At 32.0% G+C, this 72,089-nt stretch overlaps 6 protein-coding genes across 16 annotated transcripts; 5 read left to right on the forward strand and 1 right to left on the reverse strand.

The window, feature by feature from the left end:
• The first annotated feature begins 27,327 nt into the window (after window positions 1-27,327).
• LOC110651825 (RNA polymerase II C-terminal domain phosphatase-like 3) lies at window positions 27,328-34,159 on the forward strand. The gene is made up of 12 exons (XM_058146965.1): window positions 27,328-28,409; window positions 28,525-28,657; window positions 28,789-28,844; window positions 28,936-28,996; window positions 29,110-30,540; window positions 30,951-31,526; window positions 31,649-31,795; window positions 31,891-32,159; window positions 32,261-32,372; window positions 32,461-32,718; window positions 33,116-33,162; window positions 33,247-34,159. The coding sequence occupies exons 1-12, from the start codon at window positions 27,679-27,681 to the stop codon at window positions 33,308-33,310; spliced, it is 3,885 nt and encodes a 1,294-aa protein (XP_058002948.1). The 5' UTR covers window positions 27,328-27,678; the 3' UTR covers window positions 33,311-34,159.
• A 3,964-nt stretch (window positions 34,160-38,123) lies between these two features.
• On the forward strand, window positions 38,124-39,164 carry LOC110651823 (protein NETWORKED 3C). The gene is given in 3 exon segments (XM_021807262.2): window positions 38,124-38,406; window positions 38,491-38,777; window positions 38,780-39,164. Coding segments are annotated over 3 exon segments (615 nt in total). The 5' UTR covers window positions 38,124-38,306; the 3' UTR covers window positions 39,008-39,164.
• Window positions 39,165-40,082: 918 nt separating this feature from the next.
• Window positions 40,083-45,377, forward strand: LOC110651822 (coiled-coil domain-containing protein SCD2). Of its 4 annotated transcripts, none has more exons than XM_058146967.1 (18): window positions 40,083-40,653; window positions 40,774-40,946; window positions 41,091-41,166; window positions 41,295-41,336; window positions 41,423-41,485; window positions 41,756-41,805; window positions 41,893-41,920; window positions 41,994-42,065; window positions 42,190-42,300; window positions 42,384-42,444; window positions 43,120-43,236; window positions 43,388-43,512; window positions 43,721-43,790; window positions 43,983-44,024; window positions 44,191-44,231; window positions 44,562-44,688; window positions 44,759-44,942; window positions 45,025-45,377. In XM_058146967.1, the coding sequence occupies exons 1-17, from the start codon at window positions 40,276-40,278 to the stop codon at window positions 44,893-44,895; spliced, it is 1,713 nt and encodes a 570-aa protein (XP_058002950.1). In that variant the 5' UTR covers window positions 40,083-40,275; the 3' UTR covers window positions 44,896-44,942; window positions 45,025-45,377. The 4 variants fall into 4 exon arrangements, with proteins under 4 accessions (XP_058002950.1, XP_058002949.1, XP_058002952.1 ...); XM_058146969.1 differs by having other exon boundaries at window positions 40,084-40,653; window positions 43,391-43,512; XM_058146966.1 differs by having other exon boundaries at window positions 44,759-45,377.
• A 9,473-nt stretch (window positions 45,378-54,850) lies between these two features.
• On the forward strand, window positions 54,851-58,095 carry LOC110645298 (serine carboxypeptidase-like 45). The gene is made up of 10 exons (XM_021798399.2): window positions 54,851-55,385; window positions 55,508-55,609; window positions 55,715-55,810; window positions 56,275-56,367; window positions 56,464-56,543; window positions 56,664-56,945; window positions 57,083-57,207; window positions 57,391-57,483; window positions 57,569-57,686; window positions 57,767-58,095. The coding sequence occupies exons 1-10, from the start codon at window positions 55,157-55,159 to the stop codon at window positions 57,914-57,916; spliced, it is 1,368 nt and encodes a 455-aa protein (XP_021654091.1). The 5' UTR covers window positions 54,851-55,156; the 3' UTR covers window positions 57,917-58,095.
• A 90-nt stretch (window positions 58,096-58,185) lies between these two features.
• Window positions 58,186-64,141, reverse strand: LOC110645299 (protein NEOXANTHIN-DEFICIENT 1). Of its 8 annotated transcripts, none has more exons than XM_058146972.1 (10): window positions 63,945-63,962; window positions 62,254-62,464; window positions 61,904-62,165; window positions 61,672-61,718; window positions 60,992-61,046; window positions 60,696-60,734; window positions 60,222-60,381; window positions 59,261-59,324; window positions 59,121-59,177; window positions 58,186-58,560 (listed from the first exon to the last, which is right to left on the reverse strand). In XM_058146972.1, the coding sequence occupies exons 2-10, from the start codon at window positions 62,316-62,318 to the stop codon at window positions 58,290-58,292; spliced, it is 1,020 nt and encodes a 339-aa protein (XP_058002955.1). In that variant the 5' UTR covers window positions 62,319-62,464; window positions 63,945-63,962; the 3' UTR covers window positions 58,186-58,289. The 8 variants fall into 8 exon arrangements, with proteins under 8 accessions (XP_058002955.1, XP_058002953.1, XP_058002954.1 ...); XM_058146970.1 differs by lacking the exon at window positions 63,945-63,962 and adding an exon at window positions 63,062-63,832; XM_058146971.1 differs by lacking the exon at window positions 63,945-63,962 and adding an exon at window positions 63,062-63,832 and having other exon boundaries at window positions 62,254-62,714.
• Window positions 64,142-65,398: 1,257 nt separating this feature from the next.
• On the forward strand, window positions 65,399-66,433 carry LOC131180073 (uncharacterized). The gene is made up of 3 exons (XM_058147676.1): window positions 65,399-65,418; window positions 65,658-66,375; window positions 66,419-66,433. The coding sequence occupies exons 1-3, from the start codon at window positions 65,399-65,401 to the stop codon at window positions 66,431-66,433; spliced, it is 753 nt and encodes a 250-aa protein (XP_058003659.1).
• The last annotated feature ends 5,656 nt before the right edge of the window (window positions 66,434-72,089 follow it).

Below are 72,089 nucleotides of genomic sequence, written 5' to 3' on the forward strand. Positions count from 1 at the left end.
ATTGCTAAGGACCACGGAACAAAATTTTAGAATTTTTAGAGCTAGTTAGAATGACTTTTGCAAAATATCTGTTTTAAACCTTATAATTTAATTATTAGATTATGTGATATTTGCCTAAGTTGGATGGGCCATATGTTATTGATGAGCTATGATTGCGGGAAATTTAGAAATTAGAAGTGTTGTCTGACTCTTTTTGCAGGAGGGTTAGGTTCTAGATATATGGGGAATTCTACCTGATTTTCGGCAAAACATTAGGGCTATCTTTTGATTATCTACAGCTTTGTTACAAGTTGTTTATTAATAAATTTTGATTTATTGTTTAGGTGAGACAGGACAGCCTTCTTCCTTCGTCCAGCCACCGCAATAGCTTGTAAAAGTGTTGTGAGTAGATATTTATTTTATTTACAATTTTAATATTATTATATTTCTGACATGCTCATGCATTACTTATACTTATATTTATGTAGTTAAATATTAGACATGCCCTGTTTTACATTTATACATGATGATATTACTTTGGTTGTCATGTTTTGATAGTCTGGAGTTGTATGTGTGAGTTGGTGTGTATGTGGAGTATGTAGATATGGATAAGACGGGTAGATACAGCTGGAGCTTGACTCGCTGGAATCCGATCCTTATTATAGATAAGTTGGGGTAGGCACGACTTTGAGTTGATCTCGCTGGCCCCCACATATGGATTATCAAGCGAAAGTCTGGCTCGAGTTGATCTCGCTGGCAGGTCTTGGATTAAGAGAGCTAGGTAGGGGGATCAGCTTCCCATATATGCATGCGTGAGTATGAATATGACTTGGGTGCTTGAGTGCACCAGATCATCTTTAATGTGACCTGACTTGTTTGCATGACTTGTACAAAGATGATGCATTTCATTTTTAAGGATACATTAGAATTAGATAGTTATAAAAATTATAAGTAAAATAAATATTTACTCTCTAAGTCGAACGCTCACTTTTGTTCACCTATTTTTCCAGGATACAGGAGGTCTTTTATTGAGTTTAACCTGCTCACTTTTTCGCAGGTCTACTATCGGCATTTAATTGTATTTTGTTCGTTTATTCTGTTCTGGAACTCTGTATGTATTATTATTATTAGTGATGTATTCATTTGGACCTGTCATGTATGTATTAACTGGAAACTGTAAACATGATACATGAATATGCATGGGTGATCATTGGGTTGAGTGAGAGAGCTGAGCTCCCATTTAAATTAGTATTATTATGAGTATGTAGATGGTGAACTGAGCTCCCCAAATTGTTATATATATTGTGCTTACAGGTCGGGTGAGTCAAAACTCACTATTGGATGGTCCATGTTATGGCCAGACTCTGTCCAGTTGATTTATTGAAATTATGCTCAATCTGGGTCTTAGGATTAGATTAAAAAATAGTTAGGCTTAATACAGGTTTCGGGGGCTTTAGACTGGTCCAGATCTGGTCCGGCCCATAGGTTGGGTCATGACACTTTCAAATAAAATTTATGAAAAAAAACAATTTCTAAATCCTAATAATATTTACTTTTTCAACAGTCCAACAATATGATAATATATATATATATCAATTCAATTTATTTTTTCTCATTTCAATTTATATTTTAATTTTAATTGCTTTCAAATTATTTAGTTATTATTATTATTATTATTATTATTATTATTATTGAAATTTATTGTTTAATAACAATGTTGTGATAATTTTCCCTATTATATTTCTTTATTTGTAGAGTCTTTTTTTTATTATTATTAAAAATTAATATATTTTTTTTAATTTTTGCATGAGATATCTTGAATCTCTAAATCGCTACAATATTTTTTTTAATTAATTGAATTTTTTGAATTAAAATGAATGGTTGAATCCTTTTTAAATTGTTATATAGATATTATATTTTATTAATTAAATTTTTAAATTTTTATTTATTTGTTTGTTTATTTATTTTAATATTTAAACCATTTATATATTCATAAATAAATTGATTTTTGTATAATTTTTAACTTTTTTTAATTTAATTGTTTTTAATTATTTAATTGTTTAATTTGCATTCATTATAATTATTTTTCTTAAATCAGTTTTAAGATTATATTATTTTATGATAAAATAAATTTTACTTTATTAATCTATTTCAGCTTTATTTTTTTTTTCCTATAAACACTACTTTAAAATGGTAAAATTTTGATTAAAATTATTATTTTTTGTTATAATAATAATTATTATTATTGTAATAATAATAATTATTATAATTATTATAATAATAATAATAATTATTATTATTATTATTATTATCTTTTAAAATATTTAAAAATAATATTTATAAACTTTTTATAATATCTATTTAGAGCTGTTAGTACATTAAATGTATAATTATAAATAATTAAATTTATTTTACTTATATTTAATTTATTTTTTAATAATTAAAAATATTTTAACACAATACCCATATATATTATTTTTATATACTAAACCTATTACCTTAAGAATAATATTAGACATATTTTTTTATTACCTTTTTAAACAATCATTACTATTATTTTCTTTTATAAGTTTACTCTACAATTTTTTTTTTGAAATTATATGTTTATTCTATGTATTATAATAAATAAATAATAAATATAATATTATTAATATTAATTTATTTTAAACTAAACTATATACACATAACTAATATATAATATAATGAATGATTAAAATTTGATTTCACTTGAATTATGATCTACACATAAATAATATGTAATATAATTTTTTATATATTTTTAAAATAAAATTACATGTATTTTCAAGAAAAATATCTTTTTATTAATTATATTAATATAATAAATATGTATACATAAAAGAAAAATCACATCTGCAGCATAGCGTGGGTTTTAAAAAGCTTGTAATTACTATACTTCTATTTTCTCTCACATGTTTATATTGTAAAATGATATTCAAATATTTTAAAAATTAATTTTCTTCATTCTCACATGTTTATATTGTAAAATGATATTCAAATATTTTAAAAATTAATTTTCTTCATTTTCTATTAATTTATAAATAAATATTTTAATTTAAAATTTATTCTTTTTTTTGTTTTTAATTCTTTTTTGTATTTGATGTTAATTTAAAGAAATTAAATTTATTTACTAAAAATAAATTATAAGGTAAGAATATAAGTTTTAAATATAATCTTATTAATATATATATATATTTTTTAAAAAAATTATAATATTTAAATTCATAAAAATAAATTATTTTTAATAAAAAAAATAATATATTATTATTATGGTGAGTTACAAGGATTTGGATACGGAGATACCTTATCTCGATCCACTCCTGAGCATAATATTTAAGTCTGAAAAAATTGACTAAATGCGGGTGGATCGAATCGAGTTCATAAATAATTATCATCCTTACAATCAATTGAGACCATATTAAATAATCGAAGGTGAATAATCTATCTAATTTCATTTAATTGTTAATATAATTAATAAATAATAATTTATAGCCATTAACTAATTAATAGTTAATTGGAGTTAATATATTCCAAGCGTTATGTCTAATTATTATTATTAATAATATATAAAAATAAATAATAATCATATTACTTATTTTATTACTATATAATATATATAAAAATTTAAAAAATAATATATATATATATATATAATAATAATAAATAAATAAATAATTTCCTCCCCAAATCATCCAAAGGCTTCCCGAAATAGACCTTTCCCCTTGAAGTGAAATTTAAATATCTCAACCAAAATTGAAATTATGAAAAAAAAAAGCACGTCTTTTGTTGTCTCTTCCAAATTCAACAACTCAGAAACATGCCCTCAACTACCATAGATTTCAAGGATTTTCCATTTCTCATCAGCTTTTTTATGAAACCTATAAACAAACTCTTGAATGAGGAACTCTAGTTCCTTTGATGCCTTACTATCCTCTACCGTATTGCAATTGAGTTACTAATGGAAATGTTTGATTTCCTGCATGATATGGCAAACCACGATTTGATCTCTGATTTGGACTTTGCTTTAGTGGTTTTCCCATTATCCTGGCAAACGAATTAATTACAAAGAGTGACTAACAAAAAGCAATTATCGAATAAACCAGCACTTCATGGTACAGACACTTCAGTATTCATCCTTTACATACCATATTTTCAGCACCCTAAAGACAAAACAATTCTGGTCCAAAGATGAGGCGTATGAGTAGAGAACCATCCTTTTTGCTCTAACTAGAAATGCGAGAAGTATTGAGGAATAGTTTATATGAACTCAACGAGGTAGATTTAAGAGTATCTCCTGTTTGGAGCGCCTCTATAGCCCCCTACACCTAGGAAATTTACATTATGCCCAAGAGATCCAAGAACATCAAGCCCAGGAAGGATCATAAGAGAACACAGCCCCCACGTCCAAGCTCATTAACAGCTCCAACCTTAAATAAAAAATAAAATAAAATCAGACACTAACTAATGAAAAAAGCTCCCATTTAAAATTACTAATTGATAGATAATTTATTAATTATTAATTAAAATATTTATAATTTTATTATATAATTTAATTTAAGTATTTGAATGTGTATCAACTATCAATTGCATATCAAACATTCTCTAAATGTGACTCTTACAAATGAAAAAGTAGTCATTATTAAAAGAGTACAAATAATTATGGTGTTTGAAATGACGAGCTAATTATATTATTATATTAAAACTGCAAACACTTTTACTTATATCATTAAATAAATAAAATATTATGAATTTAAAAATATCAATAATTAAAATATTATAAATTTCAGTATTAAAAGTTATTTTCATAAATTAAAAGAATTAAAAAAAAGTTGTACTAAAATAAATATTTATAAGAAAAGTGGAAAAATATGTATATATATGTTCAATTCATAGGGGATATCTTTATCAAATTAAAAATTTATTAAACTAATTTTAAGAAATAAAAATAGTCAAATAATGATATTTAAAGAAAAATAATGTAATACAATTAATAATTAAATTTAATTTGCTCTTAAATTTTAATATTTAATTTATTTTTTAATAGTTAAAAAATATTTAAAATTATGTGCATAACCATTGTTTTTATATGCTATACCCATTTCCATAAGAATAGTGTCAGGTTCTTCTAGATGAATTCTTTTTTTTTTTAAATCAGTGCCACTATTATCTTTTTTATAACTATATTATATAATTAAATATTTTTAAAAATTTATATTTTATTTATTATATTATAATAAGTAAATAATAAATTTTCTACCATTAATATTAATTGGTCTTAAGCTGAATTATATATACATAAAACATATACAATATAATGAATTGAATTGATTAAATGATTTCAAAAATTATTGATATAGTAGTTTTTTTTATAAGGTGTAAAAATAATATTTTATATTGTCATAAAATAAAATTGGATATTTTTTCAGTATAAATATTTTTTTATTTATTAATTATATTAATATGATAAATAAAAAAATAAAAACCCGCAGCCGCACGTGAGTGTTTAAAGCTTATAATTAATAGTGTAATAATTAAGATATTTGGTATAAAAAAAAAATGTCTTATTCGCATTTGTTAAGTTTTGTTGGCAACTGTTAGGATTTTTGCAAGTGTTCGATCTTATTCACTCATGACGGATTCGGATCGAATTCAAGTGTTACATGTTGGGTATTCGTTATTCAAATTTATTTATATAAATACATAATTAAATATAAATATATATTTTTTATAATAATATTTATAAATTTTTATATATTTATTTTATATAAAATAAAATTTAAATATTTTATGAAATTATTAAAATTTTAAAATATAAATTATTAATCAAAATAGTTTTTAATGTAAAATATTAATTAAAATATATAAAATTAAATGAATTTAAGTTTTTTTTGAATAATAATAATCATGTTTGGTATAGATTTGGCTAGTTGAAAATAAATTTTAATCAGATTTAAAACGGATTTTGATTTTGATAATATTAATCAAGCTCGAGTTCGAGTTCGAATTCAGGTATGGTGATTTTGGCGGGTACCTTACCTATTGTCATTTCAATTAAACTAGCCACGAGATTAACATTCAAGAGAGAGGATAAATATTAATTAAATTAAAAATTAACCTAATCTCTTATTAGCATCCACGTAAAGTTAAAAATTATAAGCATAAATAAATTTGTTAGCTTTAAATTGGCGACGGGCCTGTTACTCTAAACTAGATCATAGGGCTGATTCCCAAAACTTTTGGCTCAGTGACTTCAATCTCATTTTATTCAGGGAAACTTCTTAAACTATATCACTAAAGTAATAATAAACCCTACTAAAAAAGAAAATATAATTTCTTAAATTTTAATTAATCAGATATGTAAAATAATTAAGAATTTTCCTTCACTCAATTTGATTCGGTCTGACCACAATTTAATATTTAGTTCAATATAGTAACAGATTGAAATTAATTTTTAATTAAAAAATAAATTATGTATTTTTATATAAATTTATTATGTATATTTTATTAAAAATATAGAAAAAGTATATATATTTATAAATAAAAGAGAAAAAATAATATTAATTAGATAAATTTTGTATGTGGTACATAAACTTAGGATGTTATAATAATGCGATAACTAAACTCAAGGTTTTCCGATCATTGAATCGATGAGTCAAGAGATAAAAATTTAAGGTTCATGGGTCGAACCGGAGTTTAACTAGCCTATTATTAAATAAATATCTCAAAATTATTAATAATAATATTTTATTATAATTAATATTTTTATATGTTTTACAAATAATTATAAAAAATTTTAGTTAAATTTAACAATTAAATATTAAAATATAATATAATAATTCATTTTAATATCAACAAAATAAATTATTAACATTATTAATTATTTAAATTGAAAATGGAAGAAATTAAGAAATTATAGTTTTTAATAATAATTATAGGTTAACAATTTTTAATATTAATATTAATAAAATATACCTTAATAAAATAAATAATTTTATATGGCAATTAGTTGATGGAACACATATACATTGCTAGCTGCTTACTCAATTAGTTGAACACACTTCAACTTTGAAGTTCAGTTGTTAAATTGAACCGGACCAAATTCTAATTTCCTTTAAATTGGTTTGACCATGCGATTCGATCCAAATTCAAAATGCAATTAGGTTGAAAATAAAAAATAATAATAATAATAATGAAAATTGGAGAGATCTAATTTTCTGACCCTTCGTTTTTTGTTTTATATATTTACAAATTGCAATAAGTTTTTTTTTTTATAAATATTAATATATTTTAATGTGCTCTGCTTATTGTCTCTGCTAACTGTATTTAGGGGGTGTTTGGTTTACCTGTTGGGTGCAGCTGATAGCTGATAGACACCCAAATAGATAAATTGTAGTATTTGGCAAGTTTAAAAAAATAGAGCTGATAGCTGATGGGCAACTGATATGATACCCATCAGCTGCAGTTTGTATCTGCTCTATTTTTAGAGTTGTTTCTCATCAGCTGATACCTAATCTGATTTTATTTTTTATTTTGATCATATTATCCTTTTTTATTTAACTTGAAAATTAATATTACTAATATTTTTATTTTTTTATTTATAATTTTAATATTTTAATTAACGTATTTCAACTTTGTTAAAATATTTTTTATTAATAATATAAAATATAAAATATTTATTTATATTCAAAAACTTAAAATTAATTATAAATTTTTCTATTAACAATAATAATTATTTTATTATTTTATCTATATTTTTAAAATTATTTAATTATCTTAAAAAATAATTATTTTCTTATTTCAATAATAAAATAAATGATATAATATAAAAGATTAATAATTAGATATTTATTTAAATAATATAATATATTAATTTAATAATTATATATTTAATTTAATAATAAAATAAATAATATAATGTAATAAATTTATAATTTTATATTTATTTAAATAATAAAATAAATTATATGATATATACCCTTATTAGTCATTTCACATATTAACAGCAATAGCTAAATATAATTTTACCAAACACTTAATATAAAACAGCTATCATCAGCTATCAGTTATCAGCTATCAGCTATCAGCTAACAGCTATCAGTTGTATTCAACAGTTAATCCAAACAGGCCCTTAATCTTGGTTTAATTTTTCTCTATATGTAATTTTAAAAAGTTTTCATACTAATTAATTAATAAATCTTAAAATTAATAAAAAAAAATTCTTTTAGAACAAGTGTAATAATTCAATAAAACTAAGAAAACTAAAGTAAGAATCCAAATTAAACTATGCAAATATTAAAAAAAAATTATTATATTCTAATTATATGTATTTAAGTTAATAATATTTATTCTTATTTATCAATAATATTTTTTATTTACCTAAATGGAATTTGAAATATCTAACTTATCGGATACAATACTTTCTTTCACAATTTTTTCTTATTATTCATGATTTCTTAAAAAATTTAAATTAATCATGTAATAAAATTTTAATTTTTCAACGTTTTCCCATTATAGTCACTTCTTTAATTTTTAAAACTTTTATCTTGATTTTAAAATTTTTTATTATTTTTAGTGAGTGATGAAAATTGTAAATTGATTGTAAAAAATATGAGATAGAGTGACCAACAATTAAAATTACAAAATTTTAGCTGATTTAAATTAATTTTCACCATGAGTTAAAAAATCTTATAAAGCCAAGCTAAAAGTAACAAAAAAAAAATAGCTATAATTATAAACTTTTTTTTTTTTTACCATTAAGTCTTTCAATTACATAGTATTCTTTATTATTAATAAAGTTGTTTATGAGTTAGGTATTTATAGTTATTTTTTAAAATAGGATTTATAATAAAATTAGGATTTTAATATATTAATTATTATTTATTGTAAATTAAAAAATTATAAAAATAATTTGATTTGTTTATAATTTTTCTCATTCATATTTTGATATTTGTTAATTAATTATTAGAAAAAAATATAAGATTATAAGTGCAAAGTTTGCATAATGATTGTATGGATTCTGTAAATTATTATTATTATATATATAATTCTATAAAATATAAGTTAAAGATACAATAAATTGAAATATTTATAACAAAAGACATATAAATAGGTAAAAATTTGAAATCAATAATCACTTAAATTTGATATTATGATATTTTTATTATATTTGATACAAAATGAAATTTTATGTTCTTATTTTAAATGATTAATTATCTAAATAAAGTATAAGCACTCTTAATTTTAATTTGGTTAATTTCATCAAAATTACAAATTAGTGTTAGTTTATTCTATTTATCTAAATTAATCAAAATTTAAGTGCAATTCTAATAATTTTATTATTTTTTATAATTTTTTAATCTTTTATACCCAAAAATAATTGGAAAATAAAAATATTTTTAGGCTTATTTTTAATGAAAATAAAATAAAAAAAAATTTATCTACATATATAAATAAATTATAGGTTCAGTTAAAGCTATATTTTCTTCAATATCAATAATTGCTTTTATGAAAAAAGTATAAATTTGTAACATAGCTATTATATTTAAATTGAATGAAAAATTCAAATTCTTGATTTTTTATATTTAAATGAAGTTTACCCATTACTAATATTTAAAAAAGAATAAGCTACAAGTTTATAATAAATAAAATAGTTGTAATTAAATATAATTAAAATTTTATATCTCTTTATATAATTGATTTAAATTTTTCTATAATTAAGAATTTAATTTGTATTAATAATTTTTATAATTATGTTAAGGACATTTTTATTTATCCTATTAATCCCTCTCCGTCTCATATATATATATATATATATATATATATATATATATATATATATATATATATATATATATATATATATATGTTTGTAAATGTTTATAATAAATAAAAAATAAATTACTAGAAGGAAAATTCGATGTTTAGGATTTTTTTTATTAATTTTATTATAATAAATTAAATAATTTTTAGTGATAAATTTAAGATTATAGAATTATTATATTAGGAATTAAAATAATAGAATTTTTTATATAAGTATAACTATTATTAAACTAATATTAAAAATTTAATTTATATTAATTATAGTAATTTTATAAATTGTAATAATTTAGGAATTTAGTGACAAATATTTTGTCAATAAAAATTAGTAGCAACAAAACAATACGATAAGTCACGCATTGCTAAAAACATTGTCAATATATGTATTGTCGTTAAAGTTATTAGTAACGAAGTGATATATTAGCGATAGATTCTTCGTAGCAAATAATATATTAGTGAATTTATGTATATATTGCTATAATACAATTTTTAAAGGTAATTTTGTAAATAAAATAAATAATGAATGGTGTTTTCTTGTGATAGTTTATAATAATTAGGAAACTATGTAGTTAATTAAAACGTGATAGTTTATAATAATTAGGAAACTATGTAGTTAATTAAAACATGATAGTTTTATAATTATTAATATCTTTTCCATCGTTGTCTTTGACTATTGGGTGCACATCCGTGATATTTTCTCATAATACTAATTTTTATAGTGATTCCATTTAATCTTCTTTGAGTTAAATATGTATTTTATTATTTATTATTTAGTATTTATGATTTTTTTATAGATATTTTTATATTTTATTATTTAACTGACTATTGTCGCAATGTGTTTTGCGGTTGTCAAGTGATTCACATCGAAGTAAAACAGTGTTAAGTCGTCAATCTAATTTTTGTGAAAAAAATAGAGAAAACCTTTTATTTTGAATTTTTTACTTAAAAAAAATAATCTACTTATATTTCAGATATTCAAGATTCGGGGTCCTTATGCGTATTAGGAAGGTGTTAGGCATCCCGTATCATCCTAAAATGATAGATGGATTTAATGATATGCTCAAATAAATTAATATTAATAATTTAAAATGGATCTTAATTTATAATATATATTCGTTGTTTTAGTTGGAAAGAAAAAAAACATAGGAACACTTGAATGTCTCACTTTTAGAGTTAGTTAAATATATGAGTAAGTAAAACACCATAAAAGTGAATTTTGACTCTATTTGATTTTTATTTTTATTTTTTTTTGAATCTTTTATATTAAAAGATGCTTCCAAATTTGACAATTAATTTGATTTTAATGAGAAATTTTATTTGAAAATTAAATTTATTGAAATATAATCTTGTCTGAAATGAAATTGATATTGAAAATTGACTTGTAAAAATTTTGGAAATTAAATTAACTTGAAAAATTTTTAAAAAAATGTTTGAATTTGGAAATGAGTTTTAAAATAAATTTTAAGGATCGAGCATATACACACATATGTTGCAACATCATCACTGTAGCAATTCAATACATTTTATTATTTCGGTGACCGGTGTCTGTCCAGACAGTCAGAACGTCTGGAAAAATATTTAAACTAAAGTAACGTCTGGAAAAATATTTAAACTAAAGTGAAGAACCATAATGAACTCAAATATTAATAAGAAAAATTTAGAAAAAATTTTAAAAATAAAATACAATCAAGTTAAATGAGCCGGTGCCCTAGCGATGGATAATCCATTGGAAAGTTGCGGTCCTCGCAACTAGGAGCCCTAGACCCAGGAAAAAATTCATAAAATAATTCTTGAGACTCCAAAGAAGAGTCATTGAGGGTTCTATGGCATTAGAATGCCAAGAAAATACTTAGAAAAATTTGTCAATTGGTACAGATAATTTTAGTTTGTTAAGTCAAACGGAGGGTATTTTGGTCATTTCGTCTTCAGAGATGATTTTTGACCGACTTGTCCAATTAAGTAAATAATTATTATGACATAAAATGTAAATAAATATAACTAAAAATTAAATTAAAAATGAGTAGAGAAGAAAATAAAAGAAAATGAGAAAAATATCAATTATGACATCACTATGAGGTCATTAAAAGTGCTCCCATCAATTACATTTGAACAAGCTATTAAAAACCAATTAAAAAGAGTTAAGATGAGGTAAAAATTAACTAAACACAATTTGCTTTCTTCCTCAACAAAGCCAGCCGTCTCCCTCTTCCTTAACCCATTCCTCCATTAAAGGCTTCCTAAGCTTCACACCCCACTTAATCTCACCATAAAACCACTCAAGCTCTTCACTAAATTTGATCCTCACACCTTAAATCACCACTAGGCATCAAAAAGAGAAAGGAAAAATGAAGTTTTGGAGACTTGGAATAGTTAGCAAAAGAGGTTAGTGTCCAATCTTTCACATTTTTTTACTTAAGCCATGTTTAATACCTTGAAATAAGTGGAAAGTGTAAGAAAACAAAATAAAATTTGTATGTGTGCATCCCTATAATTTTCAGTAGCTTAGGGTTGGTTAGGGTTTGATGAATTTGCTTGAAGCAGAGTGGTTATGAGCTGCCCTTAGTATTAGATGAGTGATTGAACATGTTTGTGTAAGTAAAATGCAAGTATAGTGCATGAATGAACTTGAAAACTTGGACATTTGAACAACATTAAGGTTTACTCATGTAATGGTATGTTAACCTTGTAAGGGTCAATTAGTGACCATTTAAATGTGTGTGGGGAGGAATTGAAGTGAGTAAGGATGTAGGAATTGAACTTAGGCACGCTGCCCTTGGTGACCTGCAGGACTAGTTGTGAGTCCAGCAGGTTTGGGCAGCCATAAATGGAGTTGTATAGGTTCAATTGGTGCAAGGCCAATTGCACATGAAACTAGATACATAATGGCACAACTTTGGTGAAGAAACCCTGCCTAGAAAATCAAATCAAGTTGACCTAAAAATTGTCCTAATCCGAGTGACTAACATTCTGCCTGGGCAAAATGACCAAATGAACAGTGTTCATTCATTTAGTCATAACTCAGTGTAGAAAGGTCCAATTGACCTGAAATTTTACCAGCAGCAATCTGAGACATAGCTCTACAACTTTTATGAAGAAAACAAAAATAAATTTTGACCATAACATGTCCAAAAACTGACCTGCACTCAGTGTACAAAACCTGCAGAATTGGTTCTGCCCAGAAAAATATGGAAAATTACAATCCGGCCAGTTATGGTATTTAGGTCATAACTTGAGCTACAAAACTCCAAATGGAGTGATTCAAAAAAGGAAATGTAACTAGACACAATAAGGAACAACTTTCATGAAGATAATTTTATCAAATTTCTACTGTACAAATGACCAATGGAATAGTAAACTTAATGCTTGAAATCTGAAAATTGTGAATAACTAACACTAAGCTTTGAAATGGTATTGGCAACCAATACTAATAATTTTAGAATGTAAAATGCGGTATGTTGGGGATATTAGAACCAATGTACCTATTTTCTTTGAAAAAAGTCAATATTTTAGTTAACTAATGAAATGAATAGCAACAATTAAACTTCAATTTTAAGAATTGTGCAATTTAAAAGTGTAACATGCCCTAATACACCTAGTAAGATTGGTTTTGATAAGTTGGCATGCCAATAGGGTTCAATTAGCAGTACTGCACATAGCATTATGCCATTTTGTAATTTTATGGCTTTTAGTCATTCTGAAATTATGGTGGTACTTGGCCTTGTGCCTAATATTTATTACAACTTATCAGCTATTCTGTTGCACACCGGGAGATACATATGTGACCGATGGTGTGACGGCCCGAGGTACTTGATATGCAGTGCCAGTTTACCTATTTATCCAGTCCAGTCATCCAGTATAGGTTACTTGGGCAACCAAAAATGAAAATTGATAAATTTAATAAAATAATGAATATAACAAGTACCAAATAAATAAGACTATAAATAATTATCGAAAATTTGTCTGCATGAGACATCAATACATTCACTGCATATTTATTTCCTTTTAGTTCTTTTTATTTTATTATTGGCACCACTAAGCATTATTGCTTAGCGCGTTACTTTTTGCCATGCGTAGGTTCAAGAGAGACTGACAGAGAGCCCAATAGACCACAGACTGGGTGAGGCCATCCACAGTTCTGCATAGTGTCCGTGTCACCTCACAGACTTCAGTGCATTGATAGGACACTAGGTCCCATTTTGGTATTTTATAATTAAACTTTTATTTTCTCATGTATAATTGACACTCATGTACTATATTTTGGTATTAATATAAATAGTTGGAATTTGTGTTTATAAATGAAAAATTGAGTATTTATTTATGATTTGTATATGATTATCATGTGAAATAAATGAATGAGAAATAGAAGTATTGTTGAGAAATATTGAGACTTTGTTGATATAATGGAGTTTGGGAATGATTGAAAATGTATTGGAAGTGTTTTTCACAGGTTCCGAATAACTGTTTTCTCCATTTTTAACTGGTACTCTGCTGGATTTTCTATAAAATTTTCGGAAACTCAAATAAATTTATAATTTCAATAAATGACTCAAATGAGATAAATTTAACAAATTGCACTTCATAACTATGAAAAAAATAAATTAAGGAAGAATATAAAAATGATTGAAATAAAATACCCTAGCGAAGAGTTGTAACACCCTCACTGTAGCAATTCAGTACATTCTACTGTGTTCGGTGATCGGTGTCAGTCCGGACAGCTAGAACATCTGGAAAAATATTTAAACTAAAGTGAGGAACCATAATAAACTCAAATATTAATAAAAAAAATTTAGGAAAAATTTTAGAAATAAAATACAACTAAGTTAAATGAGTTGGTGCCCTAGCGATGGGTAACTCATTGGAAAGTTGCGGTCCTTGTAACTAGGAGCCCTAGATCCAGGAGAAAATTCATAAAATAATTTTTGAGACTCCAGAGAAGAGTCATTGAGGGTTCTATGGCATTAGAATGCTAAGAAAATATTTAAAAAAAATTTGTCAATCGATATAGATAATTTTAGTCTGTTAAGCCAAATAGAGAGTATTTTGGTCATTTCGTCTTCAGAGATAATTTTTGGCTGACTTGTCTAGTTAAGTAAATAATTATTATGACATAAAATGTGAATAAATATTGCTAAAAATTAAATTGAAAATGAGAAAAATGTCAATTATGACATCACCATGAGGTCATTAAAAGTGCTCCCACCAATTATATTTGAACAAGCTATTAAAAACCAATTAAAAAGAGTTAAGATGAGGTAAAAATTAACTAAACACAATCTGCTTTCTTCCTCAACAAAGCCAGCCGTCTCCCTCTCCCTTAACCCATTCCTCCATTCAAGGCTTTCCAAGCTTCACACCCCACTTAATCTCACCATAAAACCACTTAAGCTCTTCACTAAATTTGATCCTCACACCTTAAATCACCACTAGGCAGCAAAATGAGGAAGGAAAAAGGAAGTTTTGAAGACTTAGAATAGTTAGCAAAAGAAGTTAGTGTCCAATCTTTTACATTTTTTTACTTAAGCCATGTTTAATACCTTGAAATAAGTGGAAAGTGTAAGAAAACAAAATAAAATTTGTATGTGTGCGTCCCTATAATTTTTGGTAGCTTAGGGTTGATTAGGGTTTGATGAATTTGCTTGAAGCAAAGTGGTTATGAGCTGCCCTTAGTATTAGATAAGTGATTGAACATGTTTGTATGAGTAAAATGCAAGTATAGTGCATGAATGAACTTGAAAACTTGGACATTTGAACAACATTAGGGTTTGCTCATGTAATGGTATGTTAACCTTATAAGGGTCAATTAGTGACCATTTGAATGTGTATGAGGAGGAATTGAAGTGAGTAAGGATGTTGGAATTGAACTTAGGCATGCTGCCCTTGGTAACCTGCAGGACTGGTTGTGAGTCCAGCAGGTTTGGGCAGCCATAAATGGAGTTGTATAGGTTCAATTGATGCAAGACCAATTGGACATGAAACTAGACACATAATGGCATAACTTTGGTGAAGAAACCCTGCCTAGAAAACCAAACCAAGTTGACCTAAAAATTGCCCTAATCCGGGTAACTTACATTTTGCCTGGGCAAAATGACCAAATGAATAGTGTTCATTCATTTGGTTATATAGAAAGGTCCAATTGACCTGAAATTTTACCAGCAGTAAGCTGAGACATCGCTCTACAACTTTCATAAAGAAAACAAACCCAAATTTTGACCATAATATGTCCAAAAATTGACTTGCAATCAGTGTACAAAACCTATAGAATTGGTTCTGCCTAGAAAAATCTAGAAAATTGTAATCTAGCCAGTTATGGTATTTAGACCATAACTTGAATTACAAAACTCCAAATGGAGTGATTCAAAAAAAGAAATGTAACTAGACACAATAAGGAACAATTTTCACGAAGATAATTTTGTCAAATTTTTACTGTACAAATGACCAATGGAATAGTAAACTCAGTGCTTGAAATCTAAAAATTGTAAATAACTAACACTAAGCTTTGAAATGGTATTGGCAACCAATACTAATAATTTTAGAATGCAAAATGTGGTATGTTGGGGATATTAAATCTAATGTACCTATTGTCTATGAAAAAGTCAACATTTTAGTTGACTAATGAAATGAATAGTAATAATTAAACTTCAATTTCAAGAATTGTGCAATTTAAAAGTGTAACATACCCTAGTACACCTAGTAAGATTGGTTTGGATAGGTTGGTATGCCAATAAGGTTCAGTTAGCAGTACTGCACATGGCATTATGCCATTCTGTAATTTTATAGCTTTTAGCCATTCTGAAATTATGGTGATACTTGGCCTTGTGCATAATATTTATTACAGCTTATCAGCTGTTCTGTTACACACCGGGAGATACATATGTGATCGATGGTGTGACGGCCCGAGGTACTTGATACCCAAAGGCGCTTTACTGCTTATCCAAATTCAATCATCCAAAGATAGGTTACTTGGGCAACCAAAAATGAAAATTGATAAATTTAATAAAATAATGAATATAACAAGTACCAAATAAATAAGACTACAAATAATTATCGAAAATTTATCTGCATGAGACATCAATATATTCACTGCATATTTATTTCCTTTTAGTTCTTTTTATTTTATTATTGACACCACTAAGTATTATTGCTTAGTGCGTTACTTTTTGCCATGCGTAGGTTCAGGAGAGACTGACACAGAGCCCAGTAGACCACAGACTGGGTGATGCCGTCCACAGTTCTGCATAGTGTTTGTGTCACCTCACAGACTTCAGTGCATTGGTAGGACACTAGGTCCCATTTTGGTATTTTATAATTAAACTTTTATTTTCTCATGTATAATTGAGACTTATGTACTATATTTTGGTATTAATGTAAATAGTTGGAATTTGTATTTATAAATGAAAAATTGAGTATTTATTTATGATTTGTATATGATTATCATGTGAAATGAATGAATAAGAAATGGAAATATTGTTGAGAAATATTGAGACTTTGTTGATATAATGGAGTTTGGGAATGATTGAAAACGTATTGGAAGTGTTTTTCACAGGTTCCGAAGAACTATTTTCTCCATTTTTAGCCGGTACTCTGCTGAATTTTCTATAAAATTTTTGAAACCTCAAATAAATTTATAATTTCAATAAATGACTCAAATGAGATAAATTTAACAAATTGCACTTCATAACTATGAAAAAGATATATTAAGGAAGAATATAAAAATCATTGAAATAAAATACTGTAATACCCCTATGTTCGGTAGTGCGTTCTGCTGTCCCGGTGACCAGTGCTGTCCGGACAGCTAGGATGCCTAGAACCACACTTCAATATGAGTGAGGAGACATAAAATAATGAAATACAAGAAAAGAAAATACAAGAAAAACAAATGAAAAATCATAGCAAAGAAATGTAACCAAGTTAAGCGAGCCGAAAATCCTAGCGATGAGTGACCGCACCGGGAAGCCACGGCGTGGACCGTTGACTAGCCCTGGACTGCGGGGAACCCTGGAAAATATTTTTAGGACTTAAATAGACCCTTATTGAAGAATAAATATCATTAGAAATATCAAAGAAAAATTAAATAATTAGTACAAAGAAAAGTGAGAAATCGAAAAACAGACAAAACCCGGTGTTACCGAAAAATCGGGAATGCAACCCGAACAGGGGCATTATGGTCATTTGACATCCCGAATTGTCTTTTGACCTAAATCTCCATTAAAAATAAATAATATTACACTTAGAAAATAAAATGAAAAATTAATTTGGTGGTACCTAAAGTAAATAGTGAAAATTAAAGGTTAAATGTGGAATAAGTAAAAGTATCATTAAACAAATACTATCCTAACACTTAGTGGACCACTAAGAATTTTAATATGGATTAAAAATGATCATAAGTGGGCAGATTTCTCCCACTCAAGCATCATCTTCCTCACTTGAAAACCATCCATGCCGAAATGGAAGATTTGGGAAACCACCATTGACGTTTTCATGCAAGCTTGATCCACCCCTCCATTTCAACTCCAATCACTTAGGTTCCTTCATGAAAGTTTGTCTACACATCATAAGAAAGAGCTTGATACCAAATTTAAGAAGTTTAATCAAGGTTTGGCAAGTTCCAACCATAAGGTAAGTTTACACTTTTGAAGATGGCTTTGTTAAACTTTGTGTACATATTATGGGTGTTGGTTTTGTGAAGAAAATTTTTAGGTTTGAAGAGTTATTGAGATGTCCATTTTAGACAGCCATGGAGTCATGTATTTGATGAAATAATTGTGCATATAATTGATGGGAAATGATGTTGGTTATGGTGATTTAATAACCTAGTGAATTACTTCATATGTATATGGTGATTCTTGCACTTGGATGGGAATTGATGAATTGTAGGACACTTTAGTGTTGAGGAACAATTTCGGCAGCCTTAGAACTCTTGGATAAGTGTATGTATTCATAAAAGTATTGGCAGAATATTGACCTTGAGAGTTGATGGATATGTGTATAGATTGATTGTGTAAGTATATGTAAAGATTTGTAATGGTTAGGTGTTTATGTGATTGTACTTAGAACTTTGTAAATTTGAGTGTTAATTGGTGTATTGAGGATAATTGTAATCTGCCCAAAGTGATGTTAATGTAAAGTGGAATATGGTTTTGGTAATGTACCAAAACAGATTTGGTAGGGAAGTAAACATATTGCAAGGTAAATGTGTCATTGATGTATGTTTAAGCAAGGTAACTAAAGGCAGTATACATTTTAGCCTATAACCTTAAATGTGTAACCTCAATTGGTATGAGACCAATTGGAGGTGGAACTAGGCACAAAATGTGCCAACTTTCATTGAGAAAGCATACCAAAATTCTGCTTGCAAGGTGACATAAGAAAATGACCAATTCGGATTAGGTGCAATTAGGACCTGAAGAATGACCAATTGGGCAGCAGTGAGTGTTTAGGCCATAACTCACTCAAAACAGGTCCAATTGACCTGAAATTTTAACCATGAATAGTTAAGACCCATACCTACAAGTCTTATGAAGACACCAAAGCCCAGAAATGACCAGAAGCAAGTCAAAAAGCTTGCACAAGTTCGGGTCCAAAAACTGGCCGAACCAGAGTTGACCAAATTGACCTAAAATTGACCTAATTTGATACCGTTTGACCAGCAATAGTATAATGACCATAACTTGATCTACTTAACTCGAAATGACCTGAAATTTTGCACCGCGGTCCATAAGACATAGATCTACAAGTTTGTAGTTTCGACCGAAACCCGAAAACCGAGGAAACTAGGCCGTCCGGCTAGGTCAAACTAGTGTCCCAGAATCCATCAAGTTGCATTAAAATGCACTAAACAAGGAAACAAGTTTGGTAAAACGTACCAACCCTAAAACCCTATCAAATGTGACATATTAATGACACTAAAACCTAATTTACCTAGAATACATCGAGGGTCGATATATTGGGTGATTAAGCAAATAATAGCTTTCAGTGAATTAATTACCAAACATTATCGATAGAGACAATATAAATTAGTACTGAAACACTTCAAATTGTGTTTCTCAATTACTAAAGACTCAGGGAAAGGGAAGGAAACACTGAGTCCAGACCAGGAAGACAGTCATCAGAGGTTTGTGCACAATAGTTATTTCTTTTGAATTTTTCAATTGAAATAAATTATGATTTTTGGTATGTTATCGTTTTAAATTGTGTTTGTGCACAACAGCTATTTCTTCTGAATTTTTCAATTGAAATAAATTATGACTATTTTGTGTGTTATTGTTTTAAATTGTGTCCGTGCACAATACTTTTATATTCACTGCTTTTACTAGCAAATTTATTTGGAGAAATGAGTTATGAATAATTTTTGATTGCTTTGTTTTTGAGAATATTATTTGGAACTTATTGTGTTGCCAACTTTGCAAATGGAAATTTTGAGATAAAATGTGATTTATGGTTTGTATGAAATATTGTGATTTGAAATTGTTTTGATTCACATTTGGCATGACACTGTTACTATGTTCCTCCTCCATTTATGGGGTGAGTGTGATATTCCTCCCTCTTTGACTTATCAGTCTGGGGTGAGTGTGATTATGTTCCGCCCTCTTTGACTTGCCAGTCTGAGGTGAGTGTGGATGAGTACTCATTATTCAGCTAGCTTCCTCCCTCATTGATTTCGATTATTGGGGTGAGTGTGTCTTGTCGTGGTGTACAACACGGCATGTACGGAAAAAAAAATTTGTGTCATGGATTAAATTGTGATATTGATTGGCAACACTGTATTCTTCAGTTATTTGATCAAATTGTGTTATTGATTTGCAAAACGATATTATTCAGTTATTTGATCGAATTGTGTTATTGATTTGCAAAACGATATTATTCAGTTATTTGATCGAATTGTGTTATTGATTTGTAAAACGATATTATTCAGTTATTTGATCAAATTGTGATATTGATCGGTAACACTGCGTTATTCAGTAATTTGATCAAATTGTGTGTGAATTGGCAATACGGTATTCTTAAACTATTTGACTAAATTGTGTTATTATGAATTTTGATAATTTGTGAATTGGAGTTTAAATTCCTTATGACATTCATTGTCTTGAATTTAACTATAGTTTTACGTATCCACTATTTATATGGTTTATGAATTGTGATTTAAAGTTGTATTTGGTTAATGTTGTGCACCACTGAGACATTGTCTCAGCGATAGCTTTTTATTGCTGTCGCAGGTAGACAGACAGACAGGGCAGCAGACTAGGCTGCTAGTACCTCCAGCGAGAGATTTTTTGGGTATAACGAGTATACCACTTTTTACATTTTGTACTGTAATGTATGACCACTGTATGTACATATTGTTTTGGTTTGAGTAGTTGTAAATTCAAATTGTAACTTGAGGTTGTAAAATAATTATGAGTTATTTTGACTTGTAAAAATTGTATTATTTCCTATATCTCAGCTTTTGAAAAATCACTATAGATTTGAGTTGAGAAATATGTTGTATTGAGAAAAATGTTGGAGTTGAGATTTGAAAAATTATTAAAGTGCTTTTTACAGGTTTTCTGAAGAACTGTTTTATCCAAAATACAGATGGCATTTTGCCAAAATTTTTACAGAAATTCCGAATAATTCAAATATGTTAGTTTTATCACTTCAGCTCAAAAAGGTTTTTAACACCTGTAAATAGTGCTCACCACTGTAAAAGCTGTAAAAGAAGTAAGAAAAGTTTTTAAAATCCCTTGTAGTGTATTTAATGGGTTATCAGTAGATGGAGTTGGTAATTCATTAGGTATACTACGGGATCATGTTACGCCTTACAGAGGGGTAGGGTGTGACAAATACAGTGTTCCGGTATATTGTGTGACATATCTTATTCGGCTATACTGTATACGGGTAAGGGGTGTCACATATATAGACATTGAGGGCCTGTTTGATTTAACTGTTGAATACAGCTGATAACTGATGATAATTGATTTATGTTAAGTGTTTGGTAAAACTATATTTAGCTGCTACTGTTGATATGTGAAATGACTAATAAGGATATATATTATATAATTTATTTTATTATTTAAATAAATATAAAATTATATTATATTATATTATATTATTTATTTTATTATTAAATTAAATATATAATTATTAAATTAATATATTGTATCATTTATTATATTATTAAGATAAATATATAATTATTAATATATCTTATAATATCATTTATTTTATTATTGAAATTAGAAAATAATTATTTAAAAAATTAAATAATTTTAAAAATATAGATAAAATAATAAAGTAATTATTATTACTAATAAAAAAATTTATAATTAATGTTAAGTATTTAGATATAAATAAATATTTTATATTTTATATTATTAATAAAAAATTTTTTACAAAGTTGAAATATGTTAATTAAAATGTTAAAATTATAAATAAAAAAGATAAAAGTATTAATAATATTAATTTTCAAGTTAAATAAAAAATGATAATATGATCAAATAAAAAATAAAATCAAATCAGCTATCAACTGTAGCTGATGAGTACCATATCAGTTGCTCATTAGCTATCAGCTTTATTTTTTTAAGCTTGTCAAACACTCTAATTTACCTGTTTGGATATTTATCAACTATTAACTGTACCCAACAGATGAACCAAATACCTCTGAAATAAAAAACGGAAAATCATTTCCTTTATTTATGCTTCCAAAATTCATGATGGGAATTAATATATTGAGATTATCATATTTTAAAGTACCCAAGTAGGAATCTCCATCTCCTATGCACATCATCCCCAATATCATATATCCAAACACACTAAATGGTATCATCCATTAATTATTAATGAATTTCGGTATAAGGGTCCCATTCATACAATTATCCTTCCATAACATCAAATCTAAAACATCACCCTTCATAAAAACAGAATGAAATGCAATATCAAAATTTAACCTCACAACTGGCATGTATTGATCCATGTGATTATCAAACAATATAACGGAGAGAGGTCAAGAACACAGATGTATAGTTTAAATTACTACACAATGGCAGGTTAACTTTGTCAAAAACCAAATAGATATAAATAAAGTTGCAAATCAAATGGAGATTAATAAATTAATTAGCGTTCAATTATTAACAAAAAGCAAAACGAAATCATTTCCCACAATACAATTTTATATGGAATAGATTGAATTTTCTCCTTAAACTCTAACAAATGTAAATGCTGAAAAGAGTATGATGAAATGAGAAGAGGAGACAAGGTGAATCTTCACAGATGGCTTCAACGTGATGGGTTGATAACGGATGAACTGCTGACGATGTGGAGGGCACTGTTGGTGTGAAAGAAACTGCCTAAAGGAGGAACAAACAATGCGAAAATGAATCTGATGAGGAAAAGAAATGATGGTGTAGAGAGATTTAAATGGGATTAATCCTGGAGTTCTTGGTTGTTGAGTTTGCTATCCCGTCTTTTTTTTAACAAACCAAAGCCTCTCAAATAGAGAACGATGGGTGTTGATTTTTTTTTTCTCTTTATTTTAGGAGAGAGGCTGATTTATTTTCCAAGAGAGTTAAAGGGAGAGAGAGAGTTTTTTCATATAGAGAGCTTAGGGAATTAACAAAAAAAATTAATTTATCATTAATTAATTTTTATTTAAATTAATTTTTATCCTTTTCAGCTTCTTTTAAAATTTAAAATGGGAGGATATCCCACACTTAAAGGCTAAAATTAAGATTTAATAGAATATTTTCCTCTTTCTAAAAAAAATAAGGAAAATAAAATTAAAGATAAATTAAAGATGTGAGGTAAAAAATAAAAATTAAATCCAAACAATTAATCTCATTTACTTTTAAATTTCTCTTTTTTAATTACATGACAAAAATATAATTACTGTTTGAAATTTAAAATTAAAATTAAAATTTGAAGAAATGAGGTTAAAAACATAGTAAAGATTAAGATCAAATTGTCAACTAAAATTTAAACCAAAATTCAAAACAAATTGATTTTTCTCTTTTTCACTTTTATTTTATTTTATATTCTATTTCATTTTATTTTTTTAAATTTCAATTAAATAAATAAAATAAAATTACTATTTGAGAACTAAAATAAAAAAGGAAAATGAAAAGAAAGATTAAAATTGAAAATGTCAAATAAAATTGAGACTGAAAATTGAATATGAAAATTGAATATAAATTGATTATTTTTTTACTTTTTTATTTTATTTTTTAAAAACATTATTTTAGATCTGAACAAAATATAATATTTATAACTGTAAAATATATATATATATATATATATATATATATATATATATATATATATATATATATATATTTTTTTTTTTTCTCGATAAAATTTTGTTATGGTAACTCTCTTATTAGACTATTAAAAAAAATAATAGCATTGGATATTGGCTAAATTTAATTACCAAATGAAGCTAAGTGTGCTTCTCAATATTTAACCAATCTAAATATATCTTCAAATAAAAATAATTATTTATATATTTAGCTTATAAAGTTTATAATTAAATTATTTAATAGAAAATTTAATATTATAAGAATATCTTACACTCTTAATTTACACTATTTTTTTTCAATAAAAACTTTCTTTAGATGACTACCATAATTAAAATGTAAGAATAACAAGTCTCCTCCAAATATTTTTAAAAATTAGGAGTAATAATTTTTTTTTTATCCAAAATATTAAACTAAAAATAGATAGTTGGATGTATACCATTGAATTTGAAATGAAACATCAAATAGATAGTTAGAAGTATGCTCATAAAATTTCAAATTTAAGATATTATTTAAGATAATAAGTAGATAATTATTTAGTTTTATTGTTTTAATGTTCATAGTGAGGAGTATTCTTGATATAGTTTTTGTACACCAAAGCTAATTTGATTTTAAGGGCATAATCCCCTTGTAATCTTAAAATAAATTTAGGTCATATTTGAATGATGTAATCAAATTATAATGAAATAATAATTGTATTTCATATTTAATTACATTATTTTTGTAAAACAAATTGATGTAATAAGAATGTCAATTATATAATATAATTAATTATACTTAAAATAATATAATAATTATTACATACAAAAATAAATATAATTATAATTTTTTATTTGGATTTTTTCATTTATTATATCACGACTATCATTTACCCTGTTACCATTGCTACTTATTACCATAATCACTATCACCACAATTATCTTATTACCATAATCACTATCACCATCATCACTACTAATTGACTACTGTTTTCACTATTTAGTCACTGACATTTCTACAATCACTCAGCTACTATTATCATTACCATTACTTCACCTTCCTACCATCTTTACCTAACCACTATTGTCGCTGTTGCCGCTACTATTGTTACTCGACTGCTAATTACTGTAATCATTATTATTTATTATTAATATTATGAATAAATTAAATATTAAAATTAAAATTACCATTATATTACACAATTTATTATAACTTTACTTAAAGCTATCAAAGTCCATAGTAAATCTTAATGTTCTAAAAGTCAAAACTAAGCCTAACACAAACCTCATAAGAACATAACACAATATAAATAAGATATTCAACCATTATGGCCTGTTTAACATTATTGTTGAAACTTTTGTTGAGAATATTATTTTTTAAGTATGCTAGTCAGAGAGTATTAAAAAATAATTTAAAATTAAATTTGATAAGTTTTAATTATAAAAATACTAAAATAACAATACAACTTTTTTCAAACTATTTTTTTAATAGTATATGAAATTGTACTTTTATTTAGATAAAGCACTTTGAGTCTTTCAAACTCAATACCAAACAGATCCTTATATCTAGAAAAAAGTTTAACTTAACACTACACACACACATGTCTCATAACTAGTCTCATCTCAACCCTTAAACCTATATAACCATCCAGATTAAAATAAATATAACATAGTTAATCTCATTCCATAGCACACATGTAATATAAAAAAAAAATGTTGATGAAAAATGTGATTTTTGAATATTCATTTCTTTACTGGATGCAAAACCCCCCTCCTTTTAACGGATCGAGTCAAGTGAGCATATATTGAAGCTAGGGGACAGGTCCATTACGAAATTGTTACTATAATATGTCTTATAAAAAATTATTATTTAAATAGGTTAATTAATAGAAAAACCAAACATTTTAATTAATTAATTAATTATTATATTCAAATATTTTAATTTTTAAATCATATATTCTAAATTTAGGGGTAATTACATTCAAATCTCAAAAATTTTAGGTCATATTTGATATGATGTAATTAAAGTTGTAATATAATAGCAATTATGTTATATATTTAATTATGTTATTTTATAATACAAAAAAATTTGACATAATAAAATGATAATTATATAATATAATTAATTATATTTAAAGTTATATAATAATTATTATATACATAAATAAATATAATTATAATTACTTTTTATTTACTTGTACTATCATTACCATTATTTTCTGGCCACCTCTGTTGGTACTATCATTACGCCTACTTTATCACCACAGTTACCATAGTTATTACCATTATAATTACTATTATATTACCATCAATGTTATTATCATCACTTGACCACTGTTATTATCATTTAGTTATTGTCACCTCTACTATCATCACTATCTAACAATTGCTATCGCCACAGCTGCCACCACCACCACTTAGCTACCACTACTACTCGATTATCAATTACTACAATCACTACTACTTATTATTAATATTATAAATAAATTAAATATTAAAATAAAAATTATCATTATATTAAATTATATTACTTAATTTTTATTTTACAATTAAATAAAAAAATATAATGACAATTATATTACATTATAATTTTAATTATATTACATAATTAATTATATATATTAAATTATATTCTATTAAACATAACCTTAGAGTTTTTTTTTATCCATAAATACATTCACAATAAAGTATTTTTACTACTTTTTCTTATTAATATCTGTTTTTTAAGAGAATAAAATTTAAAATTTTTCAAATTAATTTTGAAGTTTTAACTATAACTAGTTATTAAAACTTAAAAATTAAGATATATAATATAAAATTAGAACATTAGGATATAATTATTTATTACTAAAAATATTTTATTTTTTTATCTAATGATAAGCCTTTTAAAAAAAGTAAGACGTATTACGATATTGTTAGTTATTTATAAGACATATTATAATAACAATCTCGTAATGGATAAACTCAATTAATGTTTTTGTTGTGTGTTGAAATCTTATCAAATATCATTTTTAATTAATTATTTATAAATAATATTTTTTATCGATAAATATTAATTTAAGAATTGTCTCCAAATTTTAATATATTTTTTTCTTGGATCTCCATTAGAGCAAGAATGCTAAGCCAACTCTGGTCTCCTCAGTACTGCCGTCATACTCACGAAATAACACGAATCTGTTTTCCGGATCGCTGACGTGTACGGCCCAGATTCAAACTCGAGCGTATACTAGATTCGCATAACATCGCCTCCTTATAAACTCCTCCAATCAGGCCTTCGTTCTTCAATTAACGAGTTCTTCTTATTTTTTTTTATTATCAGAGAAAAAAAAAACCCCTAGACCTTTAAGAAATTAAGTGTTAGGTCCGATCTGAATGTCTTAAAAGCAGATCTGAGATCAAAATCTGAAATTTCAAAACTTTCGAACGCAATTCGGTGAAATTGTTATAATCTATCTGGCTTAATATCAGATCTTGGAGAAAAGAAGGGAAAACCCCTAATTTAATCTGGTCAAGTGTGTGTGTGTGTGTGTTTTTTTTTTTTTTTGCTTTATTTGTAATATATGGAGGATTTTTGGAAGTAGATTTGTTTCTACTTTTTGTTTTTTTATTGTAATTATATATTTATGTTTATTGTTGGTGTTGGTGTTGGTGTTGGTGGCGGTGGATCTGATTGTTTCGCGAGGAATAATAACTTTAAAGAAGAAACCCTAGATACGATGGGCAAAGATGATGAGAATTTAAAGGCGGAGGATGTGGAGGAGGGTGAAATATCCGATACGGCATCAGTGGAAGAGATCAGTGAGGAAGATTTTAATAAGCACGAGGTTAAGGTTGTAAAAGAATCGAAACCCAAAGACGGTAGGATTTGGACGATGAGAGATCTCTACAAGTATCAGATGGGAGGAGGATACGTCTCCGGCTTGTATAATCTTGCTTGGGCACAGGCAGTACAGAATAAACCTCTAAATGAGCTGTTTGTCGAGGTTGAACCCGATGAGAATTCCAAGCGATCGTCGCCGTCGTCGTCTGTGGCGTCTGTTAATAGCAATAATAACAGCGGTAAAGAAGACGAGAAGAATAAAGTGGATAAATTTGTGATTGATGATAGCGGTGATGAAATGGATGATAAGATTGTGGATGTTGAGAAGGAGGAAGGTGAATTGGAGGAGGGAGAGATTGATTTGGATTCAGACCCAGCTGAGAAAACTATTGGGGAAATTAAAGAAGGGCTTTCGAATAGTGATGAAATGAATGTTGATTACTTGCACGTTGAGTCCAAGGAGAAAAATTTGGAGAAGGCGGTGAACTCCATTCGTGAAGCTCTGGAGAGTGTGACTGTCATTAAAGCAGACAAGTAAGCGATTTGTTGCTGATGTTTTAATAATTGGGTGATGTTTTGAGAGTGGAATAAAGATTACACATGTTGCACTTATTAAGTATTGGTTTTTATTTGGTTTATTTGTTGTTAGATCATTTGAGGCAACTTGTTCAAAACTGCGCAACACATTGGAGAGCTTGCGGCATGTGGTTGGGGAATGTGATATTCCCACAAAATATCATCTTATGCAATTGTCATTCACTGCTATTCGAACTGTTAATTCGGTGAGGCACCCATTATTATTCAAGTTTTCTACATCCTTCTATGAATATTTGTCATGATTTTATAGTTTAAGCAAAAGTAATGCTATAGTATTCTTTGAGTTAATTGCAATGCTTGTTGCTGCCCTCTCCAGGTATTTTACTCCATGAACCATAAATTAAGGGAACAAAATAAGGGCGACTTTTCAAGGTGTTAACAATAGTAATGCTCATTGTTTTCTTTTTATGAAACTTTTAACATCACCAATAGTTTGGTAATTTCTTTTGTTGCTCTGTAACAGGTTTCTGTCCCTTGTAAATAGTTATGTCCCTCCTCTTTTCTCCCCTGAGCAGGTGAAACAGGTATAGTTAATGTAACAGCAACCTTTAGTTTTGTTTCTCTCTGTGGTTTACTATCATCTGGGAAGATTCTTCTGTCAGCTGAGTAAGCTTAAAAATTGTATCTGTTTCCGCAGATTGAGGTCATGCTTTCCTCTTTGGATTGTCCTGGTATTTTGTCAAGTTCTACGTCTGGTGAAAAAGAGGGAGAGACATTGATGTCCAATGAGGTGAATAAGAAGGATGATGATGTCTCAGCTAATAGTTCAGTTCATAATTTGACAACTACAAATAAATTTCGTTCATTTGCGGATTCTTTAGTTAATAATAAGCCAAACATATCATTAGAAGCTCCAAAAACAGGAGTATCTACTTTTAAGAGTAGAGCAGTTTTGCTCCCATTGTTAGACCTCCACAGAGATCATGATGCAGATAGCCTTCCATCACCTACACGGGAAGTAGCACCACCATTACCTGTACAAAGAGTTTTAACACCTAAGGTGGTGCTTGACACTGAAGATTCTAGAATGCATCCATATGAAACTGATGCTCTCAAAGCTGTTTCTAGCTATCAGCAAAAATTTAGTCATAGCTCATTTGCAGTGAATGATAGGCTTCCAAGCCCAACTCCTTCAGAGGAATCTGGTGATGGAGATGGTGATGTAGGTGGGGAAGTTTCTAGTTCATCGACTGTTGGCCACGTTAGACTTGGAAATCCACAGATTTTAGGGCAAGCAATTGCTTCTGCTGCTCCTCCTCGCCCTGATAGTTCTAGCAAGCAGGGAGTTGTTCCTGCTAAAAGTACTGCATTGGTGAGTTCTGTGCCTGGTTTAGCTGCGAAAGCCTCTGCAAAGAGCAGGGACCCTAGGCTTCGATTTGTTAATTCTGATGCCAATGTTTCAGACCAAAACAACCGTGCTGTGCCAGTGGTGAATAACACACTTAAAGTGGGAGGAACAATGAACTTAAAAAAGCAAAAGTCTGTTGATGAACCTATTCCGGATGGTCCTTCATTAAAAAGGCAAAAAATTGCATCGGAAATTTCTGGAGTTGGTAGGGATGTGAAAACCATGATTGGAAGTGGCGGTTGGTTGGAGGATACTGATGTGGTTGGACCTCAAACTTTGAATAGAAATCAGTTGGTAGAGAATGCAGAATCTGATCCCAGGAGAATAGATAATGGAGTAGCTTGTCCTAGTACTGTTAGTGGAATATCTAGTGTGAATATTAGTGGAAATGAGCAATTACAAGTTACAGGAGCCAGTGCTGTAGCTGGAGCTGAACAGGTCCCAGTGATGAGTGCTAGTGCAACATCTCTGCCTGATTTATTGAAAAACATTGCAGTGAATCCAACAATGTTGATCAGTATACTCAAAATGGGACAACAGCAGAGATTAGCAATAGAGGCACAGCAGAAGCCTGTTGATCTTGCTAAAAGTACAACACATCCACCGAACACAAATTCTATACTGGGAGCTCTACCTGTGGTTAATGTTGCTCCCCCACAGTCCACAGGGATTTTGCCAAGACCAGCAGGGGCACTTCAGGTTCCTCAATTGGCTGCTTCGGTAAGTCCATAGTTGTATTCTATTGTTGAGCATCCAGAATTGTGATTATGTGAAGCATGCACCTCCAATGAAAATTGTTTGTGTTATATGCCTATTGGTTAAAAATCGCAAGCTCCTTTGATGAGAAATATTTGTGTTTTATGGCTATGCTTTTAGAGTGTCTGCTTGATCTTGAAACAAAGGGATTTTTATAGTTACACTTTTTACTTGTTTCCCAAAAAATATCATCTCAATTCGAATGTTGTTTTAATTATTATCCTTGGGTAGTTTTTTTTCTATACACTGCTATTGAATAAAGTGCATAAGATATAGCATGTTGTATGTGATATTAAACAGTTAAAAAAATTTTGACAATGGCTGCTTGTAACCATCTGAAAGGCTTGTTTTTCGTGTTTGACAATCCATTGCAGGATGAGATGGGAAAAATTCGTATGAAACCACGGGATCCTCGTCGTGTTCTTCATAATAATACACTCCAAAGGAATGGGAGCTTGGGGTCTGAACAGTTCAAAACAAATTTAATCTCTACATCAACCAGCCAAGGTACCAAGGAAAATCAGAATGTGCAAAATCAAGAGGGTCAAGTGGAAATGAAACCAGTGCCTACCCAATCTCTTGTGGCGCCAGATATTTCTTTGCCATTTACGAAGAGTTTGAAAAATATTGCTGATATTGTGTCTGTTTCCAATGCATCAACTCCACCTCTTGTTTCTCAGAATCTTGTATCTCAACATGTGCGAACTGTGGTGTTAAATTCTGAGCAGCCAACTGGAATTGGTTTACCACCTGGTGTAGCATCAGTAGCTCCTCGTTCACAGAACACATGGGGAGATTTTGATCATATCTTTGAAGGATATAATGACCAGCAAAAAGCTGCTATACAGAGAGAGAGGGCAAGAAGGATAGAAGAACAAAAGAAAATGTTTGCTGCAAACAAGCTCTGCCTTGTGTTGGATCTTGATCATACACTTCTTAATTCTGCCAAGGCAATTTCTTACTGTTGTATAGACAGTTTTTTCCCCCTTATTTTTACCTTATTTTTAGGGTAATATTTGAGGGAAGAGTTAAAGTTTATTAATTTATTATGACTCTTTTTTACTTTTTTCAGTTTGTTGAAATTGATCCTGTGCATGATGAGATCTTGCGAAAGAAGGAAGAACAAGATCATGAAAAACCACAGAGACATCTATTCCGCTTCCCTCATATGGGAATGTGGACAAAATTGCGTCCTGGGATATGGAATTTCTTGGAAAAGGTAGTTTTAGACTGGAAACTTCTTTTGGATCAAGTGTTTTTTAGCCCTCAAGTCATATGCAAAGCATTCTAATGCATTCTCTTTCTGCTTTTTAGGCTAGTAAACTGTATGAGCTGCATCTTTACACAATGGGGAACAAGTTGTATGCCACAGAAATGGCAAAAGTTCTGGATCCTACGGGGGTTTTGTTTAATGGACGAGTTATTTCCAGGGGTGATGATGGGGATCCCTTTGATAGCGATGAGAGGGTTCCCAAGAGTAAGGATCTTGAGGGGGTCTTGGGTATGGAGTCTGCTGTTGTCATTATAGATGATTCTGTGAGAGTCTGGCCACATAACAAGTTGAACTTGATTGTTGTAGAAAGGTTAGCATTAGGACAACCGCTTAGTTCCTTTAATGCTCTTATTTTTTGTTTGGTTGCATTATCCCCATCTTCATGTGGCCATTTACCTATACTTGTGGCAGGTATATATATTTTCCTTGTAGTAGACGCCAATTTGGTCTGCCAGGGCCTTCTCTTCTTGAGATTGACCATGACGAGAGACCAGAAGATGGGACTTTGGCATGCTCGTTGGCGGTGAGGCAGTAGTTCTCCATCCCCTGTGATTTTCTTACAATTGATTAACTTTTCAAGCCCTTAAATAATTTATTTTTGCCTGAAACAGGTTATTGAGAGAATACATCAAAACTTTTTTACTCACCCGTCCTTAGATGAAGCAGACGTTCGAAATATCCTTGCATCTGAGCAGAGGAAGATTTTGGCTGGCTGCCGAATAGTATTTAGCAGGGTGTTTCCTGTTGGTGAAGCCAATCCCCATCTACATCCACTCTGGCAGACAGCTGAACAGTTTGGTGCTGTCTGCACAAACCAGATAGACGAACAGGTCACTCATGTAGTTGCCAATTCACTTGGAACGGATAAGGTATTGTTACTTGATTTACTTTGCTGTTTGGCAACCTTCTAACTGGGGTGAGCCTTTGTTTTTTTCTCTTCACTTCCTTCTTTCTCTCTCTCTCTGGGTGGATAATATTAGGTTGAGCTTTTAAATTGTCTAGTGTGTTAAAAAATCTTTGTACTTAAACAGGTGCCGATAAATTATTGTAATCAGCTGTGATTTTTAACTTTTGTTTGTCAACTCCTACTTCAAGTCTGTTTACTTCCTTTCATTGTTTTGCCTTTTTCTTTTATTTTGGGTTGGGTTTCTTAATGACATGGTAAAACCTCGTTATGCTGTTGGTGAAAATTGACTAGTAAAAAGTTTAGCAACACTTCAATTTTTTAGTTCTAGGTTGGTGTATGATATAATTTGTTTTGAACAGGTGAATTGGGCTTTATCCACTGGACGATTTGTTGTCTACCCTGGGTGGTGAGAATCTTTCCTATTTGTTTATTTTGCACTTTCATGGACTGCATTTCTTTCTCCCTCTTTGATCACTTGTAATGAATGCAGGGTGGAAGCTTCAGCTTTGCTATATCGGAGAGCAAATGAGCAAGATTTTGCCATTAAACCATAACAATCATAACCCTTCTGGTAAAATTAAGACCGGATAAATATAACATCAAGTTCTAGCTAAAGTTGGAGATGAGTCGGGTTGTAATGGTTGGGGGGTGGAGTAGATATTGGTCGGCTTAATTTGGACAATATTAGTTATTATAACCTCCAATTATTACTAGTGGGTTCGCCTTCCGTTTGATTTGGATCTACTAATGTGCTGAAGAATTGGAAAGAGGGTTCTTTTAAGTAGAGGCACATGTGGATTGCAGGAGCCCCAAAATTATTCAAAATATGGATTCTGGGTAGGTTATGGAGAGCAAAAAGAAGCGATAAGAGGATAGTTGATCTCCGTAAACTATGGTGGCATCATGTGCGGAAGTTTACCAAGTCATGTGCTAATGGGAAGTGTTGTGGTTAACATGGATGATCAAGTGTGAGTCTGGATGTCCAAAAGTGAAATAAACAAATGAAACAGCAGCAAAATAGTGAGAATTTGTGGAAGCAGACAGATACAGTTGTGGAAGTGGGATGGATAATGAGAGCACAGGAGGGTGTGGAGATATAAACCTAGGTAGTAAAAACAAGCGCCTGATCCAGGGAAGGAGATTTTTCTGAGTTAAAAGAATATTGAAGTTAAGGAGGAACATTCTTAGCGAGGAGTAATTGTCAATGCGGTCTTTGGTTGCTCCAAATTTTTCCCTATTTGGATTGATTCCTCTTAACATCAGTGCCAGGGCCATTCTATTGGAATTACCCTTGCGACCATTTTATTTTTATTTCTTCTATTATCCTTTTTTCCTTCAAGATGAAAATTGGAAAAAAAAAATAATTAAAAGGAAAAAAAAAAAAAGTGGAACTTTGAGCTTAAGTGTTATTGTATTGAAAATGGTTGGATGTGGGGTATGATCATATGCGTATAATTGAAGAAAAATTTGGCAAGGGATAAGAAAGCGACGGTACGAAAGTCGAAGTGATATATTAATATTAAATTGACCAAATTGGTAATGACAGATGGAGGATTACCAAATGATTATCAACCATATGTCCATTGAATGGATTGCGAATTGTTGAATTGACAATGGAAATATGCTCCAACGGATTCACGTGATTCTGAGTTCCGTCCGACTCTTGAGGTCCAGGAATAACGAGGTTTTGGAGGTTACAGAATGGTTTTAGGAATTTGTTGCCAAATTTCCTTCTCTTTTGCCTTTTCTTTCCACATTTGATAGACTTTGTGAAAGCATCATAAAGGAGGATTTTATGTTATTCATTTATTCTTAACAATATAATTAATTTTTTTTATCATTATAAATAAAATTTTTCTGAATAACTAATTAATTTTAGTTGTATAAAAAAAATATAATATAACTTTATTTATAAAAAAAACTCATTGTTTTAACTGAAAAATAATGAGAGAGTATAATTTTTGTTATAAAGGGAAATAGTAGAAAATAAATTAAAACTATTTTTCAAAGTTTTATTAGAGAAAAAGATTTAAAATTTTCAGAATATTCCCGATTTTGACTAAAGCATTAAATTGTGTGTATTATTGCAGTATTTTAGTTATTTGTGGTGATTGTTGCCAAATGATACTAAATTAAATTAGAGAAAGTATAATGTAGTCTTTGAAGTTATATTTGATTAATAAAATAGTTTATTAATTTAAATTTTATATTTAAATATTTTTTATTTATTATATGAAATATATTTATAATATAAAATATATTTTATATTTATTTTAATCAAAATTTTATGTAAAAAATATTTTTATTAATTAAAATATATTTTAATATAATAAACAATTCAAAAATTACATAATAATAATAAAGTAATCACAAAATAATAATTTTTTTTTTCAATTATAAATTAGGCAAAGTAATCACAAAATAATCATACTATAAATTTTTTTTCCAATTGTAAATTACCTAAAGTTAATTTTTCCAACCGTAAAAATAATAATTAATTTTTTTAAAATTATATTAATTATTTATCAATTTAGAAAGATTAATATATTTGACAATAAACTGACGATGACTAGAAAAAAAAAATTGTGTAATTACTTGGTGTAATTGATAGTTAAAAAAATTTACAATGTGATTATTTTATGATTATTTTATTATTATATAATTTTTGAATTGTTTATTATATTAAAATATATTTTAATTAATAAAAATAATTCTTTAGTATAAATTTTAAATTAAAAAAAATAAAATCTATTTTATATTACAAATATATTTTATATAATAAATAAAAAAATTTATGTATAGCTATTTTATTAATTAAATAAAATTTTAGGAATTATATTGTAATTTATTATTAATTTTTTCAAATTTAATCTAATTTTTTAATTACACTTGTAATAACTAACTAAGATTTTGCTATAAAATAGTATAATACATTTAAAGGTTTTTTTTTTTAATTTTTTTTTAATGTAAAAGTGAACAGCCTCTTAACGTTGTAAAGGAATATTAATATAATCATCTCTTAACAAAATATCATGACCATTGAATGGGTAATAAGACATGGCTCGTTACATATATTTTTTCTGCGGAGGAGGAGGCTAGCTAGGGTGTTGTTTGCTCTACTGGAATGGAGGTAGATTATCGGACGATTGTGTATTGTTTGACACCAAGGTAAGCGATGCTACGACAAATCGGGTTGTGGAGAAGATTGGATTTGCCGGATTGCGTAGAAGATTGGACTGAATTGAAATTAATGGGTTTTATAGAAGTATTTGGGTAATTGGGTTTTGTGGAATCCATATTGTGTTGAAGTTGATATACTGTGCCAATACTTCCAGTTTTTGCATTTGAGTGTTTCTGGCAGAGTGTATGGCTCGTGGCTATTCATGGCGGCCTATGCTAGCCTGAATTATCGTGCTAGGACTGTGTTATGGCCTTTGCTATAGAATATTGCTGCTAATGTTTGAGTGGTGTGCCCTTTTGTTTCTCATATAGCTTGCGTTCATTTAAGAAATAGGCCTATTTTACTTAATTTATTTCCACTTTTTGGTGGTGGTAGTACCCTTTCTACCTCCTATCAGCTTGGTTGTTAGATGAGAGGTTTGCTAATTTTGTTCGTCGAAATTGGACCATTTTCTCATGTTACGGAGGATTGATTCGTCAAATTTATTTATAAAAATAAAAAGTAATAAGTAAATTAATATTTATTTTAAATTATAAATAAAAAAATTAGTTAAAATAAATTTAAAATCAATATTTATGATTTAACTATTTATTTTAAAATTATTTTTTAAATAAATAAAATATTATATTATCCTAATAATTTTTAAAAATATTAATAATATTAATATAGTCTTCATTTTAATAATTAAACACTCATTTATATATAATTTTTTATTATTTTAATAAATTAAATTACTTTTAAATATATTTTAATCTAATAATTAAACTATCTAAAATTTATTTTTAAGTGATTTTTACTAATAATTAATTAATTAATTTTAAATTGACTTATAAAATAAAAAAATAATTAAAATAAAAAATTAAAAGTAATTAAATCAAATAAGCTCTTAATATTTATGTCATTACTAGTAAATGAAAATATAATTTGCCTAGGAGAATTTTAGCTGTCAAGAAAGCGCTTAGTCTCGCTTGGAATCTTTATACCTGCATAATGTGGATTGTCATATGAAAGATCAATTGAATAGAATACTGTAGAAAGAAAAGAATCGTTGTTTTGGTAAAGTCTAGGGTTAAATGGATTAATGATGGAGACCGAATTCGATTTACTTTCATGCCATGGCAGTGGTTTAAATCAAAACAGAAATAATAAGATGAGATTGAGAAAGATTTTGGGGGATATATATAAAGCAGTAACGTATTCCTAAGAGTTTGTCACATGATATTTTTTTTTATGGTGTTGTTACATAACTAACACATGATATTTTTTTTCACAGTATTGTCACGTGGCATTATCTGTTACACATAAATCATATAATTCAACTCAATTCAATTAAACCTTTATCCCAAAGATTTGGGGTCGCCTATATGAATTCGCTTTCTCCACTCTAAACGATTTTGGATTAAATCCTAACTAAAAAATGTGTAATACTTCTAGGTCATGTTGTACTACTCTCCTCCAAGTCAATTTAGGTCTACCCATTTTTTTCTTTCTTATTTAACTGGAGCCTCAGTATGTCTATGCTTCACATGATCAAACCATCTCAATCTCCCTTCTCTCAACTTATCTTCAATTGACACCACTCCTACCTTTTCTCTGATACTCTCATTACGAATTTTATCTAATCTAGTATGACTACTCATCCATCTTAACAGTCTCATCTCTGCAATTCTTATCTTAGACGCATACGACTCTTTTAATGCTCAACACTCACTACCATATAACATAGCCGGTCATATGGCTGTACGGTAAAATTTTCATTTCAACTTATTGGAAATTTTACGATCACATAAAACTTATGTGGCACGTCTCCACTTCAACCATCCGACTTTAATCCTATGACTAACATCCTCCTCATAAATAATTTAATAGTTGTTTTAATAATAAGTAACTATCAATATAAGATAATTTACAGTATATTAATATATTATATATATATATATATAAATTATTTTTATTATAAAATATTTATTAAAAAATTTGAGAAATAAAAGTAATAAAAATAAAATTTCAAATGATTAATAAAAAATTTAAAATATTATATTATTTTTATATATTAAAATTAAGAAATATATATATAAATTAAAATTATTAATATTCAAATTCTCTAGTTTTCTATATGTTGCACCAGTATATAACAGAATTGCTTTTCCAACAACTGCCCAGTGCTACCCCTTTTTTTTTTTTTTTTTTGGTATCAACACAAGTTGGTGTCCACTCCTCCAAGTTTAACAATCATTTCAAGGCCTCATCCCATGTTTCTTTGTTTGGTTTGATCATTCTTTTCATTTGATATTTTGCATGACCCTTCCCCACTAAACAAGTCAGATTTCCATGGTGGAAGCAGAACGTGATTTCTCTGCTTCCTTTTCATGGTGGAAGCAAAACGTGATTTCTCTGCTCCCTTTTCATGGTGGTCTAATAGCCATTATCGAACTCTTCAATCTCCATGGCTTCAAGCCGCTCTGTCAGGTTTATTTCTCTTTTTCTCTTCTGTCACTTGTTAGTCATATCTGGTTCAAGAATGCAACACTAACTAATTGTGGCAATCTACAGATTTGGATGAGAAGATTAAAATTATCGTAAATCTTATACAAGACGACGGAGATTCTTTTGCGGAAGTGGCTGATCAGTTCTATAAGAGAAGACCTAAGTTCTTGATCAAGATCGTGCAGGACCTGCACAACTCGTATCTCTCCTTTGCTGAAAAATATGACCAGCTGAGATCTGCAGAATTCGTTCATGCTACGCATTTGAGGTCAGCATCTTCTTCATTGAAGCCCATAAATAGTAGCAAAGGAAATACCAAACTAGAGGATCATCACCACACAAATCCTATTCATTTCAACAAGAAGATTCTGACCCTGAAACTGAAACCTCCACCTTCGACCAGGATGCCTCGAATGAGCCAATTTCAAATGAACGGTGTAACAATTTGAAGATGGAAGAACACGAAGATAGAAATCAAATGAAGGCAGGCAGGCTGAGAAAGATTATAGATGATATTGAATTGAATGGAAGCACTGGTGCTGAAACTAAGCAAATCTCGCGTCTCCAAGCTCAAGGGGGCTGAATTGCTCTGGCAAGTTTCAGAGCTAATCAAGTTGGCCTTCACCTATTTTGGACATGGTTTCAATTTTATTTTCTTTGGTCATGAATTGAGCAGAATTTAAAAAAAAAAAAAAAAACCTGATGTTTACTCTTATTTATAATAATAAAAAAAACCATTAACTAACATTTAATAGTTAATTGCAAGGCGTATATCCATTTATTCATGCTTTTTATTAAGGTGCAGTATCAATCAGCAACCGCCAACCGCACCTAAAATTTTCACTCTTAGCCATAAATGAGTAAGCTGCATATTATTGAAAGGCTAAACTCCACATCTATAAAGCAAGGAAAAAATTGGGGTAATTTTAATACCCGTTTCTGAGTTTGCTTTATATTTTGCTGTTATCTTTTAATTTTAATTTATTACTCAAAAAATTTTTTAATTTCAAAACTCTCTCTAAGTAAATATAACAGATTTTCAAAATTTTTTTATGAAGGGTAAATTTTTTTTCCTTTTCAAGAAAGATCATTATGATAATATTAATTTTCATGTGATAAATTTAAATAGTGTTTAAAATAGTTATTTTTTTTGAGTGCATTGTAAAAAAATAAATAAAAAGTTAATTATATTCTTTTTAATATAAAAACCCATTAGTATAGAGTAGAAGAATTTTTTTATGAATCAAAATTAAAATTTATAAATTTTTTAATAATAAATTAAAATTAAAAAATAAAAGTAAAATATGAGATAAAATTTAGAGATAGATAATAAAAATTTACCCAAAAAAAAAGGGAAAAAAAGGGTAATTTTACTAATTCATGACTAAAAATAATTTTATCTAAGAAAAGCAAATAGTATGTTCTTTACAATTTTGCCACACTAAATAAAAATGAGAAAAATAGTGTGATTAGCCATACTTAATATGTACACTGATAAATTTAATATAAACATTTTTTTTATTAATTTTTATGGCTGAAAAATGTTAAAATGCTTTTCCTTCAGGATCTTAACTGTGTAAAGAAATTAAGAAGAAATTAAATAAGAAAAATAAAAAAAAAATTAATTTACTTTAAAATAGGAAAAATTGTGGCGTGAGAAAATATCTTCCAACGGCTGTTTCTCGACTGTGGATAGTTACTTGGAGTTAAGACTGAGACCGACGCGTTGCCACTCGTCTCTCCAGCGTCGTTTCCTTTTCTTTCTCATTTATTGCACGCAGATCTAGGCGTTCCACAATTTTCAGACAGCACTCATTTCCCTCGCTCACTGATCATCGCTTTACTCTTTTAATGGACCGGAACAGAACCGACGGCCCCGTCTACCCGCGCCAATGGAGCAGCGACTCTGGTACCTCCGGCACTGGCTCGTCAACTCCTGCGTCAATGTCGCTTGGACATCACCACCATTCGCGATCCTCTTCTGTTACGGGACTTTCCACCATCAAGAGAAACCAGAATTTCGCTGCCAAAGCAGCTGCTCAGCGGCTGGCTCAGGTCATGGCTTCTCAAACGACTGACGATGACGAGGACGAAGATGACGATCTAGGCTTTAGATACAGTGCACCTCCGCCTATCTCACTTTCTAGGAATCTTAACTCTGGTGCTGCAAGTAATAGTAATAAACCTGCGGTTCCATCTAGCAGGATCACTAGATCTCCTTCACCTGCCGTATGTTCCTTTACCTTTTGCCGTTTCTATTTTATTTTATTTTATTTTTTTCTACATTTTTAGTGAATGGTTGGATGGGAAGAAGAAATGCTAATCGGAATTTCTTGTATTTGAATTTAGTTAGCTTGGAACATGGGAGAGGAAACTCCATCGGTTCGTTCAACATCAGCCGGAAGGCCCTCAATGTCCCTTCGAGCAGCATCGCCAGTGCCTCCTAGCAAAGGATCACTGAAGACTTTGGTTTCTTTACCACCAGTGGAGCCTCCTAGAAACGGGCAGAGAGACGGTAAAAGGTAGCGCCTTAGAGGAATTACCTTTTGTGGCATTGCGAAGAACTACACTTCTATCTTCTTCTGCTTATTCTGTTAGACTATTTGGAAAGTTTTGCATTGATTAGTGATTCAACAACTTAAAGATGTAAATTGCCATGATTGCAGATTCATATCTGACGTGGGACGCCTAAACTCTAAAGATACAGGAGATCAGCGCGAGGCTTCTGCACTTCGTGACGAGGTATGCTAATAAATACTCGTTAGGTTCTGTCAATGTTGGGTATGACTATAAATGTGTCTATTCTACTCAGAGATATAAAATGGATCTCCTTGTTTTCACGATAATGAAGGTTTGGCTTATTTTTGCAGCTTGATATGCTACAAGAAGAGAACGTGAACATCCTTGAGAAGGTGTGGTAATGTTGTTCTTTTCCATTGCTAAGAGTATTTTTTCATTCACTTAATTTAGTGCAACGAGACCCGAATTCACTTTGCAGCTCAGAGTTGAGGAAGAGAGATGCAAGGAAGCAGAGGCCAGAGTTAGAGAGCTTGAAAAACAGGTGATTGCTTTTTTCCTGCATTGGTAGGCAACGTTTTTAATCAGCAAGTTGGCTGTATTGTTGTTGAATTATCATCAGGAATACAGAATGCTAAACCCAATATAAAGTTGGAAATTTTCTTCCAAATTTGTTTGTTCATTTGTACAGTGGCTTTTCCTTGTATAACTAATCTCAGGTGTAATTATTGAATGACTCATAGTAACCTTCTTCCCACCCCAAACTCATGATTTCACTGGCATATGCCCTTTACTGCTTGTTATGGATCTTTAGGTTGCTGCTCTTGGTGAAGGAGTATCTTTGGAAGCTAAATTGTTGAGCAGGTAAGATGTTCTTACAGCTTTAGTTTGATGGTTATCCATTTTTCTTCTTAATGGTTTTGTTATGAGGTGTTGCACTTCTGTCTGCAGGAAGGAAGCTGCATTGCGTCAAAGAGAGGTAATGGGGATAGTTGAGTATTTTATAGTTAAGAATTTATGCTAGCTCACTAATTTCATTTTAATTTCTTCAGGCTGCACTCAAGGATGCAAGACAAAATAATGTGGTGGATAAGGAAATTGCATCTATTCGATCTGAAGTGGAGGTAAGTATGCTTCCATGTGATGCTTGAGTTTCTCTGTTATGTTTCCATCCACTGCTAGATTAGCTGTTTTTTTAAGATCCTTGAACCGTTACTAATGTGTGCTTGAATTTCTTTCTCAAATAAGAATGCAAAAGAGGAGGCTACAGTTGCCGTGCAACAGCTTCATGGTGCTGAATCTGAAGTGAGAGCCCTTTGCTCAATGACACAAAGGATGATATTGACTCAGAAAGAAATGGTCTGTACTTAATTAGTCGCAAGTGGCCTGTTAATCTGTTATAATCTTTTGAGAACTAGTTGTTGACTGTATTTGCCTTTCAGGAAGAAGTTGTTCTTAAGAGGTGTTGGCTTGCTCGCTACTGGGGCTTAGCTGCAAAATATGGTACCTTCTGGTCATGATATGTTTTAATATATCATTGGAATTGTCTTTCCATTTTCAAATTTTGATTGGTTCCGTTTGTTCTCCATGTATTATGAGGAAACATAACGAAGCCTATTCTTCATATTTTTCTGGGTATGACTTCTTGATATGGATGAAATTGGAGAATACCATTTGAAATCATTCACCTCTAAACTTATAATGGCAGTACTATTTTGTCCTTATATGGATTTCTGATATGAAATTACTTATAATATTCTAATATTAAATTTTAAAATATTCACATGGGATTTGAAGATGGTATGTAGTTTGATTATTCTGCCTCTGAACTGGCACGACGTGTGCATCAGCTGACTTTATTTTCTACTTATCTCTGGATTTTGAGAAATTATATACTAAAGCAGTTATTCCATGTAATCAATCTACGTGGAATTGCTAGCCAATTAAAAATAGAAACATATGCTAATAGATTTATCAAGATTTTTTTTTTTTTTTTTTAAAAACTGCTCAGTAGTTATTGTTTTATGGGACCCACTATTAGGTAATTATTATTTTATGGAACCCACAGATATATGTATGTGTGTCTATATTTTATTAGCTTGCCATTACATGTAGATTATCCTACATAGAATCACAGTGGTATATCCTCCAGTGACATTTTTTTCTGTTCTTGTTTAGGCATCTGTGCAGATGTTGCTGTGTCAAAACATGAATATTGGTCATCCTTAGCACCTCTTCCATTTGAGGTTGTTGTTTCTGCTGGACAAAAGGCAAAAGAGGAATGTTGGGAAAAAGGTTGTGGCTGCTAATTCATATTGCATTTATTGCGTTTTGTCCTATCACTGACAGCGTTATTAGATATCTTTTTTCAATAGATTCAAAGGTATTGTGCCTTGTGTTGTTTATCTCAATAATTTCTTTCAGGCTTTAATACTTGTCACTTTAGCAGGTGATGGTGACAATGAAAAGAGAAGCAAACTTGCTCAGGACCTTAGTGATCTAACTGGAGAAGGGAACATTGAGAGTATGCTTTCAGTTGAAATGGGGTTGAAGGAGCTTGCTTCTTTGAAGGTTTTCTTTTCTATTACACTGCTTGTTTTCTAAACGTTTGGTTCCATCTTTTATTAAACATAGAATTCCTTTGTAACGCACAAGTACTGCAGCTTCTTTTCCTCTTGTTCTCAACCTTCTTGAATTAGCAGTTATATTTACATGCTTTAGGGTCTCATTTATTGAAAATTGCCACTATATCTGTAATATTGTGTTGGAAACATTCAAGGTTGAGGATGCTATTGTGCTTGCACTGGCTCAACAACGATGTGCAAATTCTGCTCGATTACTCATCTCAGGTATAAACTCAACATGCTTGACTTCATTCTCTAATGATTCGAACTCTAGTTGGTTCATTTCCTCTGTATGTTTCTTCTTTGTTAGATTTCATTCATTTAGCTTGCTCTGTTACCATACGCCACATTTAAACATATAGATGTCTGCTTTACTGATGTGTTCTGACTGTGTACTTTGCTTACTGTTTCTCTCAGATATCAAATCACCAGGTGATCCAAAATATATGGACGCAGTTGGTAAGTCATATTTGTGCTACTCAATGCATTTTGCAATTAGAATCATTTACTATCTGCTGAAATGAATAGTTGTACAACCTATTATCTTAGTGTCAAATAAAGTTGATAGCTAATGTTTTCACCATTATGCTTTGATTACAATTCCAATCCATCTTTTCTCTCGCAGAATTAAGTCCCGAGGAATCTGAAGATGTACTTTTCAAGGAGGTAAGGGAAGGTCTTCTTAATCACCCTTGTTCTTATTTCATTTATTTTCTAGCATTTTTATGATATTTCCTTTTTGATGGATGAACCTGCCCCACTATTGGAATTATTGTTTTCATCCTTACTTCCTTTACCTCCTTCAAGATACTTACAATGAATAGCGCACATGGTGTAAGGGTTCTCAGTGAAGAAATGGTGTGCACAGTTATTTCGATAACCCTTTCTCTTTGGCATTACTATCTTTGCATTTGTACAGCTACAACCGATGCTACGCAAAGAACAGATGTTGATGGCATGCTAGATCTAATTATACAATACAATGCATTCACACAGGCATGGCTTACATATATTTGGAGCAGAGCCAAAGACAATGGTATAAAAGAGGATATTGCCAGAGAGCGGCTTCAGTTTTGGATTAACCGCCGTGGGCACTCACCAAGTTCACATGATGCTGTTGATGGTAAGCTGCTCTATTTTTAGTGGTGACCTTATTTGTTTCTGCATGTCACGCTTGGGTGTTTGGTGTTCAGTTGAGCAAGGCCTGATGGAGCTCAGGAAGCTGGGGATAGAGCGTCTACTGTGGGAAGCATCTCGCAAGGAAAGTGATCAGGATTCTTCCGCTAACATAACACAGAAATCTGCAGGATTATTTAAGGATTCTGCTTGATGGAAATTTGTCTATCTTCTTGTTTTGCGTTTTTCCTCGTGTTTGTGGTAACATATCATATTAATGAGCCTTGGTTTTCTAGTCCACAACACTGGCACATTAACCAAGTAGGCTTCTTCCCTGTGGCAGACAAATAAGGAGTCTGAGGCCCAAGGAGCTTGAACAAACGTGTTGTAGGAAATCACGAGTGAAGATGTGGCCTAATGGATTGTGGCGTAGCCGTCTAGCAAGCTTTCATGGTATTTGACAACCTTTTTGGTTCATCTGTTTCCTGCACAGAGTGATCAGGCTCTTGGGATTTTGACTTGAGCGCTTCACTTAACATGGGTACGATGCTGTATCAGGTTAAAAGCGCAGATACATTTTGCAATACACGCAAATGTTAATTCTAGCAAAAGTCAGATGACAATTTCTAGCCTATAATTCAAATTGTAATTACGTCCTCAGCGATTGTATTATCAAGTCTTAATTATGTTATGTCATATCAATCAGATACTAATTGGATAGGAGATGGTGGCCATTTTTTTCTGGATTCAGTGGAGGCCTAATGGATTGAATAACAATTAATGGACCTAAGTGTGCAAAGTTAGCACTTAAGAATGCAAAGTTAGCACTTAAGGGTGCACAGTCAGTAATTTTAAAATTTTTCATATCTAGGGTGTCATGTAACATACAAACTATTTATATTGTTGTAAAATTATATAATTTGTTTATAACAAATTATTTCTTAATTGCCAACATATTTAGATGCCATTAAGAAATAAAAATCTTAAATTTAATAAGTTAAAGATTAGGGATTTTTATCCTTAAGAATAGAATTATATCAAAACACCTAATTCGGAGAGTGGAGATCACTAATTGTTGGCCCTTTAGTTTGTCCACACAAGCAAGTGATCAAAGCACCCTTTGAAGAACCAAGAACCCCTTCCTTAATCTTCATTTGATTCAGCCAAGAATGGAGGCAAGGTATAGTTTAGGTTTTTCTTAGTTTTGATTCTATGGAAGAGTGAGAAACACTTTCTCAACTTTGAATTCAAGAATTTTAACACTTAATTCCTCTTGAATCAAGCAAGAAATGAAAGAAAGAATTTGGCTATGGCGAGAGAGCAAGTTTCGGCCAACATGAGAAAAAAAGAAGATAATCACTTTCTCTATTCTTTATCTCTTAAATATCTAATTTTTTTTAATTATTATCTATTTCTAATTTAAAAGTGTTCACATTTGATTTTTTAACTAAATGTGTTTTTTAATCTCCATTAGACCACCCGTCAATTTGATATAATTAAGAAATTAAAATTTTAATTTAATTAGTATTCAAAATACTAATTAATCATATACTTTCTTTCTCCTTTGATCAAGTCAAACTAGTTAAATTGACCAAGTCAAATTGACCAAGATTAATTTCCCAAATTAATAAAAATTAATTTCTTTCCTTATGCTTAATTAATTAAGTTTATATTTAAATAATTTAAATATTAACTTGATTACTTCTATAAATAAATTTAGTTTCAAGTAATACTAGGGACTTTGTAATCTACTTGCAAACTAAATATATTAATTCAATTAATTAATTAAACTATTTAATTAATTAATCAAATTAATTTTGTTTTGGTCATATTGCTTTTATGTGTGTGACTTACTAGGTTTATTACTAATTGGCAATGAGAATAATATTAACTCATTAATATTATTGGAGCTATTCCAAACTCAAAATGAATTTTTTTATTTATTTAAGTTTTCATAAATCATGGTTGATATCTAGCATATTGTATTATGAATACCCAATTAGTTATGAATTATTACCTAATTAATGAACCTTGATCATACATACCATGTACTAATTTTATTACTTTGAATCATATGTCCTCATTTTAATTCTAATTCTTGATTAATAAGACTTTCTAGTCAGAAACTTTTTTTTGACTAAGTCTATTTGTCATGGTCAGGAACTTGACTTATCAAGAATAATTTAAATGAATATAAGATTTTATCCTTATTTACTTAGGGTAACGGACTCTATCTTGACTAATACCTATCTTCATATATAGCTAGTCGGAGTCAACACATACCCATATACTCATACCTACTACAAGCATGAAAGCAGTGTCAAACTTAAATCACCTATATACAAGATAACTGTGTTATTTCAGTTCAATGGATTATATGTATTATTATGATTTATATGATAATGGATTGACAAGAGTAAACTCCATATACATGTCATATTTGTGTCACTAGTTCAGCCTACTTATCTTATAAGTGCCCACCATGTTTGTCATATAGCATGAAACTCGCCATTTTATCCCATTAGTATCTCATACTAATCCATGGATACAAATAATAGTGACAATTTATGCGGATAAATTATGTCCAATGAGATATCTTAGATTGTGAACCTAAATTTATAACACTTGTATTAGAATGTTTCGTTACTTATATTCTTAACACCCTAAAAATGAAACATCTAGCAAGTTGTTAGAGGACATTTTCAATTAAATTTAAACTATTTAAATTTAAAAGAAAAAGAAATATGCCGTCAAAAGGGAATAAATGTTTACAAGATATAATTTCATGATATATTCTAGGGTATATTACTAACAAGATAGTCATCTCCCTTTTCACCATAAAGGTCAATTATCTTAGAATAGCTAATTGACGAAACTCGAACCCGATGCCTCTTCACTTCTTACACCTTAAAGATGAAAGAAGACCAACTAGGGAGATGGGTGACATTTTTACATATTGTCTCACACTAGAATGTTAAATTTACAATTTGGCATTTAACTTGCAAGTGTTACATGAACGTAGTGGGAAGATTTATTATTTTAAATTTTAAAGTGCAACAAAAAACCAATAAAATAATAGGAAAATGCAATTAATCCAATATTAGTAGAATTTAAACCGAGAAATTGTTTGTTTGGTAACAAAGTAAAGATGGGGACGAAAGTATAATAAACTCCAAAGTTGAGAGGCAACAAGTAAAAATTAGCCATCAATATTAGGTATATTTTCATGAATATGATGCAAAACACATAAAACCCTTGTTATGGATAAATTCTTAAAAAAAACCTACGTCTCATGGCTAAGGCAAGGATATTAGAAGAGACCTTAGAGGGTGTTTTGCTTAGTTTATAAGTTGATTGATTAGTTCATAAACTCTAAAAATAAATTTACCTATTTGTTTATAATATTTTTTTAGGTTTATAAGCTAAATAAAATAAGCTGAAAACCATTTTTTTTATTTTGATGTTTATAAGTTAATTTGACCAAATATTTTATCATATTATTCTAATTTAATTTTTAAAATTTCACCATAAATCTCATTTAATATCTTTTTAGTCATTTTAATAATAAATGTCCCCATAACTTTTTTTTTTAATCAAATACATCAACTGCTCATCAATCACTTAGAAGTACTTTGATCAAACATGTAACTGCTTAAAATTTAAATACTTATAAGTTTAAATTAGCTTATAAGCATTAGTTCTTTATTAGTTAATTTTCATAAGCATGACCAAAATGCTTCTAACCACTTACTGCTTATAGCTAATTTAAACTTATAAATTTAAAATTTTAAATAGTTATGTGTTTGGTTAAAATGCTTATAAGTGATTGATAAACAGTTAATATGTTTGGTAAAAAATAGATTATAAGATCATTTATTATTAAAATATAACTAAAAAGGATATTAAATGAGATTTATGATAAAATTTTAAAAATTAAATGAAAATAATATTATAAAATATTTGATCAAACTAACTTATAAATATAGGGCTTATAAGCATTAAAATGAAAAGGCATGGTTTTTAGCTTATATAAGCTCAACTTATAAGCCTAAAAATTATTATAAATAGGTCAATATATTTTTAGAGTTTATAAGTTAGTATAAGACAACCACACTCTTAATCTTCAATTGTGCTCTATAACGGGAGAAAGAAAGTGAAGGGAATATCAAACCTATGGATCAATGGTCCTAATCAACGTATGTACACAGATACAAGGCACATGTGCTCTATCAGAGACTGACCAACAGAGATTTAGTAGTCACAATCTATATCTGATATAGCCTAACTATAAAATCGAGTTAAATGATCAAATGGCTTGATTAAGTCAAATGTTCAAATGGCTCGGTCAAAGAGTTAAGAAGCATGGTCAGAAGGTTAAGGAAATCAAGAGGTCAAGATGCTCAAACGCTCAACCGAGAGACCCGAGTGTTAGATGGCTTGGACGCTCGATCGAGGGATCCGAGCATTAGATGGCTTAGTTTCTGGACGAGCAACGACCATCCAAACAATGACCAGATTTAGCTTAAAAATTTGAATAGCTTAACTAAATAACTAATCAGTAAGAAATAAGCAAACAGTTAATGGATATATTCGCTGAGAATATTGAGATCACAACTAAAGAATCCGATATTCTAGGAGCCAATCACAACCAAACAATCCGAGATTTTAGGAACTAACTTCAATAGATATTAAGGTTTTAAGTATATTCGTGTGTTGTAGGCTGACATCATCCTTAAATTAGTCAAAGAAACTCACCGCAGCATAATGCTCGGAAGCCGCAAAGACTAAATTAGCATGATCAAATTTATTAAACGATGCAAAGTAATAGACTGAAAACAATAGACCCGATTAAGAGCATGAGCTGTGAAGAAAATATACTTTTAATTTGATTCCATATTATCCAAATAAATTCTTTGTGGGGGCACAAAAATTGAACCAAGTACTTCATAATAAAACATGCAAAAGTAGAAGCAGAACTAACATGAAATTGAAATAAAATAAAATAAAATAAAATGTACATTTCAAAGATCACAGTGTACCTCTTGGAGTTACTCTTGTCCTCCAAAGATTGAACTTTAGCGATAGCTGCTTTGCACCAAGCATCACGATCGAAGGCGTCAACAACGTTGTGTGGTTCAAACTGATGACCAATGCATGGAGGAGGAGGAGGAGGCCGAGGCAGAGGCCTTATGACAGAAGCATTGACTTACTTGGTCAATAGCCCATTCTCATCATTATCGGAAACCAAGTTATGGTACTGGAACAAGGCCTTGAATTTTCGTTTGGTGGAGGCGGTCCTGTAAGAATAGGGTGGCTTGAGGATTGTGGCTATATACGTACCATGCGACATTGAACCCTTCATCGTCGGCTGCTCTCTTAAACCTGTAAGCCTACCCTAAATAAATGGGACTTTCTATCAATGTCTACGTCTTTGTCTTTGTCCTTGCCCGCCATGTCTCTGGGCTTTGCATTCGATTTTCCTGCCCGCCATGTCTCTGGGCTCTGCATTCGATTTTCCTTTCACATGTGGTAAGGGGGAAGGAAACATGCACAACACAGTAGTCAAATGCTTTTCTTTCATTTTCTCTCGCTAGTATCCGCTCGCCAGTGGCCACACTTTTCAACGAAAGCTCAAATCCTATTACTAATACCGAAAGTCCAGCCATTTTCTTTTGGGCTTAGGGCTATATCCAGGAAGAAAACTATCTCCTACACATACTTATTATTAAGACGTCTATCTTGTGGTGGAAATGGTAGGCAAAGCTTCAAAAAAAAAAAAAAGAAAGAACTGTTCCATTCCTTATAACCAACACTAATGGCCAGCTTTACGCCCGAGTTATTTTTTCCCAATTTACTTTCACTCATATTTCATCCGGATACCTCACAATCTTTATTTAATTAATTAAATTGATCGAATTTTTAATTAGTTAATTAATTTTTTTATACTTCTAAAATATTATTAATTTTTTTAAATTTTAAAATATTTTCGAAAAAAAAAGGTATACCTTTAAAATCTAAAATTATGATTCACATTATAAATATTCAACAAATAATCTTATTGGAAGGGCTGATGTGTATGGATAAGTAGTTACGTCTCTATCACAAAATATATAAATATTATGATGAAAGTGGGTTTGTGATGTTACTGTTCAGTCTTCGGATTCTCCATGTCAGCTGAAGCCTCTTGAATCCTTGTTATATTTATCTTCTTCAACTAACCCAAAAGTTAAAGGAAGAGCATAATGATCACTTATAAATAGGTGGTTAGTTGCGAGTTGTTGGGGTTTGAAAATTTTGTGAGAAAACGAATAGTAAGTAACAGAGATCAAACCCCCCAAAAGCAGCTTTCTATGTGGAGCCCTTAACTGGGAGTAGGGCCAGGGGGCTGTAAAGACAACCAAAACAGCCTCGCTTTTGCCATTTCTCCAAATGCTGCCGTTGGAAGTTTTTGGTCTAAATACATATTATTAATATTAATTCAGTTTTTTTTTTGGATGATCTAAATTCATTTTCTTTCATCTTCATTTTTTTTTTAAATTAATTGAGGTTGATTTATTTAGAAACCAAAAGAACTGAATTGTCACCAGTAAAAATGCATCCCATTGCAGGTCTCTTTCATGCAGGTCTACATGGGACTTAGCACGCGCTGCAGGTCTTGCTTTTTGGCCCTGCCCTCATATATATATATATACAAAGGCAAAGTAAGTAATGTTGGCCTTGGCCTTGATGGGCATGTGCATCTCAATATAATAAGGGCATTTAAGGATAAAAAGAATTTCTTTTTCCTATGGTGGAAAGAAGGGCAAGCCAAGACCCTACATACATTTAAAGGTGATTTTGACCCTCCTTATCTACCAGTTTTTAACTTTCTGCTTAGTGACATTGGCTTTAGAAAAATTTCTCACACTATAATTTGTTCCCATTATAATTCTGCCCCATTGGCTTAAACTAAATTTTCAAGTGAGGCAAATCAGCTAGAAAGAAGGAAAGACTACCCCACATAGTTGGTTTTGTTTGTTAAATTCCTCACAATTATTACATTGAAATGATTATAATGGATTAAGTTCAACTCTTCTAAATACTCTTTTAATCTTCTACTTGTGAAAGTTTGTATGGAAGTTAGTTCATATATGGGCCCCTATTAAAAGGCAAAGGGAACATGGTTGAGGTGCTTCCAAGACAAATATTTATATATGTGTGTGTATGTGTGTGAGTGTGAGTGAGTGGTGTGCCTGTTGCTGCTTTTTCTGTATGGGTTTTGCCTTTTGGTTCTACAAATGGTTGGGTGAAATTGCATGTGTCACACAAGCTTGTCTCTCATAAATGAAAATGAAAAAAAAAAAAAAAATCTCTTTCATCATGCTTAACTAGTGGAAATCATTCTCCTCTTGACCTCATCATCACATCACACATAGCTTAATTAATCTCTTTTCAATTTGTGTTATACTTGCCCATTATTATACACAATCTTTCTTTCTTTAATTTACATTATTACAAGAATTTTATAAATTATAAACAATTTTTTCACTCATAGAAAATCTATTAATCATTTCAATTACAATGGATTACCAATGAGCGAAGTTGGTTACAATGAACTTCGTTGATAATTTATTGACCAAGATTTAGCAATAGATTTACCAATAAACAATTAAAAGAAATTATTTTTAAGCATCATCTCATTGGAAATATGTATATGTAAGCAAGATTTGTTCTTCTTTAAGTGACGACACCCTCCAATATTGAGGAATACTTTACCTAGAAAAGTTGTTGCTTTTACAATTCCCATTGATTGAGTTGAATACTTGCTTTACAGTTGAAAACCTAGGTAGCCATACATATATGATATAGACTTTACTATGTGTGTATTGTCCCTTTCAAAAGCAATACCAATTTATTTCCCATTTGAATTCTACATGGAAAAAAGAAGATACAGTAAATGAGCCATCATTTTTTTTTAATTGAAAGATATCAGTAGAGCAATTAATATTCATTTCTTGGGAAAAAATTAGGAAACCATTAAAGTAAGTTAGCTTTTTCTATATATGCAAATTAAAATAGGAAGCATAGAAAGGGAAGGAAAATATTAAAAGTTGTGAGAAAGAAATAAAGTAGATCTTTGCTTCCCTTACAAGACATAGAAAGGCTTAGATATGGGCTTGATGCTATTGCTGCTCTTTAGTTCCCAACGCATTTCCCAATTCCAACCATGGCAATGGCGACCACAGCCACTACCTATCTCTCTTTCTACTTTTCTTATTTTTCTTTTCAAAAGTTACCTTATTGTGCTACAATCTATGATATATGCTAATTGCTAACAGCCTGAATTTTGAAGGTAAAGTGCATAACGTTTGCTTGAGATATGTGTGACCTTGAAGGGGAAATGAATTTGTTGTATTGCGCATACTTGGACTTGGAGCACACTTTTCTGAATTTTCTTGTGTTTACAGAATTGCATAAACTTAAATAAAAACAGAATTTTTATTTCAGAAACTGCATTTTTATTAATTTCAAAACCAACCAAGCATCGTATGATGGCTGTTTCTTTTAATTGCAGAAAAAAAGCTTTCCGAATGCGACGATTATTACCTCTATACTCAGAATCTGCAGTTAAACAGTTTTCATTATCCCTGATTTAACTCAATTCATAGGAAGAAATTTCTCACCACTTGCAATGGGTCTCAAAGTGTTGAGAGTGAATACACCCGAGTCGCTTTATATTCTCATGCATAGCGGAAACAATATTTAGTCTCAAAGGGAATTAATCAAACTTGAATTGAAAACCTTCAACACCAAAAATTAATCTATTACTAGGCCACCACGCTGAGTGGTAGCATGCATGATGGCTTGATCAAGAAAAAGAGAAAGAAGCATTCATTTTTTGTTGTTATGTACGTGGATATATATATATATATATATATATATATATATATATATATATATATATATATATAAGTATGAATGTATTACTGCTCTAGGGGGAATGCTTTGTCCTTCCATTTTGAATGTCTTGTCTTTAGTTTCATGAGATGACTCTTTTACTTCTACTGCTACAGTGGCCAGACAAAACATAAGGCTTTTTAAGACATGTCAAACAAAGTAAACCATCTAAAAAGATTCTTCTTTGAACATGTAAAAAAAAAAAGTGATCTGCAATAATCATTATAGTATTTGTTTGCTGTATTTGTGGATAACTTCAAATCTTCAATCAACTGATTTCTTAGAGGTCATTGTTGATTCTTGATAGGGCTATGTCCTAATTTTAATTGCATACATCTTCAATGATGTCTCTCAAACAGTCCATATTCTAAAAGAAATAAATAAATAAACAAGAAATTTATATTATTGCAGATCTGGGTTGTATTTTTTTACATGTGATGATAGGTCAAGTAGACTAAGCAACTCTAGTTTTAGGTTCTGAGGGATTTAAACCAAATCAAAGGATATTTTGGTTCTGATTTTAATTTTCATTTTTATTCTGTTTGATTTTAACTAAAATCAATCATAAAAGAAAAAAAAATTCAATTTTTTATCTTCAATCTAATTCAAATTTAATCTTAATTTATCTAAATTTAATTAGTTTCAATTTCGAATTGTTTTCACCCCTAACTTCATGCTTCAATTAGATTGAAGCCGAGAAAACCAAAAAAGAAAGTCTTGATTGCTCTTAGCTATAAGGATGGATAGTAGCCAATGATGTGTTTGTGGAATGATGACACTAAGGCATGGATGATAACATTTCAAGTTCGAGTCTTGGAAACATTAGTCTTGCTGCCTGCCTTTTGGAATTTCTGGGCTATTCCAAAATATTCAGGAGGTGTGGAATAAAAAAAGGGTTAACAATGGATAGTTGATTGAGCTCATAAATCATGATTCCAACATAAAACCATTTTCTTCAAAATTGACATAAAGAGAGAGATATATCCAGTAATATTCACCATTCACCAAAATGGTTCTGCCTTTGAGAAAAGAAAAGGAAAAGTATACTGTGAAAAAGTTCCTCTGGTAGAAGCCATACTACTGTAAAGCATGTAAGCTGATACTGTTGTGATATGATTATATTTTGGCTTTACTTGTAATTGGGTCTAACACTAAAAAACAAACACAGTAGAGCTGTAACGTCCGTGAGCAAATCCAGGGTTCAGGCCTTCAAAAACACACAATCTCTCTTTTCAATTTTCAGTTCACAGTCACACACCATTTATGACTGAGATAAGACCACCACTCCAACTCACACCCATCTGTTTCTGCTCCAAGTCTGTGTCTTCCAAAGCAACATTTTTTTTTAAATAATATAATAATGCAAACACACAGTACCCATCTCCTCTTCTCTTCTGTTTTAGTCTTTATATAATGCCCCCCCACCGAGCAACATCCTAGCTGCCTCTAGTAGCTTTCTCTTTTTACACTGTTTCTCCTTCTGGGTTCTTTGCTTCGCTATCTGCTTTGGAACATTGCCTCATCTCACAAGGGAAATAATGGCATTGCCTGTACTTCTGTTTCTGCTGTGTTTTTTCATAATAGCAGAGTCCAACCTCTTCCTTTTTGATCGAATTGTTCAGTTACCAGGTCAACCTCAAGTCGGGTTCCAGCAGTATTCGGGTTATGTGACCGTTGATGAGAAAAACCAGAAAGCTCTGTTTTACTACTTTGCTGAAGCAGAAACAGATCCTGCTTCTAAGCCTCTTGTTCTCTGGCTAAATGGAGGTACTAACGCTGTAATTATCATTATTATTATTATTATTATTATTATTATTATTATTTTAATTTAAGCGATGCAAGGATTCTTCTTTTGGGTTATGATCGTTTGTTGGTGATGTTTTCTTCAGGGCCAGGTTGCTCTTCATTGGGAGTTGGAGCGTTCTCTGAAAATGGGCCATTCAGGCCAAGTGGGGAGGTTCTTATCAAGAACCAGTACAGCTGGAATACAGGCAAGGATGCAAATTTATCCCGGAATGCGTTATTGATTTTTTTTTTTTTTTTTGCATTAAACAATCCACAAAGTGCTGAACTTCAGCATGCTCATTGCATTACAGAAGCAAATATGTTGTACTTGGAGTCACCAATTGGAGTTGGGTTCTCTTATTCCACTGATACCTCCTCTTATGAGGCTGTTAATGACAAGACCACAGGTATATTTACACCAATTTTTGGTACTTACTTCTCCTTCTGTTAAGTTATTATTAGCTTTTCAATTTATTTTCACCCTCAATTTGCTAAACTTTCTTTTGCTAATTTTCTACCTGGAAATCTTGCTAGAGAAGAAAGGATAAGAAACTATCAATTGAAACAATTTTGAATTGCACAAGAAACATTTCTGTGTCAAAGATTCAAAGTCAATTCAAATAATTTTATTTTGTGTGTTTAAGAATTTCTGGGTTAATCCTTTTTCCTGTGTTCTAATTCTTTTGAATTCTTACCACACAAAAGCTTCAAGAATGAATCTCTCTTTTCTTTTTCCCTTCTCACTTTACAGATATGCCATTTCAATGGCTACTATGTTCTTTCTTTTTTTTTTTTCTCAGTTGACAAAAGGTGACCTTTACCGACATATACCTTTCATTTTGAACCTAATTTTGTCTTTTGCCTTTTATAGCTTGGGACAATCTGCTGTTTTTGCAAAAATGGTTTGTCAAATTTCCACAGTACACAAATAGAAGCTTGTTCATCACTGGAGAAAGCTATGCTGGTAATATTTTGCTGTCACAAACAATTCATACTTTTCCAGTCTGATCATATTGAAAACAGGAGAATAATTCTTTTATTCTTTTATATAAATAATTAGGTCATTACGCTCCTCAACTAGCTGAACTCATGCTTGAATTCAACAAGAAGCAGAATTTGTTCAATTTGAAAGGAATTGCTGTAAGAAGTAACGAAGAAATGGATTCCAACTTTGTTTTGTTTACAAAGTTTTTGTTTTTCATGAGAATTTAGCGATTTATAAAAGGGTTCAATCTGAGGCTTTTTCCCATATGATTGCAGATAGGAAATCCAGTTCTGGAGTTTGCCACGGACTTCAATTCGAGGGCTGAGTTCTTCTGGTCTCATGGATTGATATCAGACACAACCTATAAAATGTTCACTTCAGTTTGTAACTACTCACGCTATGTGAGTGAATACTACAGAGGTTCAGTTTCTCCTATTTGCTCAAGGGTGATGGGTCAAGTGAGTAGAGAAACAAGTAGATTTGTGGACAAGTATGATGTTACTCTTGATGTCTGTATATCATCACTGCTCTCACAGTCCAAGGCCCTTAGTCCCCAGGTGAGTAGAATCTATCATTTGATAAACTCTTCTTTCGTTTGCAACAATTTTGCCTTCATTTTTCACTTGGTATCATTGGCAGCCATCCAGTTGCTAATTGTTAGACTGGTTTTTTCCTGCCTTTTTTGGTCCTACAGCAAGTCGCTGACAATATAGATGTATGTGTAGAAGATGAAACAGTTAATTATCTCAACAGGCTGGACGTGCAGATGACTCTCCACGCACTCCTTGTAGGTGTCCAACGATGGACTGTTTGCAGCAAGTAATTCTTCTTCACAGAAATCATATTTGCAATGCTTCGCTATTTCCAGGGCAGTTGTCAAGTTACTGCCTATCTGAGAACTTGCAATTGGGAGGAAGATATGGGATAAACTATTTCTGTTATCCTTTTCCATTTTGTTAGTTGTGCTGTTTGATAATTTTCTTCTCACTATGTTGATCACAGCGTCCTAGGTTATGAGCTGCTGGATTTGGAGATACCAACGATTCCTATTGTGGGCAGGCTGATCAAAGCAGGAATCCCAGTCTTGGTATACAGGTGAACTCCTGCCTTGTTAAACTGCTTGATTAATTCAGATAATTAGAAGAAGAAAAAGAACTGAACATTGGTTCTATAAATGCAGTGGAGATCAAGATTCTGTCATCCCATTGACTGGAAGTCGAACCTTAATTCATCAACTGGCCGAGGAATTGGGACTGAAAACCTCCGTGCCTTACAGAGTTTGGTTTGAGGGGCAGCAGGTAAGTCTCATTGAAGAGTATATAAATTAGAAATTTAGAAGGTGTAACAGGAAAGATTTTGAATGATCTTTCACCCTCAGGTTGGTGGATGGACTCAAGTATACGGCAATATCCTGTCCTTTGCCACTATCAGAGGAGCATCCCATGAAGCTCCATTTTCTCAGCCTGAGAGATCTTTAGTGCTGTTCAAGGCATTTTTGGAAGGGCGGCCTCTACCAGAAGCGTTTTGATCTGATCAAATGATCCAGTTCTTGGATGGAATTACTAATTCAATTGTAAGTAAAGTTGGATTGCTACTGCAAAAAGGCACTTGTTTGTTTGTTTTGTTACTTGGATTTGTCCATGCTATGAAATGTAAAAAAAATTTGTAAAGATTTTGAGTAAAGGAAAAAATGTATTTTATTGCGAATTTTAAACCTTTTTTTTTTCCCTGTGCTACGAATAAACCAATGAATCTTGGAAAAATAACAAAATAAAAGAAGTGCTTAGAATCAACAAATGGATGCAATTTGGGCTTTTGTGAAATTTTTATTGCACTACGGCTCATTGAGGAAAAAAAAGATTAAGGGTGTTTGGAGTGGAGGCAATATTGCATGTGCTTAGTCAAGAAACCCCCAAGGAAGTTCTGCAGGAACTTTTAGAGCAGTGGGAAACTGCAATTGGGGCTTCAACCTGCATTTTCAGACAACTGAACTGCAAAGCTAATATGGGTTTTGATAACATCACAGAAATGCTTAGGCTCTGTCCATAATCTAGGAGTTCTCCATTAATAGCATCTCCAGATTTGCATTTGTGGTGGCCCAAAGATTCTTCTGTGTCATGCTTTGATGCTGGAAATAGTCTGGATACCTTCGCTGGCTGCACAGATCGCACCCTGTGACAGTTTATTAGGAAGCATATTCAATAATCATTTCAACTGCTCAGTAACACTAGATTCTACCATAATTCATTTGAAGTGATTGTTTTTTGAAATTACTCAAGAGCTTTGCAGTCAACATGCTTAATGAATGTGTGTGACATTATACTCTGGGATCTTTCACTCATCAAGTGAAATAAAAATATGCCAATGAAGCCTTTGTAGGTTTGGGTTGTATTTCATATGGTTTAATTGATTGTATGTTTACTTTTGCATTTGTAAATGTATTTTGGCTTTGACCAGTATCAGTTGTAATTAATATGATTATGATATATCTATAATCCTATCTCTAATATGCCTTTGGTTATGCTATTGCCTAGTAGCATTTTTGTCATATATTATCTGATTGCTATTGCCCGCAGTTGTATACCCAAATAGAATGAGGACAGAGGACATATTAAAAACATTAAATGTGACATGCAACAGCCCCTTTGCATCAAAGAAGAATATTTTTAGGACCAAAGTCTCTAAAGAAAGTATCTTTTCACGTAAGACTATAATCAGAAAAGAAAAGATACCTGCACTCGATATTGCATGAATACTTCAGAAGGTTGGGATTATGCTTTGTACGTCCACTGCATTTTCACAACTTGTATAATTTAAGTTGCCATACGATACAACAGGTGATTCTTTAAACACCAACCACATTGAAATTTACCTAAAACTTGGTAGTGACATTTTGATTGCTGGCCCCATCCGCTTGTCAAGTTTCAAACCAGGAACTGCCAACACCAAAAATAAAGCATATGCAGTAATGAAGCCAATCAAGATGCTTTTAAAGATGAAGTGCTGTGTTTACAAATGCAAAACTCTTCAAGCGAAATTCAAAATTTTCTGATGAGAAAATTGTTGCCTAACAAGAGGTGGTTAATTTCCTATATGAATAATTATTTGAACTCAAGGCTTCTATATCCCTTACCAATTTTGATATAAACAAGTAAAATGAGTGATTTGGTTGGTATGGAAAGATTGAGAATCAACATTGTTTTAGTTATTGCATATTTTCATTATTTTTGGAATTCTATTTAAGTTTTGGGATTCCAAACAATTCACTGTATAAGTAGGAGGATTTTTCTTGAGTCAGTTGTGTTATTTTTGCTTAATGAAATGTCATTAGATGAACTTTTTTTTCTTAATTCTCTTATCTTGATCTCTTCTTTGAGTCTTTCCCTATCTTTTTTCTCTACAATTCCCAATTTGTAAATCATTTTTTTTCTTAAATCTCCTGATATGGGCAGAAGACGCATCTACAGTAAGGCAGCACAGTTAACAAATCGATAGAAAAAACCTATGATGCTTATGATAAAGCATAAAAATCATCAGAAGCCTCCGAGTCTACAATAGCTAGCTGCTATGTGCAACAAGTGTAAGCACTAAGCAGTGCTCCTTCACATGGCACATTCACATAAGAAAATAAAGAGAGGCTATTCTCATTGCAACTGAAACAAGCAAGTGTTTCAACTTAGGAGGAAGGAATACTAAATGGGTTTGGAAAACGATGGTACTAATAAATTCTCCTTCTAAAAGTGGTTTCTTTGTCATGGAAAATTCTAACAATTGAGAATCAAAGCTACATTTTAGCTAGAAAGAATTGAAGCTTCAATATGAAACCAACTCACCAACAGTTGCAAGGTTGATATTACAAATGTTTATCGCAGAAGGACCATTAATTTCAGTCACCTGAACATCCATGCTATCAGAGTGTGCAGTACTCAAACCAATCATGTTGAGGAAGTGATTAGATTTACTCCTTTGCTGCAAAGGAATCACAGCTATTCTCTGTTTCAAACAGAGTTTATTACAATACAAGATAAGAATGTCTCATTTTCATTAAAATGAAATTGCTCATAAATTTGCAATGTCAATGACTTGCTATCAGTATTTTGATTAAGGAATGGTATAACCATTATCCATCTTAGGGGGGCTAATTTCAGTGAAAAACTGAATACATTTCTATCTTAAGCAATATATAAGGGAGCCCTACTTGAAGAATAATATTCCAAGGTTATGAAGTAGCAGATAGCCAGATATAGCAAATCAGAACAGAGTAATAAAATCTGATGTAATGGTGAAGTTCACAGAATAAAAATCACCTTAGAAAACTTGGCAACTTGACTTGGGAGCCCAACTTCCTGCAAGTAAAGGGTCAAGGAATGATAAACAATAAGATATAAATTATTTTCCAATACTTCTGGTTCAGTGGCCAAGTAGCACCAGGAAAATTCCATCTAGCAATTGCTGCACAACTTTTTTATATCATTTCACTCTAGTGATAGTATTCTTAAAATATTCAAACAATTAAGATGTTCCAATAAAAAACTTTACGAAATCCATTGAAACACAAAGCCAAATTTCAGAATTTGCTCGAGGATTTCGTGACCTTCCGCACCTTTCGTCCATGACCACAAGCATCATCACTGCTCACAAGCACTCTGGCTGCCCATCTGTTGACAACAAGAATAAAGGCTACTAAAAAGTTGAAAATTGCTAGTTGATGTCAACTTAAAGAATATAATTGGAAAGAACATCCTATATCAGCAGAAAGGGACATTGCTGCAACCTATAATAGGGGTTTCAGGCGCACTGGGTAGGAAACTATGTGCTTCAGTGCATACTGAAAAACATACTCCCATGGTTTGTTTGATGCTGTCTGAATCACCAAAATGAAACCACAGCAACTTGACCAGTTGCTCGGAGACCACTTGCAGAAAAATATGGTGGCCTTTCTGAGACCACTTGCGAAAAATATGGTGGCCTTCGTATATTGAAAGATTATTAATTTGATAAGAATATTTGTTTTTTTTTTTTTTTTAATTGCATGATAAGAATATGTGTTGAACAATAGAAAAGAAATGCAAGTTACAAAGTTGACTGACCCACTATATATGTAGCCAGTAAAGTTAAACCATGATGGCCCTCATCAAACTGGGAAATAAAACTTGGATCAAGACAAAGGCTATGGGCCAGATGATAGTAATTGAACCAAGAAAAAAATGGGTGCTTTTGCTTTTAAATCAATTGTTTATTATTCATCATTATAAACAAGAAGAGATGGGATGGTAAACATACGCACAAGACATTGGAGGGTTCCACACGATTCCCGCAATCACCACTAGCTGTGGATAGAAAAACACTGTTACTGATGCTATTGATCAATGAACTAACCAAAACCAAACAATCCTTTTTACTCAAGTGGCCATACAAAAGCTCATTGACAATTTTCCATGACATGAGATGAATTTAATCACCAAAGATCAATTTCAAAGCAAACAATTTTGAGTAAAGAACACATATCTAAAACCTCATCAAATGCTCCAGCAGGACTTTCCTCGTAGTTGGCAAGAAAAAAGCCACCAAGAGTGTACCTACAGTGCAAAAATGTGAATTGTGGGTGAAAAGGAATTCTTGAACTGATCAACCCCAGCCCCTTTGCCCCTTCGAAGTTCAAACACGACCATAAATTTATAATGAACATATACCCAAAAGCTTCAACTAATCTAAATTCTTTTGGAATGAATGCTCGAGCTGTTTCTGCTTTTACAAGATGAAGCTGATACAAGGCACTGAATGAACAAACAGATCATTAAGCAATTTCAATGTATGTTAATGGTATATAATGAAGTATGGAAGAGAGAGCCGTGAGATACATGCCTGCCTTTAAATATCCAAGGAGGCTTGCCGTAGCCAGACAAACATTTTGTTTCCGCAATTTCCATGATTTCAGATAGCGATTTACAAGATTTGGAGATGTCAAAAGCAATTCAAACTGCAACCCACAATCCCTAACGAAATGCGGCAATATCCATTCTTTTATTTGACTTGAGAGAGTCTATAAAGAATGAACAGATCTGCAATCTGCATTCTGCATTGCTATGTAGTGTCATACTATGCAATAAATTTCGGAATTCTCCCTCAAGAAAGAAAATCTTGAGGTATATAGCAGGGACTCCCAGCACACGAAAGTTCATCTATGCTTTGAGTACAATAATAAACTACTTAAGAACTCCAAATTCAAGCTCTGAGACATGATTTGGAGGAATAAAATTCCTGCATGAACACTTTGAACTTCGAAGCATATTGATCTTTCGATTTTTTTTTTCCTCCAGATACATCTGATCACAAGGGTCCAAATTATTTCATGAAAATAAAGAAACTGTTGCATCACGTTCATTTAATTTTGAGAAAATGAAACACAAGACATGAAACCTAGATGCTTCAGCTTAGGATGCAGAGAGAATGCAGTTGCGACTCAGCTACTAAAATCAAAAGAAACTAATATGCCCATGGAAGATTAACCCAAGAAGGGACTGTGTACAAGTAGCCATACACCATAACGGACACTAATAAAAATAACAAATAAGAAAAGCCATCTTATATTTTATGAACACAACCAACAAAAGAACTCTTCCCTTAGAGAAGTGAGAAGTGAGAAGTGATGAGTGGAAATAGTCGAGCTTACAGTTGCCAGAAATTGAAGCATCTAGCGTGAGAGAGTATGGAACACATAATTTATGTGGGAAAGAAAGAGAAATTAAAGAGGCGGGGCAGGTAGTGAGCTAAGCAATCAGAAGCAGCAGAAGTGGATAGGCTTTATCTATCCTCCATTCATTTTATCATACGCGAGCTTTTCATTTGACGCCAATCGAATTTAACAAAACCATCAAACAAGGCTTCACTTCACCGACCGAACCACTCGTTCTGCTTGTAATACAATAATTGTTTCCGTTCTTGATTCCATAATTCTTTTGTTTCCCCTCCACCACATAATGACGAAAACATATGGGTTCTCTTAATTAAGAAAGACCCAGATTTTCATGAATCCAATTGGTTTCGAGTTCTTTTCCTTTTGTCTTTTAAAAATATTTATTTTACACAACTTGGGGATTGTTTTCCAATTATTATATTGGCCTTTTTAGATTTCCAATGTATAAAATGTAATCTACTGCATAATTTATATTATTTTAAAACGTTGGTAGATTATCTCCAATATTTAATTAGCCACACCTGAATGATATGATCTACAGCTACAACCAACTCTCCACCAACACCAACCCACATGATTTATTGACGTTTAAATCTTAATCAACTGGTTGTCCCATGCATGCCGTTTTGGGATAGCATTTTTAGGAGGGCAAACAAAGGTTGCAAATGATTCTATGTAGCAAGACAACATAAACAATATCATATATCCGTCCTATAATTGAACTTGATGATATATTAAGCTTTCCACCTCATTATCCCCGCGCTAAATCCACCTCTCATTATCCCCGTCTTGCTCATAATAAAACTCTCCACTAGAGATGTAAATTAATAGCAAAAATGATGTTGCAGAAAAGCGTTACCTGTAACCTCGATGAAAACCGTAAACAAGTTTCCTTTCCAGTGGTGATTGATGATCACATGCTGACATAGACCCGCACAAAGCATAAAAACACCCCACACAACACAACCTCCAGCAATCATGCACAGAATTTCTCATGTCTTTATGGGCTTTAGTTTTTGCTTGATAACCTGAACGTGTCATCTACCAAGCCTCACCTTCCTACTGCATTTGTACTTTAAAGTATGTTTGAATGAGAGAGAAGAAAAGGTAAATAAAGATGAATAAGTGCGTTATGTAATTTATTTAAAAATGGATAAATTAATAAAAAGTAAAAATAAATAAAAGTAAATTTTATTTTTTTTCATACTTTAATTTGAGGAATAAAAATAGATAAAAAGAAGGGGGGAGAGTTATGATTAAATTTTATTTAAATAACTCTTAAGTTTACATCCATCCCATCTCATAACAAAATTTCTATCACTGATTTGAAGTGCACGCGCACAATAATCAACTGGAGTCTATTAAGCTGCTTCCGTCATCTTTAAAAAAAGAAAAAAAAAAAAACCGTTATTCTCCAAGAAAAAAAAAGGCATCAAATAGAGTCAGTTTGGCAATTGATAAGGAAAAGTACACATATTTCTGAATTGCTTAGATTACCTAGACTACAGCGATTAGGGATAGATTTATAAAATAAATAAATATCTTATTTGAGAATAAATTTTTTTAAAAAATATTATTTTCGTGTGTTCTTAATTAATTAAAAAAAATCTTTTTCTTTTAAAAAAAAATTCTCATGCACTCTTATTTAAAGTTCTAAATACTGTAATATCCTATTAAAAAAAGCTTCAAACACTCGAAATAAGCAATAAAACCAAAGGACAAATGATTTATTATCATCTGCTTCTACTGTAGAATGAATCGTAGGTCAAGCAGTTACTAGTTTCTAGCCGATATACCAAGATAAGAGAAGATGACAGAGAACAGTGATACAGAAATTAAGAGCGATCTCTAGTCACAACGCCACGTACCAAACATGGCTTGTCAAACACCTAATCCTGTTTCTAAAACTCATCTTCAGACCCCTTCTCCCTCTGAGATTGTTAACCTCACTTCTTCTCTTTCTTTTTCTTCACCACTTCGAAGAACATTATCCTCCAGAATATAACCTCGTGGAAATATCCACTTTACCTGAAGATGCTCAAATTGGAGAATCTCTTCTTCCTCTTCTCAGTCCATACAACATCTACAGACGATCTGGATCTTTGACCAGATCTATCAGATCTCTCATTTCTTCCAGAAGATCTTTGTCAAAAAAATATGTTCAGACCTCCAGAATAGATCAATGCTCTCTCCAGAGTTCATCTGCTGAACAGTATGTAACCTTAGAAATCCCTCCTCAGCTCATCCCCAGATGGAGGCAAGAAGGGTTTTCTCATCTTCACTTTGGAGCCGTTCGACTTATCCTCAGTCTACATGGACGACGAGGACTTCCAGTAACAGCAAGAGTATCACTCCTCGATAAGAGGTTTTTACAGTATGAACATGCAGTGATAGGGACATGTCTTACCACTTTGCATGCAGCAAGTGTGGTAATGACGTTTTTTCCTAACTACAATCTTTCCCTTAGAGATCCACATCTCAGCACTGCTTTAAAAGTCCAAATCCAACTCACGAGTGCAGCCCAAGTCACATCTTCCATGATGGCTACATTACACCACCAGATTATCTAAAGGTTGCAAGATCATGCAGTAGATCTATCTCAGCCATCTGTATCAAATGATGCTCTGCTTGTGCTAGCAGACACTGAAACTACTCCAACAATTGTTCAGATACCTAGGCAACTGCCTAGAAATGAACTTGAACAGCTCATCCCAAAGGATTGGTTAACCAATTATGAAAGGCTTCATTCAACCTCCCAACCAATCCAGATCACAGAATCTTCTTTCAGAAGGAATCCTGATGGAACAGTACAGACTTCCTTCCAGCCACCACGGCATTCCACAGGATCCTTGCCTGTATTCCAGACCATGATGGTCCAGCCATTAGAAAAGGAGCAAGACGACTATCCCGCTGGAGCAGTAACACTAGACAATCATTACATCTATCCTCAGAAAATAGATGGTCACTGCCCCTGGGATCTCCCAGGTTCTGGAGCATGCGATGAAGATTGTGACTGTCGTGACAATTACTGGGAAAATGAATATGACCATCCTCTGTTTGACAAAAATTGGAGGAAGCTCACCAAACAAACAAGAAGAGCCTCTTGCAAGTCACAACAAGTTCTCAGAAGAGACTATCCAGATAGTAGCCCATGGATTGGTATCCATGAGGAAACCAAGCAGAAGGAGCCTCTTCCCATCTATGAGTTTGCCCTTGAGATCATCAGAAAGGAAGGAAAGAAACTGCCCCCTCTCAAACCAGTTTCTTCCCCTCCGACTTCACTTCCTTTGGTGCAACCCTGCATGATGTTCTCACCTACCTCTTATGAAGCAGATTTTCCTCCATTAGCACAACAGACCTACCAGCAGACCAAAATCTCCACCAGACCTTTCATTCACTCAACTAAGGTTGATAGTGAAGGTCAGACAACCCCGATCACTCAAGCTGAAGAAGTTTTGAACTGGCAAACCAAGAATGCTGCTGTCCAGAATAAGGCACTACAGCGTATTGATTCCAAGATTGACCAGGTCCTCACCAGGACTCAGCATGTTGATCAAAAGATTGACTCCTTCACTGCTTTTGCCCAAAACATGTATAAGGACTTACAAAGCAGAATTACCCAGCTTGATAGAGATTTGAAGGCTTTGATCCAACAACGGAGATTTGGTGTAGAATTCAACCAGAAGGAACAGGAGATAAGAAGGCTGAAAAAACAGTTGGCCCAAGTTGAGGCAGACTTGCATAAGCCCACAGAAGCTCTGGTCTCTTACAGCCCATTCAGCCCTTTCTCTGCTCAAACAACTCCTAATCCTTTTCTTCCTACTCCTGAACCTACTTACTCCCCTTTTGGACCTTTTAATTATTCATATGAACCACCTCCGACATACCACCCGTCTCCTTTGTTCAAACCTACTCCAACACCTGCCAGATATGAGCCAAACAGTCCATCTTCCTTGGAAGAATCCCATCCTTCAAAAAGGAAAATTGATAAAGGGAAGGACAAAATGTATCCTGATCCTCCTCCTCAGCATATGGTGTCTATACCCTCTGAGCCAGAACCAGAAGAAGATTCTTCTGATGACAGTGAGGACGGACGAATGGATATCACGACACTGCTCATGGCTGATCCTCAGCCAACAGTCTCCAAAACAGGTCCTTCACCAACCACAGATTCTACCAGTGGCACTACAGGCCCTACAGGGCCTCCTCAAGACCCCCATGTTGAGATCCCTGATGATGAACCAATTCTAGATTTTGGACTACCAGGAGCTCCACAACAGACCAAGCCCAGTTCAGGCCCATGGTTCACCTTAGATGATGTTCCCCCATCAAAATGGAGAGATCGCCTTGCAGAATTTAAAGCTTGGCTTGATGTCCAAATGCTCCGGGAAGGTGCTGACTCCCACATTATACTCAGAGAATTCATCTCTCGAACTGTTGGCACATTGCAAGATTGGTTTTCCTCCATTGGAGAATATCAGAAAGCTCAATTTTGCCACCTGACTCCCTTACAAGCAGTCAACGCTCTCTTTGCTGAGTTTCTCGTAGATGCATCCTTATACAGCAAGCAGTTAAGACAAGAGTTCTTTGATATGCGCTGTTGTTCTTTAAAAAGATCAGACATTGAAAAACACTACCAGCGCATGACTCAACGTTATTATCTGCTTAATGGTTACAATGATATCAACCTCAGGCATACTTATATTGCCTCCTTACCAGAAGCATTACAACCAGAACTCCACAGAAGTATTGCTGCTACTAGAAGAGCAATGAATGCTATCACTATAGGGGAAATCCATCAAATGACTTTGGCCTGTCTGGACAAAATGTGCGAACAACAGAAATTGTTCAAAGATATCATTGACAACAGCAAAGCTTTGAAGAATGTATGCCAGAAGTCTCACCTTGCCATTAAATGCAAGGAAAAGAACTGTGAATGCAAGCCAAAGAAGAAAGCACATTACAAGAAGCATCCCTCTGGGTTCAAACCCCCTTTCAAGCAAAAGAAAGGAAGAAGGTCAGTCAGATACTTTCGAAAGAAAAGAACGGGTACAAAGAAGTCTGACAGGTGCTATGTTTGTGGCAATCGAGGTCATTATGCCAAGAACTGCCCAAAAAACCCTAATAAGGCAGTTAAGCTATTACAACACATACAACAGGCTTCTCACATCTCCATGGAGCATGATGATGTTGAATCTCTGTTCTCTGAACAGGATGAACCCGATGAAGATACAGTCTTTGCCCTTGGAGTAGACACTGGATCAGAAGAAGATTACTCATTCACTTCAGAAGAATCCAGTTCAGATACTGAAGCCCATTACCCGTCTTACCTGGCCCAACATATCCAATCCTCCCAATCCACTTATGGCCCAGACACTATCCCAATTCCTTTAGTCCCGATTCATATTCTTCCTAGCAAGTATGAACGGCCCATTAGTGTCATTGGCTTCCTGGATACCGGGGCTCACAAAAGCATGATGAACCCAGCCATCTTACCCTCAGAATACTGGGTCCCTCATGAAGAATACTTTAAGGCTGCAGATGGAAATGTTTTCAAAACTAGCCTCATCACTAAGCATCCAATTGGAATCCAGTTCTTCCCCACTTGTATCCTCTGGACTAGGGTCATCGGGTCGGATCTTCCTAATAAGGATTTGCTGATAGGCTTTGACTTGTATCAACAGGAGAAGCATTTGAAGATCCTCCCTACAGGATTGAAATATAAGAGAAATTTTCAGCCATTTACTTCTGTCCCAAGGTTATATTCTTTGGCCGATGCCTCAGCTGAATTCCAAGAGCACAAGGAGCTCCTCTTAAGGTCCTGTGCTGATTCCCATGCACATTTTCACCATCACCACCCCCTATGGAAAAACCCGGAATTCTTTGGGCCTTGGCCGTGCGCGGCCCATGGAGACTGAGAGCTTATGAGGAATTTGGTGCGCTACCCGGGCAGGATATCCTTTTCGGGCTAAGTGGTATCAGAGCCTCGTAACGTTCCGGGGGTCTCGGGTTCGAGTCTCGCCCCTGCGTAAAAAACAGCTCTGCGCTAAGAGTGGGCCTGGCGAACCCAGAGTCTGCGCAAGTGGAGTCGTGGTGGGCTTGGGCCCTGGCCGTGCGCGGCCCATGGAGACTGAGAGCTTATGAGGAATTTGGTGCGCTACCCGAGCAGGATATCCTTTTCGGGCTAAGAGCCGTGGGAGCCCTTACCACACATCTAATGAACTCATGCTATGCCTCTTCCCTCTCTATAGGTACTCTCTGGCTTTGCCCTTTTGTTCATTATACATGTGATAATGGGACCGTCGCACCTTAATACCAAAACAAAGATATTTCTGATACACAGGATCCTCTTAAAGAGGCAAGTGTAGAGCATACGTATCTCTGATTATAAGAGTATGATACACGTTCAAAGGTTTTTTGGAGAGAAGAAGAAGAGTTTAGAAAGCCATGGAAGAGAACTTCAGATAATATTATTGAAAGAGAACTAAGTCTGATTACAACTGAAGAGAGCAACTCCTTATATAGGCAAGGAGGCTCTTAACATTACAGGCAACCAGTTAGAAACTGGCTACCGACACTCTTAAAGTAACATAAAGGAAAGCAAAAATAAAGACAGACACATTATTACATTATTGACTGACAAACTTTAACTTTTATCATGGGGTGGTGGACAGATTGAGGGTGTCATAGTCGGAGTCATCAGAGTCGATTCCAAAAAAGTCCTTTGGCCGCTGTCTGTGTACAGGAGAAGGTGGGTTAGTGCTTTGAATGGCATCTCGTGACTCTGTGTCCATTGGATCCTGGGAATCTTGCCACATGGGATGGGTCCAGTCAATAGGCTCATTAGTGAGAGACTGGATGGGACCAAGTGATGTACAATTCACATGGGGAGGTACCAGACAATAATATTATCTGTTGATTTCACAAAGATATTCAGCTAGTTGTTTTCTCAAGGGTCCCATGGCCTCCTTGTCAATAATTGATCCCACATAAGTCCTCCACTCGTATTCAGTATTCTGGGTCTAGAGGAGTCCATCGGGCCTTCTAGAGAAAGGCCTGTGAAAAATGAACATGGTTCTGATGTTGGGCTGAGTAGCGATGGGCCTGTCTTCTATTCCATGGGTGTCTATGATGCTCTTCAGACTGTAGCGCCATGCTGAAATGGGCTTAAACCATTCCAGAAATCTGGACAGGAGAGTTCTGTTGGTGTTGTTCATAACATACTGATATAGGGCCATGAGTGGGAATTCTATCCCTGTAGAATAGAGAGTAACCATGCACCAGAGGAGCCATAGTTCTTCCAGGATGAGTTCTCTGCCAGGGTGGATACTGAAACAGGTGAGGAAAGGGTTGTCAGGGATAAAGACAGTCGAGGAGGGCAGTAATCCCCTTAGGGTATTTCTTGCAGTCAGGTAGTGAAATAGATGATCCCTTGCGAACTTAGCCATTTTGTGATAATTTGGTTCGGTGAACATCCGGGAGAAGCTATGCGGAGTAGGAACCAGGAAATTGTGCATTGGAGAAGGAGTATGTGGAGAGGATGAAGATGATGCCATAAGGATCAAAGGGAGTGTAGAGGAAGATTGGATCAGGTGGAGGGTTTTTGGCCTGGATAGAAGGTCAGGAACCAAGTTGTGCTTCCCCTTGATATGCTGGACTGTGAATTTATACTTGGCGAACCAGTCCTTAAGCCTCAGTAATTGTGGTTCAGGAAGAGACTTGTTTTTGAAGTCTAGAACCTTTGGGAAGGATGAGCTGTCCATAATCACAGTGAAATGATGACCAATCAAATGAAATTCGAATTTCTTTATTCCATTTTTGACAGCTAGTATCTCTTTGTAGACTGAATGATAATGTTTCTGAGGCTCTGGGAACTCTCCACTAGCATGTCCACAGATATACTTTTCTCCTTGAATTTCTTCGATGAGGACGGCACCCCAGTGGGTGTCACTAGCATCAGTATGAAGGATGCGGTGTCCAATGCTGGGAATCTTTAGTGGTGGCGGGTTTAAAGCCACTTCTTTTAATTTTTTGACTGCACATGTCCGTTCTTCCCTCCATGGTGGGGCATCCTTTTTAAGCATCTTTGACAGCTGGCAGGTGTGGGCGGCCACATGCGGAATAAACTTCCTGATGTAATTGATGATACCAAGAAACTGTTGTATTTGTTTTACTGTCAAGTCCTTATCAGGAAACTTTAGTAATTCTTCTGCAATGTGAGGTCCCGGTTGGTATTTTCCATCCTTGAATTTCATTCCAAGGAAGTCGATGTCAGTTTGGGCCAGTGAGCTCTTCTTTTCTGATAGCATAATTCCATAGGAATTCACCAATCATTGAAATGTGGAGAGGAGTGTCCTATGGGCCGTAACATCTTTGGAGAAGAGAAGGATATCATCTATATAAATAAGAGCACTATGTAGTATGGGCTCGAATATCTTTGTCATGGCCTTTTGGAAAACTGATGGGGCCGTCTTAAGGCCGAATGGAAGGACTGTCCATTGGTATTGGGCCGTAGGAATGTAGAAAGCAGTTTTGGGCCTATCAGAGGGATTAATACCCAATTGCCAAAACTCAGCTTTAAGATCAAACTTGGAGAAGATATGGGCTTCGTGTAGTTGGGTGAATAAGGCTTCAGGCTTTGGTAATGGGAACTTGTCATCTTGGAGGAAATGATTCAGAGGCTTGTAATCTATGACAAGTCTTTTCTTCCCTCTTAGTCGTTCCGATCTTTTTTCAACATAAAAGGCCTGGCAGGCCCATTGGGAGGAAGTGGGTTCTATGAGGCCTTGTTGGAGAAGCTGTCTGCACTCTTCTTGGGCTAGAGCCAAGTCTGTAGGATTCATTCCCGGGTGTGATGCCTTTGTCGGATTGATATCTTCATTGAGTTTGAATGGAAGACTGACAAAGAATTCTGGGTTTTTCCATAGGGGGTGGTGATGGTGAAAATGTGCATGGGAATTAGCACAGGACCTTAAGAGGAGCTCCTTGTGCTCTTGGAATTCAG

Source organism: Hevea brasiliensis, chromosome 5, assembly GCF_030052815.1.
Source record: "Hevea brasiliensis isolate MT/VB/25A 57/8 chromosome 5, ASM3005281v1, whole genome shotgun sequence".
Lineage (NCBI taxonomy): Eukaryota > Viridiplantae > Streptophyta > Magnoliopsida > Malpighiales > Euphorbiaceae > Hevea > Hevea brasiliensis.

Bases quoted from the DNA above. Each gene is read 5' to 3' on its own strand.
- LOC110651825 (XM_058146965.1), top strand. From the start codon at position 27,679: ATGTTTATTGTTGGTGTTGGTGTTGGTGTTGGTGGCGGTGGATCTGAT. The intron at 28,845-28,935 runs GTGTTAACAATA...GCTCTGTAACAG, and splicing joins AATAAGGGCGACTTTTCAAG to GTTTCTGTCCCTTGTAAATA. The intron at 32,373-32,460 runs GTGAGGCAGTAG...TGCCTGAAACAG, and splicing joins CTTTGGCATGCTCGTTGGCG to GTTATTGAGAGAATACATCA.
- LOC110645298 (XM_021798399.2), top strand. From the start codon at position 55,157: ATGGCATTGCCTGTACTTCTGTTTCTGCTGTGTTTTTTCATAATAGCA. The intron at 55,386-55,507 runs GTACTAACGCTG...TGTTTTCTTCAG, and splicing joins TGTTCTCTGGCTAAATGGAG to GGCCAGGTTGCTCTTCATTG. The intron at 57,484-57,568 runs GTGAACTCCTGC...CTATAAATGCAG, and splicing joins ATCCCAGTCTTGGTATACAG to TGGAGATCAAGATTCTGTCA.
- LOC110645299 (XM_058146972.1), bottom strand. From the start codon at position 62,318: ATGGAAATTGCGGAAACAAAATGTTTGTCTGGCTACGGCAAGCCTCCT. The intron at 60,382-60,695 runs GTGATTTTTATT...TGTTTGAAACAG, and splicing joins AAGTTGCCAAGTTTTCTAAG to AGAATAGCTGTGATTCCTTT. The intron at 58,561-59,120 runs GTATCTTTTCTT...AAACTGTCACAG, and splicing joins TCATGCAATATCGAGTGCAG to GGTGCGATCTGTGCAGCCAG.
- LOC110651822 (XM_058146966.1), top strand. From the start codon at position 40,276: ATGGACCGGAACAGAACCGACGGCCCCGTCTACCCGCGCCAATGGAGC. The intron at 41,337-41,422 runs GTGTGGTAATGT...TTCACTTTGCAG, and splicing joins ACGTGAACATCCTTGAGAAG to CTCAGAGTTGAGGAAGAGAG. The intron at 43,513-43,720 runs GTTTTCTTTTCT...GAAACATTCAAG, and splicing joins AGGAGCTTGCTTCTTTGAAG to GTTGAGGATGCTATTGTGCT.
- LOC131180073 (XM_058147676.1), top strand. From the start codon at position 65,399: ATGGACGACGAGGACTTCCA. The intron at 65,419-65,657 runs GTAACAGCAAGA...GATTATCTAAAG, and splicing joins ATGGACGACGAGGACTTCCA to GTTGCAAGATCATGCAGTAG.